General features: G+C 43.1%; 1 protein-coding gene across 5 annotated transcripts; it reads right to left on the bottom strand.

Annotated features, from left to right (window-relative positions):
• Positions 1–1,758: 1,758 nt before the first annotated feature.
• On the bottom strand, positions 1,759–55,210 carry LOC147604707 (uncharacterized). 5 transcript variants are annotated; one of them, XM_086794587.1, is made up of 12 exons: positions 54,868–55,210; positions 54,549–54,770; positions 53,987–54,436; positions 8,279–8,442; positions 7,945–8,068; positions 7,721–7,853; positions 6,334–6,401; positions 3,487–6,217; positions 3,317–3,403; positions 3,081–3,185; positions 2,456–2,517; positions 1,759–2,250 (listed from the first exon to the last, which is right to left on the bottom strand). In XM_086794587.1, the coding sequence occupies exons 3-11, from the start codon at positions 54,139–54,141 to the stop codon at positions 2,464–2,466; spliced, it is 3,621 nt and encodes a 1,206-aa protein (XP_086650713.1). In that variant the 5' UTR covers positions 54,142–54,436; positions 54,549–54,770; positions 54,868–55,210; the 3' UTR covers positions 1,759–2,250; positions 2,456–2,463. The 5 variants fall into 5 exon arrangements, 4 of the variants coding, with proteins under 4 accessions (XP_086650713.1, XP_086650712.1, XP_086650715.1 ...); XM_086794586.1 differs by having other exon boundaries at positions 53,987–54,770; XM_086794589.1 differs by having other exon boundaries at positions 3,487–3,830; positions 3,867–6,217; positions 53,987–55,185.
• Positions 55,211–72,089: the final 16,879 nt, after the last annotated feature.

The following is a 72,089-nucleotide window of genomic DNA, read 5'->3' on the forward strand; positions in this document are numbered from 1 at the left end:
ATGGGAACTATCAAGATAGATTAATCATCATATCATGTGAAGCATATGTTTTCCATGGTTTTATTTATGTATGGGTAATTATGCCAAAATCAACACAACACAATGAGAATTTTCTTCTAAAAATTAAACCACCACCTGTGCCCGATTTGCGGCTTAATGGGCCAGGGGGGAAAGGCCTAATTGAATTCGGGACTAAGAACGCAACACCATTTCAACCAATAAAATTGGTAGTCATCAGCTTCATATCCCATGGAGAAGATGCCCTGTTACTCCCAAAAAAGAAGCTTCTTTTTTTAGACGGCCCTTTCAAGGGATGCAATGCAAGCATTGCACCACCCACACACACCACGGATGTCAAGGTTTGAAACCGGTCCATTCATTTTGGGTAGGGTAGAATGGCCCGGTCCTTTCAAGAGATGTAATGCAAGCATTGCACCACTCATACACACCACGAATGTCAAGGTTTGAACCCGCATCCATTCGTTTCAGGCAGGGTAGAATGGGCCAGGCTAGCCCACTCGGGCTAGAGCCCACTGACCAAAAAGTGTACTTGTATCAGGGGGTGTGCAGTTTCGTTTTGTATTCCACAGAGATGCCACGCCTCTTATATTGGGGGTGTGCTGTTGTGTTTCGTGTGCTTATTCTGCTTACTCTAGACTGACTTTGACCTGCTTACCCTGACAAGGTGATGGCATGACCACAAGTTATGAAGGGCCTGTACAAAGACTCAGCTGCACGAATAGAATTACAAATTTTATCAGAACTCTTGACAAGCCCGAATTTTGTTGCTAACCCTGTACACTTCTCTCTCATAGTAGGTAATAATAGCACCCCTCTTTCGTCAAGGAACAATTCATTTACCAGCCACACTCATGCTCGCTCTCTCTCTCTCTCTCTCTCTCTCTCTCTGTGGTTGCATGGTGATCCTTTTTGGTTTATGCACAAGGTTTATTTTGAATATGTATAGTCATCTATGATGAAGGACTCGGATAGTAAACAGCGTGGTCTCGTTCGAACATTGTAGACATGTTAGACAAATTCCTCTCTCTGTGTGGCACATGCATTGCTCGGCTTAATTTGAGCACACATTGGGCAGGTCTTAGTTGTGGGGTATAAGTTCACACCTAAGAAAAGAACTAGCAAGCATAAGTGGAAAACCAAATAGTGAGATAAAAGATCTACAGCAAGTGGAAGCAAAGACATCAAGAAACTTGTTAAACAAGGGTGGAGAAACTGCACACCACACAGCAAAGGCAAACCATATGTAAGAAGGTGAAACGTGTATAAAAAGGTGACAAAAAAACATATGTTATGCACAGGCACCCAATTCTCTGGAAGGAGGCAAGCTGTCTCTGACTCGGGCTCATTTGCCTATAATCAACAAGCCCATACCCAATGAATGGGGTTCAAGAGGACATTCAAACAGCAAAAGATTGAGTTCTGTCATATAATGCTGCAATCTGGCAACATTTCTTCACCTTTGCGCACTAAATATTGATAATAAGTAAACAGAACTAAAGCCTCCTATCCATTCTCCTTGTGTGGCTCATCCCCTTGGCATAGCTTTACATGGGCAGTGTTAGAAACTTCCACACTGTTCTACCTGTCAATTTGCTGGCCCACATCACATTCATGAGTTCCACACTGTTCTACCTGTCAGTTTGCTGGCCCACCTCAAATTCATGAGTAACTCTTTTAAATGTCCTTAGTCACAACCAGTTGGAATGAGCATATGAAGCACTAGTGTAACACATTCACATGAGAGAAGCTGTTACATGAGAGCCGGTCATTCAAATTTCTGGAGTGCATGACTTCAAAACATAATGCAACTGTACTTTCTCAGGACATACAAACGGCATGAACCATTTTTACTTTACAGAAGGCCGCCTCAGTGGAATCTCCATGTTTGTTGCTACAGTTAATCACTACAGAAATTACAAATGCTACAAGCTTCTCGAAATCATCAATTCCGACAAACAAAACATACCAAGACCACCATAACTCCATGGAGCAACTCTACAAAGCATGTCCAATATGGCAAGCCATGCTCCTCTCTCTCCCCATAATTTGGACAGCATAGGAGCCTTCATTGTAATTCCAGCTGCAGGCTTCAAGTGCTTGAGTGCATACACAAGCCACTCTCTGACTCGTAAGAACGGAGGAGCAAGGACAAAGCCTTGATATGAATCAGTACATGTGCGTGATGGGATCCTACTGCATTCTTGCAAGATTCAGAATGACACTTTTCACCTGCAAATTGATGCAACCGAGTTAGAGGTGAAGAAATACTGGATACTTAAAAAATAAGCAGTTTTCCATTTTGGGCAAAGGAGAACAAAAAGCAAGGCTTTTTACCCGCAATAATGATGCTACCTTGTAAGACACAAAAGCAATGATGAATTGGCTACTCAAAAACAGATCAATCTTCCCAATAATAAGCTCAGGAGTAACCTACATTGCTATTCATGCATCACTCCAATCATCATCCTCGTCATCTTCATCACTACCAGCAAAAGCCTGCAAGCAAGGTACAATAGTAAAAGAAGAAATCACAAGTACCATGCTTTTCAATACAAAATGATCAGAAAAATCATTAAGTCACTAAGCGATAACAATTAAAATGGATATACAAGTCATTGGGTGCTCTGCCTAGCATCACTAAAGAATGAATAATAAATTGCATGGGAACAGATACTGATTCACAGCAGTGGCACAGCCTTTCCCTGATTCTCACACTGTACGATTTCTTCTAGTCATACTTTATCATGATGTCCCACTTTATCTTGACAGTGGCACTTGCCCTCCTTACATCCACTTTATCAGCTGAATAAAGGGGCACTAGGCTTAACTTTCACTTTCTCCTTTGCTACTACCCTCCCTGCTGCCTCCACCTCTTCCACTTTCTATCCTCTACCCCAACCCCTCGCTATCATACCGAGCTGACCACCCAGTTGCTCCTCTTCCTGATAGTGCTCCTACTAACTCCATCTGTGTAGCATACCTGGCTGAAGGGTCGAAGGTTTTTTAAAAGATTCTAAAGCAGGTTCAAGAAAAAGGATTGAGTAGAGACTTCAAATCACCTGTCTGATTGCATTTGCCTTCTCCAGTATAGCAGCCACATTGATATTTGTAACAGATCGAGGGGGTTCCTGCTTCTCTATTTTGGTATGCCGCAAGCTGAAGGACTATTAAAACAGAAGGGCAAAGCAAACACTTAGTACCTGCATGAATGAGAACCAATGACTGGAATAGGAACAAAAAAGGCAGGACAGGAGCTTCGTAAAACTGAATCAAGCTCCTTGAGGTTCATACACACCCCGGTTCTAATCTGTTCAAGCAAAACCTCTCTATCATCAGAAGGTACTGTTCTTGAAGACTGACTCCATTCTGAAACCTTCTTCAGCTGCCAACACATTAATTCTCAGTCCAGTCACAAAAAGTAGAAACCACTTCAACGTGTTTGGCAATTTTTATCAGAAATCTCACCGTGTTCCTGTCATGTGACGCAATGGCTTCTATGAGAGAATCTTTTCTTTCAAATTTTGGGACGATCATAGGTCGTGAGGCTTGAACAGTGTCAGGTCTTTGTGGAGATAACAGTATAGTTTCAACTCCAGCTTTTGAAACAGGAGGACTTGAATCCTTTGATGATTCATCAAGCCTTGCAGGACTATTCTGCTGGACTTTTGATGGTGAGAACAAAAGCTTGCCATCATCATCAGCCCTATCTGTAGAAACCCTGTTAGGTACTGCTGCAAGAAAGCTTCCTCCTTGAATCTCTGAGACAAAACTGCCATCATCATCAGCCCTATCTGTAGAAACCCTGTTAGGTGACAAAACTGCCCTATCTGTAGAAACCCTGTTAGGTACTGCTGCAAGAAAGCTTCCTCCTTGAATCTCTGAGACAAAACTGCCATCATCATCAGCCCTCTCTGTAGAAACCCTGTTAGGTGACAAAACTGGACTTGAATCTTGCAGACCATTGTCTGTCTTTGCAGAAAAAGATGGAGAATCCTCCTGATCACTTCCAACAGGTTCTGTGGTAGGAGGATTGAAATCCTGTAATAGCTCATCAGGCCTCACAGGCAAGTTTTGAGGGGCAGGCGGTCCTGTAGTAGAAGGTTTAAAAGCCTGTAATAGCTCATCAGGCATCACAGGAAAGTTATGAGAGGCAGGAGGTCCTGTACTAGAAGGTTTGAAAGCCTGCTCATCAGGTCTCACAGGAAAGTTATGAGGGATAGGACCTGTAGAAGGTTTGAAAGCCTGTGATAGCTCATCAGGACGCACTGGCAAGTTTTGAGGGGCAGGAGATTCTGTAGTAGAAGGTTTGAAAGCATGTAATAGCTCATCAGGAATCACAGGAAAGTTGTGAGAGGCAGGAGGTACTGTAGTAGAAGGTATTAAATCCTGTACAAGCTCATCAGGTCTCACAGGAACGTTATGAAGGGCAGGAAATCCTGCAGTAGAAGGTTTGAAAGCCTGTGGTAGCTCATCAGGCCTAACTGGGAAGTTATGAGGGGGAGGAGACACCGTAACCTTGGAAGAGGATGAAAAAGAGCTGTCGAATCGTCTTGTCATTCGCCATTCTAGTGGAGGTAAAGGTGGAGGAGGTGGAGAATGTTCCAGTTCATCTACCAAAAACCCTTGACTCTGAGCTGGAAAACTTGCAGCCATATCTCTATGAAAAGAAGTATCGAAGCTAGACTCTAACGATGGGAGGGAATCAAAAGCTGACTCCTGAGTTAATGTAGATAAATGAGGCGCAGTACTCATGGGAGATGGAGACAACAAAGCTGTTTCCACAAGAGAGACAGGTGAATGAGGTGCTGTACTTAGGGCAGATTTAGGGGAGGTACCTACAAGAGACTGTGAAGTTGACTCAATCGATCCCTGAGGAGAGAGCAGAGACTGTGGCTGGCTTTCCAAATCCATGTTAAAGACAGTGGTAGCCAATGTTGACGGTCGTGGACTGGAGAGAGTAGAAGAACTGGAAGAAGGAGAAGTTGATGAGACTTGCATGCCATCCATGTCATCATCTGTATCCAATATGTCATTGTGAGATCTAGAAAAGTCCATGGCCCATCTCATGGGTTGAATGCTAGAATCGGCTGATGAGCGTGGGGATAATTCCTTCGCACTCTCACTTAAATCACTTTCGGAGTCTTCAGAACTGTTTTTCTCCAGATCTGATGCTGAGAACACTCTACTGATAAGCTCACTTGATTGCACTCGTGTGTGACAAGAAAGTGAACCAAGGTGTTCAGGAAATCCACTCTGGGATCCATTACCTAGCGGAACAGCAGGCTCTGGCAGCCGGTGGAATGCAGCTGAAAGATTTTCCATCTGAAGGTCGTCCATATCATTTTCCTCCGAAGTTTCGGGTGTCTCTGGGACATGGTCGATACTTCCAGCTTCTAAATAATCTTCTGACCTGGAAACAACAGTCTTCCCAATCACAGGAGATGATGCAGTGCTCCTGCTTATGGGACTTGGAACGTTGCTCTCCTGAATGGAGGGAGAAACATAACTGCCATCAACAGAAGGGGACTTTTCCTCTTCAGCAAAAGCTGTCTGTGGGCTGTCAACAAAATGAGCAGGCTCTATTCTTTCTGAAATGTCTAACTTTTCGGGTGTGTGATGACCACTTGAAGCATCTTCCTCTCTGAAAACATTTTCCTCACCTGGTTTTCTCAAATAATCAGAAGACAAGTGATTTGATGGTACAGTAGCTTCCCCTTCTCTCAACTCCAAGACAAATTCTCCATCAACTTCAACCATTGTCTTCATTTCTGAGTCTGTCTCCACTTCTGAGTCCATTGTTGTTAGTGCATCCATATAGTTGTCCGTTTCACTAGCAAAATCATCAGCCGCATCTTCTGCTGTCCTCAAACTCACATCGAAATCTTCTTTCTGCACTACCACATAAGTACGGTCAAGGTCAACCGTACCTGTAACTTCTATCTTATCAGAATCAAATTTTGAGGGTTCCAAAGAAGCCTCATTGAATCTGACGTCCTGTGCAGGCACATCCATACTAGCCTTGAGCTTGGGCCCCTCCTGTTCGGGTACCAGTAATCTTGAAGACATAGGCATATGTCCATTCCCTTGCAGTATTGAGCCAACTGCTTCTTCTTCAAAACTAAGGCCAGAGTCTAAAATGGGAGAGTGGATGCTTGTGCTTGCTATATTCTCTACCTCCGATGGCGCAAAGCGCATCCTTAAAAAAAGAAGACAATAATTGATCAGGCTGAAGTCCTGCTACAAAACCTTTGAATATGTTGTCACATAAAGCTGTGCATGACCTTGACTTTCTGTACAGCGAATAATACACACCTGGGTTGCACTTGTGAAGCAAGGCTTGCATCCCTGACCTCCCCATTTCGTTGCCGTCGCCCCTTTTTCTACAGAGATTTCAGCACCATTCCATCAAAACAGACTCACCATTGTCAAAAATCAGAACCTCTGTTTTCATCTATTCCTTTGAGAACCATGGATAGCATGGAAATGAAGTAGTCACCATTGAAATATCATGCAAAATTTCAAAGTAAAAGCAAGCAGCAGGTACGAGCAATTCAAATCATGATAACAAGAAACAACCTTTTCCTTGCAGAACCTCCGTTTCTCTGGAGGCACCATTTTTGTTTCCATTTCCCATTTCTCGATCTTACCTAATGATTTTCCCAACTTTTGCCTCACTAAGCCTTGATTTTTTCTAATTTTCCTCATCATCTTCTTTAAGTTAAAATCCATCCCAAGTTTCTTCTCTATTTCTCTCAACCTTTTTCATCATTTCTATTTACATCTACTATATAACGTTGAAGATGTGCCCTTTCCTAGCCATTTGCATTTCCTAGTTTCAAGACGTTTCTGTTATGGTGACATCAGCTGTTTCCGTTGCATGTAACTATGGTTCAAATCATAATCCTAGAAACAAGTTTTTCATAAAGAGATTAGAAGTCATCAATGCCTTATTTCATGCCCCTTTCTCATCTGAAATACTTTGTACATATTTCATATTACAACCCCCCTCTACCAATCACCAAAATAGACTATGTAACCTGGATCCTTGTCAATACATGAAATCATGGTAATAATACAATAAGTTCACATAAATCTAGTCGCGAGCCAGAGCTCCTGCTTCTGCTGCAGCAACCCCAACAACCCCCCCGCCCCCCCGCCCCCTGCCGGTTGACCATTCACTTTCTCTTTTTGATTAATAGAAATATCTTTCCTTTTCATTTTCTTTTTTCTTTTTTGGTGAGGGTGGGGTTGGGGGGCATGTGCATGTGTTTTCCAATGGCTGCATATATAGATACAAGATTTCATCAACAGTTTCTTCATTGAAATAGTAACTGTATTATTACGGCACTATTTACCAATCATTGTTATACATATTTCTATCATATCCCTAATGGCCATGATGCCTCATCTGTTCACAAAACTTGTAGACTTACATAATTACAGAAGCAGAAAGATGGGCCACAAAGGAAGAGGAGAGAGTGATGAAAAGTGAGTATGCCCATAGGGCTCGTCATGGTGTATATTTAGAAGGAATGACCCCTTTTGACTATTTTTCATTTACATGGCTATTTGCCATGATCCATTCTCACACCAATAATATGTTGGTACTTTGCAACTCCATCTGCCCTACTACAAAGAACCCATGCAGCACTACTAAATAAGGCCATTATGATAGGATAAATTAATCAATCAAATTTACCTTAGTCCTTCGAGCCTTTTTGTCTTGTTGTTCTTTTTCTGCTTTCATCAACTCTGAGCTTGCCCATTCCATCTTGAAGAAAGATGGGTCAGTATACCTCTTTAAGCAAGCCCCATCTCCTGCAACGTCAAACCTGATAAAGACAAAAGTATCAAAATAACAGTGTCTCCTTAAAGTATAAAAAATTTCAGTTCAAATAAAACGAAACCATATAAATAGCTTACTTATCAAGCAAGAAAAGTCTCGGTGGACCCCTGCAGTCCTCGTAAGCATTACGAATAAAACGAGGTAAATCTCCCTGGGTAAAGTGATTCTGATCATTGCGGATGCTTGCATGCCATTCTACTCCTTCAATCGTTCAAATCAAAGGTTTAGTACAAAAAAAGTCTATCTGACTGCTCAATTGGCCTTATGAAGCCCAAGGAAAGAGATATCACAGTTGAGCAGCAGGAACAAAAAGCACAACACAGTAGCGCCATCAATCATAAACGATCTTTGCAAAAAATACTCTATTTTGAAAGAACAAGAGGACACAAATTATCCACAGAAACTATATACCTGGATTGTAGGCGAAATTCACATGATTGGTCTCAGCAAGCATCATTTTCTCAACAAGTGGAAGTTCTGCCTCTAGCTGTTGAACACGGATGAGCAGTTCATGACCTCTTGCTGCAGTAGCCAAGACCTCCTCATGCAAATCATGGAACACCTCTGCTGCAAACCTGGCATTAACAAAAAAACACCAAAACAACAGATAGTCTGTTAGTGGCAATAACCAAGCAACAAACTGAAGTCATATCAAAGGGATTTTTTTTTAGTGGTAGGTCATGCAAAAGCGGGTTAAATTTGAGTTCAATCAAAGCATGCAAATTTTTAAAGCACTCCTAAAGATACAGCCAATGTCTTGATCTTGAGTTCACAAGAGTCTACTCACAAAGCTTCAAATCATCAACTCCATGCATAGCACAAACTAGGTGCTATGCCATCTCCATTGACAGCATCAGCTCCCAAGAGTAGGTGCGGGCATGGATGGTGATTGGAAGTAGGGTCAGAATGCACCCATATGGTTGACGATAAGGCAAACGCTTACAGGGAACCGAGGAATTTGCGGATTGCCCCTTCGATTGCTGCACTTGAGACTGGATTGTTGATCGAAGGCTGAAAACAATCCTCAAATCTGACCTGCAAGTTGACTCATCTTGAAAAAAGAAAACTATGTGCTGCAAGTAGGCCTAAGGCTATCTAAGTGAGAATGCAATTAACAAAGCTAACGCTTGTAGGACTACTTTTTTGTGGTCTTTAAATGGAGTACCCTATCTCCCCATTGCACAAATCTTCTAAGCAGCTAGACTAGGAAGAAGACAAGCCTTATAGAGCAAGAGATTCAGCCCAAACACCAGCAATTAGTGATGATCAGTCCAAGGCTTCCTACTACTACAGAATTTCAGCAATTGGGAGAAGATTATGCAAGGTTTCACTCCTCTGATCATAGCGCAACTCTTTGAGTTTAGCGAGCAAGATGATATACAATATATTAGATTGAGAGAATCAAATCTTTCGTTCTCATTTTGTCTTCCTTTCTTCTACTTCTCTTAGTAATCTTAGTTTTGTGCTTCGAGAAAGTCTAAAGAACAATGCTTCAGTTCATGTACCCTCACAAGTCATGTGGTGCAACAAATATCATTGCCCTTCATGATCACCTGAATAGCCTTAGATAACAAGCACATAGAGAGAGTGTAGGGTTGAGAAAATGAGCAAAGAGCACCCTCACTAACTCCTAGTATCCTCCCCCTTCAAATCTGTGCAGCAAAAGTGGTAAAGGTTACAGCTACTGGCTGCCTCAGGACAAAGAACTTCCTCATTGTGCACTCAATTAGGATTGAAGATTGAACATTGCTGATGGATAGACCTTCCTAGAAGCTACCTTTAGAGGTAAATTTTAGCCTAATCTTTCATTTTGAAATCTGACGGAGTTTTGATTAATTCTCCAATCAAATTTAAACTCCGTCCACTGTTGTGGGCTGCTCTTCCTTGTATCTTTTCTCCCCCAAAACAAGATCCTTTGATCAGTGGGAAAAAACATCTTGAAATTAAATTACAACACTCACAAAAGGTAATGTCCGCAAAAGGAAAGGGGGACGCGGGGCACGGAAGGGGGGCGGGGGGCATAAGCCACAACCAACTTGGGCCAGCAATGCTAAATGATGGTGCGCGTGCCTCTTGTCAAGAAAGGCCAATGCTCCAAGCATGAAGAAATACATGTCTATCTTGCATAGGCAAGGAGGGAGAGCAGAATGGAGAAAAGAGGGACGAGTATGCAAAGCAGAGCCAGACCTCAGATAGCAGCCAACAAGTAGGGTTGGACACCACAAGTGACACGTGGCATTGCTACATGGCATTGATGACGTGGCAATGGTAATAGGGGCATTGATGGCATGGCAATGGGGTACAACTGGCCGGCAGTAATACTATTGGCATTTCTCTATAGGCAAAGTGCTAGCCAAGAGTGTACAATAGGTCACATGGCTGTGATTTGACGTCTTCATTCTCAGCCACATCTTGTACTTGAATTTCAGTTGTATTACTTCTTTACTGTACATAATACAAAGCAACAGTTTAGGACTCTTGTGTGTGATGTATGTGTGATTCCACCGCACTCTTCTTTCTATCCCTGGAAAACTCTAGCACTGTCACATGCACGCACGTGGCCATATCCAATCCTCTATCTAATCCTTGATTTAGGCATCAGTTTAAGGCTAGTCTAGGGCATCATACAAGCTCAAGAAAAGATCTACATGGACATTTGTAACTATTTGGCCCTCCTAGCTCTATTTCACATGATGGAACCCATGCCCGGACACCAGACAGGTGGAAGAAGACATGGGAACAGGGATCATATAGTTTGCTCAAGAAAAAGCACAAGTCTTGGTCAAAAAGCAAGAAAAAACAAAAAGTCAAACTAAGTTGATTGCAAGCCAGGGATACCATTGGCAAGAGGAGATTGAGCCGGACCAAAAAGCTAAATGCCACTTTTCCAAAAAACCAGCTCCAAGGCTAGAAAGCAAGACCCTGAAGTTAGAAAAGCAAAGCATAAAAGAACTTTGGAAAAGCTGGTCAAAAGTTGAGAAATATTTTATTATATTGAGTGAAAAAGGGAAAAGCAAAGTATAAAAAGGCAAAGCAAAAGCATGATGGCTATTTGGCAAAAAGCAGGGTCACTTACAAGTATAAAAGAAGCAAGAGTCCCTCTTGAAGGGGCATCATCAAGGACAAGACGTGAAGATCATCCAACAAGGCTTGGGGTTTTTCTTCATCGTCAACATCAATGGGGTGGCCTCCATCTTCATCAACAAGTTTTTTTTTTTACGTGGAGTCTCTTCTACTGCCGCCAGCCTCCTGTCATCTATGCACCGCTTGTGAGCTGCTGCAGCCCCCCGTCGCCACCATATCTACTATTGGAGCTGTGCCTGCCTCCGCCAATACCTCTGCCACCAGATCCGCCTCCGACTGCTGGACAGCCTGTGCCAGCCGCCTATTGGCAGGCTGAACCACCTTGCGCCACCCTGTGCAGCCAGCTGCAGCCCTGAAGCGCTGCCTCTTATACTGTCATGCAGTGCTATACGCCCGCAACCAGCATTGTTTGCAGCCATCTTTTCCACTTGGCTAGTCCATCGTTTGGACCGCCCCTGCCTACTGCACAGCCAGCCATAAGCTAGCGTGGCCAGCCAACCCCCAGCACAGCCGGCTAGCCTGCACCAACCAGCCAGCCAACACCAGCAGCACTGCCTGCTAGCGCCGAGACCAGCACTTGATCTGTTACAGCCGCCGCTCGTCAGCGCCAACACTTCTGCCTATCACCCGGCTGACGACACCTGAAGTACTACCTCTGTCTCCTTCGATTTGGGCATTAAGTCTACAGCTTAACACAAAAGCTTCAACAACTACACATATTGCCTGTGTTCTTTGTTCACGAGCTCAAAGTTTCTTGGATTGGACTTGGATTTGGATTTGGATTTGGATTTGAACTTGGATTTAGACTTAGACTTGGATCTAGATTTGGATATGGACTTGGATATTGGATTTGGATTTGGATTCACTGGATTTGGATATTGGATCTGGTACTAGCCTGGTGAGAGATTCTTGTGGGTCATTCCCGTTGTGTGCTCAGCATCAGAGATCTCGTGCCTCGACATCAACATCGACTTGGATATACTACATCGGCATATTTGTTTGCTTTTGTATTCATTGTTGTATTGATCCTGCCCTGCGTGCCCGTAGATTGTTCATGAATAAATTCCTGAAAGGAGGCAGGGCCTGTTCCCGGCTGAGTGTGGTGTACTGTGCAAGATCCCTATTCCCTTCTCTCTCTCTCTCTCTCCCCTCTCTCTCTATATCTTTATCTCTAGGACACGTGGTTGAATCTATCACAGCATGCCCCGCTGAGCTTACAACATTTATGAAGTCGGTTCAACAGACCATCATGAAGTTGGCCAACATTAATTGTTGCATACTTGTCCTCATTTCTGGCCGACAGCACAGTCGATCAGTAGAAGGGGTCTTTTGGGGGCCTATATAAGACTAAGACACCATTCAGCATGGGTATCTTGCTTCCTCAAGGAGTCAGGTCATTAGCTAGTCATAGAAGTCCATAGGCTAGCATGTAGAAGGTCTAAAGTCTCTATTTGGGTAGGCCAAAGGCCTCATGGAGTATGTAAAGACATACAAATATCTTTTTGTACCATAGTAATATACTGAATACCAACAGTTCATCTCTCTTTCTCTCTTTGTCTTATCATTGCATTAAGCATCAGCATGTTCCTCCGTAAGTAGGCTTAGGGCTGTGGATTAGTACAGCAAGGCTTCTGCGCATGCAACATTGGTATCAGAGCATCATGCTCAGCCCAACTAAGCACTGGTAGTCCCAAGGAGGTGCACACATCCATATGAAGAATGCAACCAGGGTAGCAGTCATGGAATGGGCAAACAATGCCAAAGGAAGGCACCTCTGGGAGTATATGCTCAAAGGGGCATATCAGTTAGCTCTTAGGAACATTTCCAAGGGTGGAGCAATAGGCATGATCGTCTCTGCAGAAGAAGACCATGGATGTGGGAAAGGGCATTGAAGGCATGCAGACAACAATGGAACAGATGCACAGTTCTTAACTAGATTTGGAGTGGATCTGATAAGTGCAAGGTTATCAGCCAAAGTGTCAAAGTCAAGTACTCAAAGTATCAAAAGAAAAAGCAGTCAAGGTATCAAAACAAAAAAACAGTCAAAGTTCAAGGTCAGAAGGTCCACGAAGGAAGGATGACACGTTTCCAAACCAACATCAAGTTTAGTAGCAAGAGGGGTAGTCACATTCACGCACGTGGCCATATCTAATCCTCTATCTAATCCCTGATTCAGGTATCAGTTTAAGGCTAGTTTAGGGCATCATACAAGCTCAGATAGGCTCAAGAAAAGATCTACATGGAAATTTATGAAGTCAGTCAGTAGTACAGCACCACCATCACGAAGTCGGCCAACATTAAACGTTACATACTTGTCCTCGTTTCTGGCCGACCGACGTGGTGTCACGTGCATCCCGCACTTGGATGCCACGTGGACATATCTATGCAGCAGGTGCAGGACCTAGAGTGGAAATTGGTCCCTTGTGAGCCCTAGTCCGAGACGAGTCAGCCAGGGTTCCACTCTAAGCGTCTAGGGTCAGGTGTACAAGTTCCGTACATGGCCTTGGTCAGGTGTGCAAGTCCCACACATGTGGCCCTGCCAGTCCGTACTGTGAATCACCCTCTAGAATGATGACAGGTGCTCCGAGCATTGTTAGACTTGTAGCCAAATGCAAGGCACCCAAGAAGCATGTAGTTGCATGTAGGATTGCATAGTGTGGGGGCAAGGGTTTACACATGCTGCCCTAACTAGAGCAGCCCATGGGCCATGACATTGGCCCACAAGAAGCCATGGACTAGCTGTCGGCCAGGCCTAGAAGGCCTGGGCAGCCAGTCGGCCCGCCCATAAGGCCTTCACAGCGAGTCAGCCAGCCATGGAGGGCCAGCACAACAGGCAGCCTGGACAGCATGTGGACAGCAGCCAGAATGCCTGTGGGAAAAACGTGCCTATCTTTATCCTGGATTAAACAAGTCGTGGAGCATAAATCAACAGGCCGACCCCTCCTAGAGCAAACTGACCAGCATATGGAAGAGTATATAAACATGGGCTAGTCAAAGGTCTTATTCATCTCATATTCACAAAAGTATTCAAGGGTCAGGACATCCAAGGGAATTCCCAAGCAAGGTGAACTCGAAGGTCAGAACCAGATCATGCTGCATGTTTACAGCCAAGCAAGATCATCAAGAAGTCACTCTTTTCTCATCATTCAATAAAGCAAATATGCGAGTCCTTGATGGGGGCCCTTCAGAGGGTATTGGGGACCCAATCGGGTGTACCTTGTCCTTACTATTATCTCCACTACATTGTGTAAACGTCAGGAACCCAAGGTGCTGAATATTCATTATCAAAGTATAATCCTGTCTTCAAGCTTCCGCATGTTACAAGTCTATCAAAAGAAGGGGTCTTTTGGGGGCCTACGTCACAAGTGGGCACATGAATACAAAAAACTAGTGGCCCAAACCACAACATACATTCAACATCCAACACAACATGAGCATGAATCGATACATCTATCACAGGCATCATAAATATATACATCTTGAAACCACATAAGATAATCTTGCACATAACATAGCACTAGGGGCTAAAGTTGGACCAAACAAACCCTCACCCCCCGAGGTATCTTTATTACCAACAGAGTAATCTCTTGTACAAGATGTTGGGGTTGGGAAGAGCTTGCCTATACACCACCCCACACACACACATGAGCTTGAACAAAAACGTTGGAGAGCTTGCAGCTAGAAAAGTACTATATGATAATGAAGTACAAAAGTACAATGAGTACAAAAATAATAGCCTAGGGCAAAGTGCCCAACACATAAGTGTGTTCACATGGGGAAAAAAACTACGTCCAACCACACGAAAAAAGTGCCCATGAGTAAGCTATGTTCACACCTGAACTAGCCGAGAGTGGTCATGACCAACAAACCCCCCTCAAGTGAATGGTGTGAACAGAGATAGGGTGTAGCAGGCTACCCTGGTAGAGGTTATAAGCTCAAAGCTTTGTGGAAAGCTTCAAACTTTTCCCTCGAAAGAGACTTTGTAAACCCATCTGCTATATTGGCATGTGTAGGCACATAAGCCAAGTCAATCTCTCCTGTATGGAGCCTTTCCCTAACATAATGATAGTGAACCTCAATATGCTTTGTGCGGGCATGAAATACTGGGTTTCATGCAACTGCCAAAGCACTCTGACTGTCAGTGTAAATGCTGGTAGGGGACTGCTGTCCAACACCAAGATCAGCTAATAGGCGTCGTAGCCAAACACATTCCACAGTAGCTGTAAAGGCTGCCCTGTATTCAGCTTCATAGCTAGAAGTGGCCACTGTAGGCTACTGCTTACTGAGCCATGAAATGCAGGAGTCACCAAGAAGAAAACAGTTATCACTGGTTGACACTCGCGTGTCATAGCAACTTGCCCAATCACTATCTGTACATGCAAGCAAGCATAATGTAGATGAACTGCCATAGAATAAGGCAAAGTTTGCGGTGTCTTTAAGATAGCGAAAGACATGCTTACACGCTTGCCAATACATAGTGCTCGAACAATGCATGAATCTGCTCAACTGAGAAACAGCATATTGTATGTCCAAACGAGGAGAGCATAAATAGATAAGGCATCCCACAGCCTGTTGATAGGTGGCAACATCAAAAGGCTCACCAGCATGCTCAAGTGACAATTTTAGACCTAATTCCATAGGGGTAGCATGCTCATGTGAAAACACTCAAGGAGCTGCTCAACATATCTGCACTGAGATAACATGATACCCCCCTCAAAAGGTATAAACTGTATGCCCAAATAGTAATGTAAATGCCCAATGTCTGTGACATCAAATGCATGCTGCAAATCAGCTTTAAAAGCTGAAATATCACCCTCTTCAAGGCCAGTGACAAGCATGTCATCCACATAAAGAATAAGGATGAGAACATTGTTCCCAATGTGGTGAACATAAAGTGTACTCTCAGCTGAACTATTATGAAACCCTTTGGCAGTTAAGTATGCATGGCTTCTTCACATACTTTTGCTGAGAAATGAAGATACAGCCATCTTTCTGCCAAACCTCTAGCACAAGAAAATAATGTAGAAGGCCAACATCAATCATCTCAAATGTCTCTGAAAGCTTGGAATGAACATGTGTGACCAACCCAGTATCTGAACCAAAAAGAATGAGGTCATCAACATACAAAACAATGACACAAATATCTCCATCAAAAAGAAGCACAAAGAGATTGTTGTCAGCATATGCCCTCTCAAAACCAAGAGATAACAAGAAGGCATCAATCTTCTGATACCAGGCACGGGGTGCCTGTTTGAGATCATAAAGAGCCTTCTCCAGAAGAAACACATGGGTGTCCTGTCCCTAAATCACAAAACCAGGAGGCTGCTCAACATAAACTTCCTCCTCTAAATCTCCATTCAGAAGAGCAAATTGACATCCATATGAAACACGGGCCATCTGAAGTGTGCAACCAAAGCCAAAACAATCTTGATGGTGGTATACCTGGCTATAAGAGAAAATGTCTCATCAAAGTCTTCACCTGTCTTCTGAGCATATCCTTGAGCAACAAGGTGGGCTTTGTACTTGTCCAAAGTACCATCTGCATGAAACTTGACTTTGAAAATCCATTTCACACCAATAACACGACGATGTAAAGGCTGTGGCACCAAAGACCAAGTGTTATTCCTCTCAATAGAGGTCGTCTCTGCTTCCATGGCTTGCCGCCACGTGAAAGAGCCTCCTCTGGACTCTCGGGCTCATCGATCTCCTGGAGAGAACTCATGAGAGCATAATTCACTGTGTGATGAGATTTGGAAGCCCGAGATGAACGGCGAGGTCAAGGGGTGGTGGTAGAGATCTGGTTATGAAGCTGTGCATCAGTGAGACTAGAATCTCTAAAGAGTTGCTGAACCCACCGAGGTAGGCCAGCCTTCCTCTCAAAGCGTGAAGAAGAAGATCCAAATGCAGTAGAGGACTAATCCTATGCTGCTGGACGTGGTGATGAAGTAAGCACTAGTAGAGGGACTGGGAGATGCAAAAGCTGGTGTGCAACAGGAACGGGAGTTTGTAAAGTAGTAGCTAGCATTGGGGTTGCAGCAGGGGGAGGAGGAGGAGGAGCTGGACGTGGAAGAGGTATAAGATCACTAGCATCTACCGTGAATGGATCATCCAGAAAGTCGGAAGATGCATCAGATGGAGAGGAATCAATGCCAAATAAGCTCTCATCAAACCGAGCATCACGGAAAATGATGATGTCATCAACCTCCGGATCCCAAAAACGGTACCCTTTGAATCTCAGACTCTAGCCTGTGAAGATCATCATCCTCTTTGACTTCGGTGCGAGTGTGGTCCTTTTCTTATATGGGACAGCAACATAAGCAACACAACCGAAAACACGTAGATGAGAAACAAAAGGCTTGTGTCTTCCTCTGGAGTCATCCCCTCAACCGCTTTTGTGAGAGAGCGGTTAATGAGATAAACTAAGGTAGCCACAGCTTCACCTCAAAAAGCAATAGGGAGACCTGCATGATGTACAAAGCACAAGCCATCTCTTTGACGGTCCGGTTCTTCCGCTCCACAACTCCATTTTGCTGAGGAGTGTAGGGAACTATAGTCTGTCGGCGAATGCCCTTCGAAGCAAGGAAGTCATCAAATGGTACAAACTCGCCACCATTATCAGTCCAGAGGAATGAAACTCTACCCCCAAACTGATTTTCCACCATCGCGATCCAAGTCCTGAAACTCGCAAAAGCATCTTACTTGCGAGCCAGAAAACATACCCAGACTTTGCAGTGACATCATCAACAACAAGAAGAAAATATGGAGTCCCTCCAAGAGACTCAACCTCCATAGGTCCTGCAAGATCTGCATGTATAAGCTCCAGTCTTCAGGTTGCTCAATGAGTGGCCTCCTCTGGAAATGCATCTCGATGATGCTTGCCAATCATGCAAGATGAGTAGATGTGTGAGAGAGACCTGAGCTGAGATAGTCCACTGACCAATGACAACCTACTTAGAATGGAACTTCTATAAGGCAGCACTGGGTACATGACCGAAGCGAGAATGCCACAGAGAAGTATATGCCTCAGAAACCAAAGCCATCAAGGGGGAGAAAAGCTTATGAATATGCGAATTAGTGTGAGGGATCTGGAAAGAAAAATTGGTGATCTTGTAGAGACCCTCATCATGGACTCCATTGGCAACAACCGAGAGAGTCTTCCTGTCGATTACTTCGATGACCTCATCATCAAAGTACACACCAAGTCCCTTCTGAGAATCTTTGTATACTGAAAACATATTTTTGAAAATCCGTGGTACATGTAGAACATCATGTAAGGTGGCAGAGAAACCCAAAGAAATGTTACCAACACCGGTGATAGGAAGTGAAAAGTTGTCGCGGATGCGAAATGAAGAAGAGAGAGTCTGGTAGTCCTCCAAGATATGGGCCTGATTGGTCATGTGGACAGAAGCACCACTATCACCAACCCATTCCACCGCTTGAGGTATGTCACTAAACTCTTCAAGAGAAGTTATATCTATGATTGAAGGGAGAGAGTTAGGGCTTCATGTGGGAGAGAGAGAGAGAGAGAGACATGTGGGGATAAGTCAACTCACAGTATGAGTGTGTGACTCCCCTATTACACATGTATATTTGCTCTAGTACACATAGTGCACTTAGTACATTAAAAGTACTAAGTGTACTATGTACTAAAAAACTTATGGGCTAGTACACACTATAAGGATGGGCATAATGCCTTTACCCCAACAACCTCCCACTTAAAGGCAAATTGCCCTTAAATGAAGAAAAAGAAAAAAAAACCAGCATGTACATGATAATATACAAGGCCATATCAAGGCTGAAACTGGCCTCATCCAATGCCCATCAAGTGTTTGCAATGAGCAAACCGCTCTGGAGGCAAACTCTTTGTCAACAGATCAGCCGGGTTGTCATCCGTATGAATCTTGACAAGCTGAATCTGCTTATTCTCTATCACCTCTCTGATGAAGTGATACTTCACATCCACATGCTTCGTCTTTGCATGAAAGACAGGGTTCTTTGACAACTGGACGGCACTCTGACTGTCACAATGCAACAATGGAATATCCCCTGTATAACCCAAATCAACCACTAACCGAGATAGCCATAATGCCTCCTTGCAAGCCTCTGTGGCTGCAATATACTCGGCCTCTGTAGTAGATAAGGCAATGCACTTCTGCATCCTGGATATCCATGACACAGCACCTCCTGTGAATGTAAACACATAACCGGTAGTAGACTTCCGGTTATCTGGATGACCGGCATAATCCAAATCCGTGTAACCATGCACTAGTGCATCCTGTTTGCCAAAGCAAATGCACATATCCTGTGTGCCCTTCAGGTATCTCATGACACCTTTCACTGCTTCCCAATGCTTCTTGCAAGGGTTGGCCATGTATCTAGAAATCCCACTGCAAATGCAATGTCCGGCCTGGTAGCAACCATGGCATACATGAGACTGCCACAAGCTGAAGCATACGGAATCTTGGCCATATCAGCCCTGTCACTATCCAACTGTGGGCTGTCCATAGCACTGAGTTTCACATATGGAGGCAAAAGAGTACTAGTTTTCTTCCCCCCGTCCATATTGAACCTCTGCAAAACTTTGCCAATGTATTCCTTCTGAGACAAATACAACACATGTTGATTTCTGTCCCGAAGTATCCGCATACCCAAAATGTGATTTGCATCACCCAAATCCTTCATATCAAAGGTCTGATGCAGCCTCTTCTTCAAGGCATCCATCTCTTTACGAGATTTCCCGGCAATCAACATATCATCAACATACAAGATGAGGATCAATAGACTGCCATCCAAAGCTTTCTTGGTGTATAAGCAGTGATCTATGTCACTTCTCCTGAAATCCTGGGATTTCATGAATGTATCAAATTTATGATACCATTCCCTTGGTGCCTGTTTGAGCCCATAAAGACTCTTTTTCAGCTTGCATACAAGCTTCTACTTTCCATTCACTGCATAACCCTCTGGCTGTTGCATATATATCTCCTCATGGAGATCACCGTGAAGAAAAGCAGTCTTCACATCCATCTGAATCAAATCCAGATCATCATGAGCAACCAAAGCTAATACAGCTCTAAGTGTGGTCATTTTGACCACTGGAGAGAAGATCTCATCAAAGTCCACACCATATTCCTGCTTGAAGCCCTTAGCCACTAACCTGGCTTTGTATCTTGGCTTTGCATCAGGTGCAACTTTGAGCCTGTAAACCCACTTGCATGGCAAAACATTCTTGCCTGTAGGCAAATGCACCAACTTCCATGTTCCATTTTTGTGCAGAGAATCCATCTCTGACTTCATAGCACGCTCCCAAAGAGCCTTGTCTGCCCTCTGTAAAGCCTCCTTTTAACAAGAGGGCTCCCCACAGTCAGTGAGCATCAAGTAGTCAACCCCTGGAACAAACCTGTCAGGGGGTCTGGAGGGTCTTGTGGACCTCCGTACCCAATGACCATCATTTGCAGGTTGCTGTCCAGCCTGCATATCACCTATTGGTGGCTCCTGTTCCATGCCATAAGGTTGAAAGATCATGCCCGGTATCTCCTCTAACTGTGGAATATCCATAGGGATATCTTCTGCCATCTCTGGCTGTCCATTTGGACCATTTTCAGCACCATTTAAGGGCTGGTTTTGTTGCTGTAATGGCTGATTTACAGCCCTTGGTTGTTGTCCATGATGTCCATCATCATCAAAGATGACTCTGCCAGGCTCTTGTTGCCTTGCAGGCTCCTTATACATGCATGTTTCATAAAAAATGACATCATTGCTGCGTATAATCTTTCTATTCACTGGATCCCAAAGTCTATACCCCATTTCACCTCTGTCACCATATCCTAGGAATATGCATTTGTGAGACTTAGGATCAAGTTTGGTGCGTATTTCCCTGCGTATGTGCACGTACGCAACGCAACCAAACACTCTCAAGTGCTTGTAGGACGGAGGCTTCCCTGTCCATACTTCCTCTGGCACTTTCCCACCAAGCCTCGTGTTAGGTGACCTGTTTATAAGATGAACGGCTGTCATAACAGCTTCAACGCAAAAACCATGAGGTAACGCAGCATGTGACAACATAGAACGGACCTTCTCCTGAATGGTCCTGTTCATCCTCTCTGCCGTCCCGTTTTGTGGAGGATCATAAGGAGTAGAGAGCTCCCTCTTGATGCCTTTAGCATCACAAAAGTCCTGAAACTGTTTGGACATATACTCTCCACTATTGTCGGAACGCAAAGCCTTCAGTGTTTTGCCAGTTTGATTCTCAACATGAGCAACAAACTTCTCAAACACTGAGAATGTATCACTCTTTAAACGAAGAGGATAAACCCACACCTTACGTGTGGCATCATCAATAAAAGACACAAAATATTTTGCCCCTCCCAAAGAAAGCTGAGGCATCTTACATACATCTGTATGCACAAGCTCTAACTGAGCATCTTTCTGTCCAAGAGCTTTCTTGTGGGGGCACTGGAGTTGCCTGCCATATATACAATGCTCACAAAACTGAAAACTTGAAAACTTTAGAGAAGGCAAGTAACCAAAACAAGACAATTGCTCCATTCCTTTGACACTCATGTGTCCCAACCGGCTATGCCACATAGAGATTTCCGGCAACTCGGTTGCATTTACATTAACATGGTGACAAACACCAGCATGCATGAAGTAAAGAGTGTCCACCTTAGAGCCTCTGGCAACAACCAGTGAGCCCTTACTAATCTTCCACTTTCCACGACCAAATGTGGTAACATAATCAGCATCATCAAGCTGTCCAGTAGAAAGCAGGTTCTTCTTGATCTCAGGCACATGCCTGACATCATGGAGCATAAGCTGTGAGCCATCTGAAAACACAAACCTCACATCACCTCTGCCAAGAATCTGGCATGCATGGTTGTCACCCAAATAAACTACTCCTTCATTGCCAGCAGTATACCTGACAAACAAGTCTCTGCAACCTGCGACATGAAAGGAGGCACCTGAATCAATGATTCATGAGTGCATACCATGACCATCTCCTGCAAGAAGTGAATGGGCATCAAGTGAAGACGTGAATAGGACTTCATCCTCACTGTCACCTGCATGTGACACATTGACTTCTTCAATCTTGACTCCACTTTTGCCCTTTGGCTTTGCATCTTTGGCTTCATCTTTGTCTTTGTCTTTGCCTTTGCCCTTTTCCTTTTGATCATTCTTCCATTTGTAGCATTGCTTTTTGAGATGTCCCTTCTTGCCACAATAATGGCATTCCAAGTCCTTTTTGGAGCGGGACTTGCTCCTTCCCCGTTCTTGGCCCTTTGCTGGGATCTCCCACATGCATTCATTGCATTGGACTTTCCAACAGAGTTGTTCTTTCTGTTCATCTCCTCTTGAAGGAGAGCACCCTCCACATCTGCACATGACAGCATAGCATTTGAATTGCTAGTGGCTGTCCTGAATGTGTCCCAACTCTCTGGCAAAGTGCATAAGAGAAAGGTGGCTTTGAACTCATCGTCCATTGCCAACTTTTGATTGATGACCTAGCTGACAACACCATTAAACTCATTTAGATGGGCTGTCATAGACGCCCCTTCTTTCATTTGAAGACCTATGAGTTTCTTCAACCAATACACTTTGCTTGAGGCACTTTGTTGGGCATACAAGTCCTGCAATCTCTGCCACATTCCCCAAGCTGTCTTCTCTTCACGTATGCTGAAAAGTAAAGTGTCTGACACAAACAACATGATGGTGGATCTTGCCAGCTCATCCATATCTTCACATTCTTCAACAGTAAGAGAAGCGGGCATTACACCCCTTTCTTTGATGGGCTTGTGCTGCTGCTTCTGGAGCAACACATTATAGCACTGGGTTTGCCAAATGTCATAATTATGTGAGCCTTCAAGCTTTTTGATGTGAAGCAATGAAGAGCTCTCACCTGTGGTTGCCATAGCAATATGCAACCTTTGACACAGTCAATGCCTGACTCCCTGCAAGATGTGCAAACACTGCACCAAAAGCACACAAAGTGCTCACAGTTGTTCTCCCAAAGTTTATCTCCCACTGCGGAAGCATGAATGCAACTCTCCTCCCACTGAATGTGATAAAATCACCAAAATCTGGTTGCTGCAGATTTATGACAGCACCTTAGATGTGCTCTGTTCCCCTTCCAAAGTACTATACAACAATACTACCGGCAAATACAGCAGCTGAAAATGAGCCTTTTCCTCACTCAAATCAATGTACAGCCATGCAAAAACTTGTACAAAGTTGCACCAAATCTGTACCAACAAGTACAGTAGCAATAAATGCTCTCTTGGCTGTCCAAATGAGTGAAAATCAGACTTTGACAGTCCCTACCACTGCATACAACAGTCCCGGACAGAAATTGGGCAAAAGCCCCTTGACTGCAAGTGGATTACTGAGGGTTCAAGGCATAAAAGTCTTCCCTGCTGCTTTGCCAAGCTCAACAAGCACAAAATCTTGAAAAGCCCCTTGATTCAAGATCAATTTCTGATCATGAATGGTACATTAATGCACATGAAGGCATCCAGAGTCTTCACAATGCTTCCCCCTGGCCACATATACATCCAATACATAAAAGCCCCTTGATTTACTGGCACATTGAGTGCTTGACAGGCATCAACACATTGCCCAAAGCATCAAATGCCAGTGCCTGCATGCAAAACAACCCAATTGGCACAAAAGCCCTTTGATTTGCACTCCAGTTTTCTGTAATTTTGCCCCGGAATGTGACCAATGTCACCCAATTATTGCCAATTGTGCTCAAATCTCAGCAATTTGGACCTGTACCTGCTCAATTGATGAAAATGGACAAGCAAATCCCAAAATTGAAGCAAATACCTCAGACAATTTCTGATTTCTGTTGCAGAAAAAAGGGGGGGCGTCAAATTCTGACTCGTGCTGCTGCTGCTGCTGCTGCTGCTGCCGCTGTGCAGGTACGGATGTTTAATGTTTGGTGGTGGCTTGGTTTGACCGTCTGCAGTGTCGACGCAGGTCAAAGGACCATGCAAAACGCCAACGGAAGTAAACGGGCAGCACTGGCCTGTTTGTTTCTTGCCCTGCTGTGGGTGAGCTTCGCATCTGTCGCATTGAACGATGAAGGTTGGTTACTTGCCTTGCTGTGGGTGAGCTTCGCATCTTGCTGTGGGTGAGCTTTGCATCTGCCGCATTGAACGATGAAGGCCGCGCGCTTCTGGCTTTCCGAAAGCAGATAACCAAGGATCCTCTGGGAGCGTTGGACACATGGAACAGCGGGGACGCGACACCCTGCGCTTGGGCGGGCGTGGTGTGCGTTGCTACGCCTTGTGGCCAGGCCCTATTTGTTGCCGCCGCCTCCGCCTGTGTGTCTTTGCGCTAAGGCTGTCCTCGACTTCCTGCACTTTCCGCCCACCTGCCTGCGACTGGTCCCTCGACTTCCTGCACTTTCCGCCCACCTGCCTGCGACTGGTTCAACGCAGGGGGACACAGTCGCTGCCCACTGCACACACAGACTGCGCCTTACACACACACAACCTCTCTCATGGGACTGCTACGCCAGACCATGCGTTGACTCTACACCTGACAACACACAAGGCTGCAAGAGTACCACTGGAAGACGCATGTCCTGCTGTCTCAAGACCACACACAGAGCTCTGATACCAGTTGAAGGGAGAGAGTTAGGGTTTCATGTGGAAGACACACACAGAGAAGAAGGGAGAGAGAGAGAGAGAGAGAGAGAGACATGTGGGGATAAGTCAACTCACAGTATGAGTGTGTGACTCCCCTATCACACGTGTATATTTGCTCTAGTACACATAGTGCACTTAGTACATTAAAAGTACTAAGTGTACTATGTACTATAAAACTTATGGGCTAGTACACACTATAAGGGTGGGCATAATGCCTTTACCCCAACAGTGATCACGCATGTGTTTTGCAAGACTGGCTACCGGGTGGAGTTTGAGGAGCATTCTGTTGCTCTACGAGACTGAGAGTCTGGCCAGATTGTTTGGGAAGGCGGAGTGGAGAATGGTATATACAAACTCTCAGCACTCTCCTCATTGACAGGCTCTCGAATTGGTGACTTGTGGCACTTTCGGTTTGGCCACTTGAATGTGGATGCGTTGCGGCGAGCTTTCCGAGACCAGATGGTGGTTGGCTTGCCAGATGTTGGCAGCAGGCAGGGACGTTGTAGTTCTTGCATTCATGGTAACCAGCACAGGGAATCTTTTCCAAAGCAGGCTTCCAAGCGGGCTTCGAAACCTTTGGAGTTGGTACACACTGACTTGTGTGGACGTATGCAGACGCCATCCTTGGGAGGTTCTTTGTATTTCATGTTCCTTGTTGATGATTGTAGCAGATTCACTTGGGTTTATTTTCTTTCATAGAAGGACCAAGCTTTTGCTTGGTTCAAGGAGTGGCATGTGATGGTGGAGAAAGAGTATGGCTTGCAGATAAAGACTCTTAGGGCTGACACAAGAGGAGAGTTTTCTTTCAATGCATTCATGTGGTTTTGTGCGGAACATGGCATCAACCGGGAGCTAGCCAATACAGGTTCACCTTCAAAGAATGGAGTAGTAGAGCGAAAGAACAAGACTGTGATGGAGATGGTGAGGACGATGCTGGAGCATTGTGATCTTTCTCGTTCACTTTGGGGAGAGGCTCTAGCTACGGCTGTCACCGTTCTTTGATGACTTCAGTATCGAACATGACTCCCTTTGAGGCGTATTTTGGTAGGAAACCAAATGTCTTTCATTTCCGTGTGTTTGGGAGCGATGCATATGTTCACATTCCAAAGAAACAGAGGGGGAAGCTTGACTCAATCCCAAAAGCTTGTTTTTGTGGGATATAACTCTCTTTCCAAGGGATACAGGTGGTATGATCCAGAGAGGAACGAGGTCGTCGTCAGCAGAGATCTGGTTTTTGATGAGCATGTTCTAGTTTTCACTGTTGATGAGCCGCCACTTCTTGGAGACCCAGATGATTCTGATGATGATTCCCAGTCGATTGTTCCAGCTTGACAGCCTCAATTAGTTGAGTGGGTTGAGTGTGCGGCTAGAGATGAGCCCATGCAGTAACAGGAGGCTCCGCGTTCTGTTCGAGTGCCCAGGTGGTTGTTAGACACCCTTCGGGAGTCAGGTGTTACTACGGAGCTTTCCTCCAAATGGACCACAGAGGACGAACCTCGAAGATCGCATAGAGTTTGAGACAAAAGTCATTCAACGGAGCTCTTACAGGTAAACTATGCTTTGATGTCTCGTATCATGCAGGACAAAGAGCCCACTTCCGTCAAGGAAGGCCCTGCACAGGATACTTGGAGGAAAGCCATGTAGGTGGAACAGGATGCCGTAGAGAAGAATAAAACTTGGGAGTTGGTACCGAGGCCGACAAAACGGTCTGTCATTGTTGTCAAGTGGGTCTTCAAGACCAAGTATACGTCAGATGGGTCGGTGGACAAACACAAAGCCAAACTTGTGGCTAAGGGTTATGCTCAGCGGCTAGGCATCGACCATGAGGATACCTTTGCACCGATAGCGAGGATGACCATGATTTGGACCGTTCTTGCCCTTGCTCCTTCTCAGCGGTGGCCCGTATTTCAGATGGATGTGAGATCTGCGTTCCTTAATGGTGACTTGCAGGAGGAGGTGTATGTTGAGTAGCCTCCAGGCTTTGAGGTTCCAAGATCAAAGGGGATGGTTTACAGGTTGCGGAAGGCCTTGTATTGTCTTAAACAGGCTCCCAGGGCTTGGAATCAAAAGATTGATTCCTTCTTTCTACGGGCTGGATTTCAGAGATCGATTGTAGATCCTAACTTGTATCTCTTTCGGGAACGCGGCATGGTCATGTTGATCATCCTTTATGTGGATGACCTCATTCTCACTGGCGGTCATGTGGAGCACATTGCAGTAATGAAGGCTACCTTGTCAAAGGAGTTTGAGATGATCGATTTAGGCTTACTCCACGTCTTCTTGGGATTGGAGATCTGGTAGACCCAGAGGGGGTTCTTTGTCTCTCAACAGCGGTATGTCCATGAGTTGCTTGAGGCCTTTGGGATGGAGAATTGCAAGCCTATCATGTCACCCATGGACGTGAACACGAAGCTTACCGTGAATGATCCTTGTGAGCGAGTTGATGCCTCTTAGTACTCGAAGCTGGTTGGTTCATTGATCTGGTTGCTGAACACCAGATTGGACTTGAGCTTTCCTGTGGGGCTGTTGAGCTCGTTTATGCAGACGCCGTTGAAGGCTCATTGGGACCATGCACGATTGCGAATCTTGCGGTATCTGTAGGGTACGAAGGATCTTGGACTCTTCTATGCCACTGGAGGTGAAACGAAGGACCGAGTTCGACTCCAAGGGTGGAGTGACTTAGATTGGGGAGGAGTTGATCTACATCGGGCTACAGTTTTATCCTCGGCTCAGGATCTATTTCATGGAGCAGCAAGAGGTAGCCTACTATTGCCTTGTCGTCTACAGAGGCAGAGTACCAGGCTGCTTGTGGTGCTGCTTGCGAGGTTGTGTGGTTGCGGAGGTTTCTTGGCGAGATTGGTTTCCACAGAAGGAGCCCACGGTCATCCAGTGCGATAACCAGAGCTGGATCGCTATTGCTTGAAACCCGGTCTTCCATGCCCGGACCAAGCACATAGAGATACAATATCGCTTTGTTCGTGAAAAGATCTTGGCTGGTGACATCTTGCTTCTTTATTGTTCGACGGAGGACAATGCGGTGGACCTCTTCACGAAGTCTCTACTTTAGGCTATGCTTCGGCGGCACTCCAGCTCACTGGGGTTGGTTCCACATCCAGGAGTTGAGAGGGGGTGTTAGCAATCAATTCCTGTATGTACACTATGTCAGGGCCTCTGTCGTGGGTGTGCCCCCCCATTTTAGTGTCTTCCCATTTTTCCTCACTCTCCATGTATTTTTCCCTATTTTCTGGAGGTGTGTTTGGGCTGTTGGTTGCCTTTAGGTGCTGCCCGACTGCTCTGGTGCTACTCGACCTGTCCCTTAGTGCTGGCTGACTACATGTTCTCTGGCCAACTGAGATTTTTCCTGGTCGTTGAGCAGTCAGGGCTGCTGTCAGCTGTTTATGGGCTGGCCGACCAGCAGCCTAGGGCCATATGTACACTCCACATTGTATATTTCTGGGATTTTCTGTGGTGTATATAGCAGAGTTACATAGCTTCTCTCTCTCTTTCATTTGTGTCTTGCTCTCTACAGCAGTTGTCTTCATTTCCGTAGTGCATCCTCACAAAATGATGATAGATTTGCTTGGAAATACTTGAATCACCACTGACCTGTCTGGGGGATCCTTTCACACACCCTCTCCGTCGTTCCTGAACCTCCTGAGGCGATGTTGGAGCAAACTGTAACGCGCGGAAGCTCTGGGTAGTCTTCTTTCAGCCCTAAACACTCTTGAAAACCTCCTGATGCAAAAACGCACCATGATGCAAAAACGCAGGTAGAGAGAGAGTAGAGAGAGAGAGTGAGAAGTGCTGGAATTTCAGTATATACTATGTACAAAAAAGGTACAGATCTTTGCAGCCATGGACTGCCTTCATAAAAAGGTTCCTAACCCTAATTTCTGTCCCCTATGGGACCTCCTATTGACTCACACCCCTAGTGGGTGGAATGACTAAAATGAGGAGCACCCTTGGCCTTTTATACTTGCTCTTGGACTTCTAGGACTGCTGGAAACTGGCCGACTGCTGGTCGGCCAGTTATAAATGAATTAAATGTCATTTATATCAGCCGACTGGTTATTCTTGTCTGGCCTTCATGCGCCTTGCTTCCTGGTTCAGCCGACAGCTCCTTGGTGCTTCTCCAAGTCCAACCTGTCCACTACTGCATCTTGTGCTCCACAGTCTGACTCTATCTGGTTCCTAGTCTTTATCTGCTTGCCTCTTCTGGATCTAGCCCCAGAAATGTCCATGGCATCTGTGATGCACATGACATCCCCCTCTGCTAAACTTGATGACGGGAATCCAACCTGCTCTTGGATGACGGTCATCATCCCAATCCTGTTCCGAAGTCCCTCTGTCATCATCCATCCCTGGCAAACCTTTTTCTCTGAAAATCAGGTCTGTTCTCCAAACCACTCTGTCTCTGATGAAGATCTATGCATCTGGTCTTCCTCTAGTCCACAATCCATTCCTGCCCTGACTCTGAACACCGTCTTGGTCTTCGTTCCTGGAACTGAGTCTGGCACTCTCACATCACCCTTGGAGGATCAACCTCCCTTGGGACCGTTCCCTTAGAACCCATCTGGCTCACGGAACTGCCATCCCCATCTGGCACTGTGGAACACCACCAACACACCTCCTGGGAGTTCTTCCCGATCTGTGTTCCTGCCTTGGGCTTCGAATCCGTGTACTTTCCTGTACCTTGGACCTGTACACCATCATATGGGACTGAATCAGTGATTAGCTTGGCTGAGCCTGATGCTCTGATACCAATGTAACGCGCGGAAGCTCTGGGTAGTCTTCTTTCAGCCCTAAACACTCTTGAAAACCTCCTGATGCAAAAACGCAGGTAGAGAGAGAGTAGAGAGAGAGAGTGAGAAGTGCTGGAATTCCAGTATATACTATGTACAAAAAAGGTACAGATCTTTGCAGCCATGGGCTGCCTTCATAAAAAGGTTCCTAACCCTAATTTCTGTCCCCTATGGGACCTCCTATTGACTCACACCCCTAGTGGGTGGAATGACTAAAATGAGGAGCACCCTTGGCCTTTTATACTTGCTCTTGGACTTCTAGGACTGCTGGAAACTGGCCGACTGCTGGTCGGCCAGTTATAAATGAATTAAATGTCATTTATATCAGCCGACTGGTTATTCTTGTCTGGCCTTCATGCGCCTTGCTTCCTGGTTCAGCCGACAGCTCCTTGGTGCTTCTCCAAGTCCAACCTGTCCACTACTGCATCTTGTGCTCCACAGTCTGACTCTATCTGGTTCCTAGTCTTTATCTGCTTGCCTCTTCTGGATCTAGCCCTAGAAATGTCCATGGCATCTGTGATGCACATGACACAAACTTCCGTCTTCTTATGTGGGAGAGAACCCCCTACTGCCAGTTGAAGTGCAAAACTCCATTTACTCCTTTGATGATGGATTTCATTCTTCCCTAGAAATCTCATGGGTAAATCATGTATGCCTTGCAGACGCAAGATGCTAGACTGACTGCTAGGATGACTACTATGCTGATGCAAGCCATGTACAACCCTATATGCTATGCAAGAATGCAGATGGATGGGTTACTGATGCATGCGTAAGGGGAAAGCCCTAAGGATGGCTTGCAAGATCTTGAGAACTGGATTTAGCTGAACGAAAGCGACTAACATGTCGGCGGCTTACTGAATGACTTACGGAATGAGCATGAAGTAAGGCTGCCTACCCTGTGAAGCTCTGTGATACCAATGTGACATGCGAGTGATTGATCATAGTAAAACAATCTTAGGCTTAAACTAAACTTCACTTAATTATACTTAAGAGATAGACAATGGTGTCAATGCAATGCAATGCAACTATATTAAATGCAATGGTTACAATGAAGATCTATGCTGAATGCTGATGCTGACTGAATGTTCCCTTCTCCAATGCTGAGGTCCACCCTTGAGATGCTAGCTTTCCTCTATGTAGGAGGCAAGACATGACTGAATTGCTGACTGCTACTATGCCTTCAATGATGAATGCTGAATGAAGAACTGCTGAATGCCTGCCTTATGAATGCCGAACTGCTGTACTCCACCCTTCCTGTAGCCTTGGGCTGAAGACAAGCAAAACGCTGGAGATACCCTGGACTGAATGATGCTTCATGCTTTTATAGGTTAGTTTAATGCTGGTTAGGCTGTGTAACTGCTGTCGGTTTGCAGAATTATCTCCACGAGTACATATGATAATGAGTCGGCTGCGGGAGAAAACCCATGACTGACTATTACCAGACGGCTGCTATAAATGCTTTGGTCGGCTGCTGTGTACACACCTGTCGGCTGCCGAAAGTGCTTGCTTAATGCTTGAATGCCATGATTAATGATCACTTAATGCTTATGGATGCTAAGAATGCCATGTCACTTGTACACTGACTGGGTGTGCATGTGACATTAGAGGCCTTGGAGGAGTGTCAGATTGAGTATCAATATCATGCCAGAGCCTCCTTCTTGACCTAGGCAGTGGATTGGGTCACCTGAGATTTCTTTGTTGCCTCGGGCCCCCGCTTCTGCTGAGAGGGGGTGCGCGCCCTTCGGCCGTCGTATGGTTCCATAGCCTTGGAGCCTCAACAAATTAGGGAGGTGACTTCCTTGTATTATAGCTCTCTAGAGTCTCACAACTAACCCTGACAACACTAGGCCTTGAGATTCTTACAAGAGATTTACATGATATATAGATGAACTGTTTCATATCCCATCTCCTTGGAGTTGCTTTTCATAACATGCTCACCTTGAAATCTTTTCAGGGTAGTTTTTGTTCCAAGATGGCTGCTAACCCAACTGTGAGCCCCAACAAGTCACAAAAGAATTTTGTGTTCAAAGAGAAACCAAGGAAGCAATTCCGTAAAGGTATCCTTTACGGTGCCTTGGGCCCTTCGGAGGCCTAGCCTCGGAGCCTCAACAGATCAGGGAGGTGGCTTAGCTCTATTCTGACAGCTAACCTTGACTCTTCGTAGACAGAGGAGTGTTGCTAGAGAGCATGGCGGCATGTACAACCGTGTGCATCAGCCCCATGTGGACGTACTCAGACTCACCTTTTTTAGTAGAGGAGTAAGCAGTTGCAGTTTAACCACTACATTGTTGGAATTGCGTTGTAGAGGATGGAGTTAACGACTGCACTTTAGGTACTTCGTTGGAATTCCCCTGTAGAGGATGGCCTCTCGGTTCCCCTTTCCTTCGTCATTGGGATCTCATGGAGGTGGGCTTGGGAATTTAGGCCGCTTTCAATGAGGTCCCCAAGTGCTTGGCAGAGAGTTTGATTTTCCTGATCCCGAAGGAGGGTGGTGATCGCTTAGAGATTCGACAGTGGGATAGTCTTGGATCCGAGGGGTATCTGCCATCTACTTTGGAGCTCACAGTTAGGTTTGTAATAAAGGGGCATGTGGTGAGCGCTTTGCCATCTCCCACTCGGTGTGCCAGGGATGCTCGTTGGTCCCCTTCCTATTTCTTTTCGTGGCGGAGGCCATAAGCTCCTTTCCCCAGCCCAAGATACTGGCCTGTAGGAGGAGCTTCTAGATGGAGAGTTTGCTGATGATAGGTTCAAAGGGTAACCTCCATTGTTTGAGGAGTGTGCCTGGCCTATGAGGTGCAGATCAACTGGCACAAGTCAATTGGTTTCTGGGTTAATAGCACATCCAACCTGACTTGGCTTTCGACTAACGAGTTTCAATGGATTCCACAAGGTGCAGCAGTACGTTATTTGGGCTGCTAGGTGAGCCTTGATATATTCGCAGCAAGGTGCCCTTCTCCTTCTGAGCATCCCGAGGAAGTTCCTTCACTAGAGCACATCTAGATTATCACTGGTAGGGAGGGTGTGTTAGAAGTCATCTCCTGTCTATATTCATACACCAGGGCCTCTGTTGTGGGTGTGCCCACCCTGTATAAGGTGTTTTATCATTTTTCCACACTCCCCGTATTTTTCCCTATTTTTTCCCATTTTTCCTAGTGGTGGGAGGGCTGCCAGAGGATGCCAGGAGCACCCCAGTGCTGGCCGACTCCATGTTGATCAATCGTGGGCTACTGGGCTGCTGGCCGACTGGATTTCATCAGTCGTGGGCATTCATGTGCTGGCCGACTGCATTCACGCAGTCGTGGGACTTTTTCCAGCAGTCGTGGGCACTTTATCTGCTGGCCGACTGCCCTCTCTGGGATGTATATATAGCCCCTTTGCCCCCACCACTTCCTCATTCAGTTTTCTCGGGATCTTGTGTATAGAGAAGAGTTTACACACCTAGCTCTCTGTGTTTCTTGTGCTGTTTATTTTCTGCAGTCTACTTGCTCTTGTCTACCCAAGTTTGGTTATCATTTCCACTGCATAATCTGACTTGGTATCAGAGCCATAGGCTCTAGACAGATCTTGGGCGTTTTCTGAGCAAGAGGGGGAGCGTTAGGCTGCTGATTGGTGGACTGTTTTGGGCTGAACGGGAAGAGAAGGTGCAAGAGGAAGGCGGGCAAAGGTGCTGGACAGCCACTTGCAGGTTTTCATTTTTTTTCCCCACCCACCCACCCTTTCACGTTACTCTCCGCGATGGCAAATTTACTAGAGATGGCTGAGAAGCACGTGAAGATTCCGACTCTCCCCACGTGCCCAGTGGATCGTCAGTTGGACGGGTCCAATTACGGCATCTGGAAGGTCATGATGGAGTCGGTTCTGGAGTCATATGACCTTGCTGATTTTATTATCATCGGGGTGCCACGGCCGGAAGCTGAGGAAGGGGAGTTATTATCGATGAGGAAGGACCGAGAGGCACAGGCACACATGTGGGATCGTGTCAACGCCAGGGTCCGGTCGTTTATTTTCCTCAATTGCACACCACAAGTGATCAATCATGTGAAGCACATGACGCTGGCGAGAGGCATATGGGAGCACTTTGCTTCTTTGTATAACAAGGTGTCACCCATGAAGCGGATCTCCTTGGAAGTGCAGATGCGGGTTATGAACCCTGCAAAGTCTTCGACGATGCGGGAACACATCAACAAGCTACAGGCCTTTCAACAGGAAGTCCTTCAAGCTGGGAAAGAGATATCATCTGAAGATATGGCCATCACTTTGCTTTCCCACTTGCCTGGTCAGTATTCTGCTTTCTATTCCTCGTTGATCACGAGTGGCAGGTTCAGCACCATTACTTGGGAGGAGCTTGTGCCAATGGTCTTGGACCAGGAGGAACGTTTCACGAACCCTCCTCACGGCGGAGGTTCGGAGGCCTTAACTGGCCAACGGTCGAAAGGCCGGAATTCCAACAAGGACAAAGGGAAGGCTTCACCGGAGAAGTCTTATGAGAAGAAGCCTGATCCAGAACGAGAGAAGCTGAAGGCCGAAAGATCTTGTAATGATTGTGGCGAGAAAGGCCACTACTGGAGGAAGTGCCCTAAGCGGACAGGGAAGAGTGCTGATTCCTCAGCCTCAGCTGCGAAGACTCCGGCATTTGTGCACTTAGAGATGGTGGACTCCGATGCTTCATCATCTTCGAGCGAGGAGGCAGTTGGCTTCACCGCGAAGGATACCCGAGAATGGATTCTCGACAGTGGTGCTTCCAAGCACATGACTCCATCCCGTGACTTCTTTCTGGATCTGAAATGGTAGTCAGGTCGTATCTTTATTGGCGATAACTCCACTATTCCGATACATAGTGAGGGCCGGATGGAGACTATTCCCGACGGAAAGGGGGGCAAGCATGCTTCCCGTGTTCTTTATGTCCCTGCTCTGGGTTTTCATCTTCTGTCAGTGCATGAGGTATGCAAGACTGGCTTTCGGGTGGAATTTGAGGAGCATTCAGTTGCTCTAAGGGACCGTGAGACAGGCAAAGTTGTTTGGGAAGGCGGTGTGGAGAATGGCATCTACAAGCTCTCTGCACTCTCCTCATTGACAGGCTCTCAGGTCGGAGATTTGTGGCACTTTCGTTTTGGCCACTTAAATGTGGATGCTTTGAGGCGCGCCTTCCGGGACCAGATGGTGGTTGGCTTGCCAGATGTTGGTAGTAGGCAAGGACGCTGCAGTTCTTGCATACATGGTAAGCAGCACAGGGAATCCTTTCCGAAGCAGGCTTCGAAACCATTGGAGTTGATTCACACTGACTTGTGTGGACCACAGCAGATACCATCCTTGGGAGGATCTCTCTACTTCATTCCTCTTGTTGATGATTGTACCAGATTCACGTGGGTCTACTTTCTTTCCCAGAAGGACCAAGCTTTTGCTCGGTTCAAGGATTGGCACATGATGGTGGAGAAAGAGTCTGGATATCAGGTTAAGACTCTCAGGGCTGATAAAGGAGGTGAATTCTCCTCAACTGTATTTTTCAGATTTTGTGCAGATCATGGCATCAAAAGGGAATTGGCAAATACCGGATCGCCTTCGGAGAATGGAGTTGTTGAACGTAAGAACAGGACTGTGGTTGAGATGGCGAGGACCATGCTGGAGCATCGTGATCTTCCTCGTCCACTTTGGGGTGAGGTTGTGGCAATGGCTATCCATACCATTAACCGCTCTCCGACGACTTCTGTACGCCATATGACTCCATTTGAGGCATATTTTGGCAAGAAACCCGATGTCTCGCACTTCCGTGTCTTTGGGAGTGACGCGTATGTACATATTTCAAAGAAGCAGAGGGGGAAGCTTGACTCCAAGTCCCGCAAGCTGGTATTTGTGGGGTATAACTCTCTTTCCAAGGGATACAGGTTGTATGATCAAGAGAGGAATGAGATTGTTGTCAGCCGGGATGTGGTCTTTGACGAGCATGTTCCAGCATCCACTGTCGAGGAGCCGCCACTTCTTGGAGATCCAGAGGAGTCTGATGATCCAGTTGATCCACCTCAGTCATCACAGGAGGTAGAGCCCGCAGCTGGAGTGGAGGCCCCGCGACCACGGGAGGCTCCACGATCTGTTCGAGTACCTAGGTGGTTGTTAGACACCCTTCGGGAGTCAGGTGTCACGGAGCTACCCTCCGAGTGGCCCACAGAGGACTGCCCTCGAAGATCACATCGAGTCCGAGATAAAAGCAACATGGCGGAGCTTCTTCAGGTGAACTATGCCTTGATGTCTCGTATCATGCGGGACAAAGAGCCCACTTCCGTAAAGGAAGCCCTTTCACAGGATACTTGGAGGGAAGCCATGCAGGTGGAACTTGATGCCATCGAGAAGAACAACACTTGGGAGTTGGTACCAAGGCCGTCGAAGCGGTCAGTCATTGGTGTCAAATGGGTCTTTAAGATCAAATACGCGTCTGATGGGTCGGTGGACAAACACAAAGCCAGGCTTGTGGCTAAAGGTTATGCTCACCGGCCAGGCATCGACTACGAGGATACCTTTGCACCGACAGCGCGGATGACCACGATTCGGACCGTTCTTGCCCTTGCTTCCTCTCAGAGGTGGCCCGTGTATCAGATGGATGTAAAATCTGCGTTCCTTAATGGTGACCTGCAGGAGGAGGTGTACGTTGAACAGCCTCCCGGTTTTATTGTTCCAGGATCAGAAGGGATGGTTTACAGATTACGTAAGGCCTTGTATGGTCTTAAGCAGGCTCCCAGGGCTTGGAATCAGAAGATTGATTCCTTCTTTATTCGGACTGGATTTCAGAGATCGGTTGCAGATCCGAACCTGTATCTCTTTCGAGAATGCGGCATGGTCACACTTATCATCCTTTATGTGGATGATCTCATTCTCACCAGCGGTCATGTGGAGCACATTGGAGTGATGAAGGCTGCCTTGTCAAAGGAGTTTGAGATGACCGACTTAGGCTTACTCCACTTCTTCTTGGGATTGGAGATCCAGGAGCACCCCAGTGCTGGCCGACTCCATGTTGATCAGTCGTGGGCTACTGGGCTGCTGGCCGACTGGATTTCATCAGTCGTGGGCATTCATGTGCTGGCCGACTGCATTTATGCAGTCGTGGGACTTTTTCCAGCAGTCGTGGGCACTTTATCTGCTGGCCGACTGCCCTCTCTGGGATGTATATATAGCCCCTTTGCCCCCACCACTTCCTCATTCAGTTTTCTCGGGATCTTGTGTATAGAGAAGAGTTTACACACCTATCTCTCTGTGTTTCTTGTGCTGTTTATTTTCTGCAGTCTACTTGCTCTTGTCTACCCAAGTTTGGTTATCATTTCCGCTGCATATTCTGACAGGGTGATGGTGTGGCCAACTAAGTTCCGTTGGCCACCATTTGGTACATTACCTCTTGCTGGGCTTTTAACCGATCATGCATTCAACAAATTCAAGGATTGATCCGGAACTTTCTTTGGTCAGGGAGTGACGAACGCTTTGCATGGCGAAGGTGGCTTGGCGCATGTTGATACAGCCCTTGAGCATGCGGGGAGAGGCCTTGTCTTTGCCTTTCTGCTACCCTTGTTGTTGAGTCCCAGACTTGGAACTCTTCCGCGTCTCGAGGGTTGTGGCAAGACGAACTGCATTTGAAAGGCCATGGGGCCGATGTGCGCAAACGTCTGCGTGCAAAGTTGGTTTTCAACCATCCATAAATTGCTCGATCTGCTTCTACCATGTCGGACGGACCTTGGGGGCATGAGCAAAAGCTTCTAGAAACAAGCGAGATAGTCGGTTATTGATTCGCCATGTTTTTTCTCAAAACGCTCCTACTATTTCTTCAATTCACGCTCGTAATCTACAAAAATAAACTACTTAAAGACCGCCTTGCAGCAGGCATCCTGGCAAGTCACGGAGTGGTCCCTAAGGTGATCTTCCCACCACAAGAGACCAGCACCCGTCAAAACCATACGCACCAAATGGAGCTGAAAAATATATGAACCTCGTGTTGTTGCACCATCTCGTAGGTCCAATTGGTTATGACTTTTTTGTTCATCTTCCTGTTGAACTTGGGAGGCTTCAGAAGCTTCATTAGTGAGCTCGCTCCTCACAAGGCATGGAGGAAAAACTCGGCAAAAGCAATAGTCCCTCGATGTCGAGCCAATGAAGGCGAGCGGGAACTGTCTGGTGAATCGAGTGGAGAGGGACTCCGTGGAGGAGACCGTTGGTGACGTGAATGGTCTCTCTTGTATCATCTCGAGAGGGTCTACCCATCACCTCCGGAGAGTTATAGAAACTCAGTCCACCGGTTTTATAAAGCATGTTCTTTTGGACTATAACCTTATACAAACCTGCACCTACTCTTGGGTGTTGGGGTAAAGGCACTATGCCCACCCTTATAGTGTGTACAAGCCCATAAGTTATAGTACATAGTACACTTAGTACCTTTAATGTACTAAGTGCACTATGTGTACTAGTGCAATATACAAGTTGTGATAGGGGAGTCACACACTCATGCCTGATGAGTTGACTTATCCCCACAACTCTCTCTCTCTCTCTCTCTCCCTTGTTTCTCTGTGTATGTCTCCCATGAATGAACTCTAACCCTAACTCTGTTTTCTCTCCCATCAACTGGTATCAGAGCTAGTTATTTTTCTAGGGTTTTGTCGCTGCAGAGAATAGGCGCGTGCTGCATCAGAACTTGTCGCTGGTCGCCCTTGTGCAGCGCTGGTTACTGGTCGACTGTGTGACCAGTCGCAGGCAGGTGGGTGGAGAGAAGCAGCAGCATGGGCAGGCGCATCCACGCTGCCCAGCAGGCTTAGCCACGCTGCCCAGCAGCAGCAGCCTGCATTGCCCAAAAACACGCCGAAACCACCAATGGAGAGGAGTCCTTCACCATTTGCGATGCTGGTGAAGTCTGCAAGCTCCTGCACTGGCAAAGTTTGAGAGCCCGAGGCATGCGTGCCCATGCGCACAAGCGAGGGTCGTGAGGCAAAGACCAACGAAAGCAATAGCAAACCGCCTTGGACGTTGGTCAGCAGCGGGAGAAGCAGAACTCAGAGTGGTGAAGAGGCGGGGGCACATCTACGTGCTCAGCACTGCCAAAACCAAGCATAAGCAGCGCCAAGGCTTCTCTACCCTCGGCCCCTGCACCTGGGCGCAGGCAACCAGATAGCGCAAAGGGTTTCCCTGCCATCTGTGTGCTGGAGAAATTGGAAAGCTAAAAAGAGCATCAACACAAACGTGTCCCCACTTTTCTTCTGCAACAACAAAATTCAGCCTGCAAATTGCAACAGAAATCAGAAATCAGAGGTATTTTTTGCTTCAATTTTGCGAATTTCTTATCAATTAAATCAATTGAGCAGGTACAGGTGCTCAATTGCTCAATTTTTGAGCAAAATTGGCAAAATTGGGTGACATTGGTCACAATCAGGATCAATTTGCAGAAAATTGGTCACAATCAGGATCAATTTGCAGGAAATTGGATGTCGAAATTTGGGGCTTTTTATGTAATTGTGCAATTACGCACTCATACATGCTGTATGATGTGAAAAATCGCACATTTGGGCAAAATTGCAGCAAATTGCAGTGCAAATCAAGGGGCTTTTGTGCCGATTTGGTTGATTTGCATGCAGGCAATCGCATTTGATGCTGTGGATAATGTGTTGATGCCTTACAAGCACTCAATGTGCCTGTAAATCAAGGGGCTTTCATGTATTTGATGTATATGTGGCCAAGGGGAAGCATCGTGAACACTCTAGATGCCTTCATGTGCATCAATGTACCATGTATGATCAGAAATTGATCTTAAATCAAGGGGCTTTTCAAGTTTGTATGCTTGTTGAGCTTGGCAAAGCAGCAGGCAAGACATTTATGCCTTGAATCCTCAAAAATCAGCTTGCAGTCAAGGGGCTTTTGCCCAATTTCTGTTCGGGACTGTTGTATGCAGTGTACGGGACTGTAAAAGTCTGATTTTCACTCATTTGGACAGCCAGGAGAGCATTTATTGCTATTGTACCTGCTGGTACAGTTTTGGTACAGATTTGTACAACTTTTGGCATGGCTGTACACTGATTTGAGTGAGGAAAAGGTTCAATTTCAGCTGCTGTACTTGCCGGTACAGGTTTGGTACATCATTGGTGAGCACTTGGTACTGTTGTACAATACTTTGGAAGGGCAAAAGAGCACATTTAAGGTGCTGTCCAAAATCTGCAGCAACCAGATTTTGGTGTTTTCATCACATACAGTGGGAGAAAAGTTGCATTCGTGCTTCCGCAGTGGGAGATAAAGCTTGGGAGAAAAACTGTGAGCACTTTGTGTGCTTTTGGTGCAGTGTTTGCACATTTTGCAGGGAGTCAGGCATTGACAGGTTGCATTTTGCTATTTCAACCACAGGTGAGAGCTCTTCATTGCTTCACATCAAGAAGCTTGAAGGCTCGCATAATTATGATATTTGGCAAACCCAGTGCTACAATGTGTTGCTCCAGAAAAAGCAGCACAAGCCTATCAAAGAAAGGGGTGTGATGCCCGCTTCTCTTACTGCTGAAGAGTGGGAAGATATGGATGAGCTGGCAAGATCTACTATCATGTTGTCTGTGTCAGACTCATTACTTTTCAGCATTCGTGAAGAGAAGACAGCTTGGGGAATGTGGCAGAGATTGCAGGACTTGTATGCCCAACAAAGTGCCTCAAGCAAAGTGTATTGGTTGAAGAAACTCATAGGTCTTCAGATGAAGGAAGGGGCATCTATGACAGCCCATCTCAATGAGTTTAATGGTATTGTCAGCCAAGTTATAAATCAAAAGTTGGCAATGGACGATGAGTTCAAAGCCACTTTTCTCTTATGCACTTTGCCAGAGAGTTGGGACACATTCAGGACAGCCACTAGCAATTCGCATGCTATGCTGTCATATGCAGATGTTGAGGGTGCTCTTCTTCAAGAAGAGATGAACAGGAAAAACAACTCTGTTGGAAAGTCCAATGCAATGAATGCACATGGGAGATCCCAGCAAAGGGGGAAAAGCCAAGAAAGGGGAAGGAGCAAGTCTCGCTCCAAAAAGGATTTGGAATGCCATTATTGTGGCAAGAAGGGACACATTAAAAAGCAATGCTACAAATGAAAAAATGATCAAAAAGAAAAGGGAAAAGGCAAAGACAAAGAGAAGGATGAAGCCAAAGATGTAAAGCCAAAGGGCAAAAGTGGAGTCAAGATTGAAGAAATCAATGTGTCACATGCAGGTGTCAGTGAGGATGAGGTCCTATTTACTTCTTCACTTGATGCCCATTCACTTCTTACAGGTGGTCATGGTATGCACTCATGGATCATTGATTCAGGTGCCTCCTTTCATGTCACAGGTTGCAGAGACTTGTTTGTCAGGTATACTGCTGGCAATGAAGGAGTGGTTTATTTGGGTGATAACCATGCATGCAAGATACTTGGCAGAGGTGATGTGAGGCTTGTGTTTTCAGATGGCTCACAGCTTATGCTCCATGATGTCAGGCATGTGCCTGAGATGAAGAAGAATCTGCTTTCTACTGGACAGCTTGATGATGCTGATTATGTTACCACATTTGGTAGTGGAAAGTGGAAGATTAGTAAGGGCTCACTGGTTGTTGCCAGAGGCTCTAAGGTGGACACTCTTTATTTCATGCATGCAGGTGTTTGTCACCATGCTAATGTAAATGCAACCGAGCTGCCGGAAATCTCTATGTGGCATAGCCGGTTGGGACACATGAGTGTCAAAGGAATGGAGCAATTGTCTCGTTTGGGTTACTTGCCTTCTCTAAAGTTTTCAAGTTTTCAATTTTGTGAGCATTGTATATATGGCAGGCAACTACAGTGCCCCCACAAGAAAGCTCTTGGACAGAAAGATGCTTAGTTAGAGCTTGTGCATACAGATGTATGTGAGATGCCTCAGCTTTCTTTGGGAGGGGCAAAATATTTTGTGTCATTTATAGATGATGCCACACGCAAGGTGTGGGTTTATCCTCTTCGTTTGAAGAGTGATACATTCTCAGTGTTTGAGAAGTTTGTTGCTCTTGTTGAGAATCAAACTGGCAAAACACTGAAGGCTTTGCGTTCCGACAATGGTGGAGAGTACATGTCCAAACAGTTTCAGGACTTTTGTGATGCTAAAGGCATCAAGAGGGAGCTCTCTACTCCTTATGATCCTCCACAAAACGGGACAGCAGAGAGGATGAACAGGACCATTCAGGAGAAGGTCCGTTCTATGTTGTCACATGCTGCATTACCTCATGGTTTTTGGGCTGAAGCTGTTATGACAGCCGTTCACCTTATAAACAGGTCACCTAACACGAGGCTTGGTGGGAAAGTGCCAGAAGAAGTATGGACAGGGAAGCCTCCGTCATACAAGCACTTGAGAGTGTTTGGTTGCGTTGCGTACGTGCACATACGCAGGGAAATGCGCACCAAACTTGATCCTAAGTCTCACAAATGCATATTCCTAGGATATGGTGACAGAGGTGAAATGGGGTATAGACTTTGGGATCCCATGAATAGAAAGATCATACGCAGCAATGATGTCATTTTTGATGAAACATGCATGTATAAGGAGCCTGCAAGGCAACAGGAGCCTGGCAGAGTCATCTTTGATGATGATGGACATCATGGACAACAACAAAGGGCTGTAAATCAGCCATTACAGCAGGAAAACCAGCCCTTAAATGGTGTTGAAAATGGTCCAAATGGACAGCCAGAGATGGCAGAAGATATCCCTATGGATATACCACAGTTGGAGGAGATACCGGGCATGATATTTCAGCCTTATGGCATGGAACAGGAGCCACCAATGGGTGATATGCAGGCTGGACAGCAACCTGCAAATGATGGTCATTGGGTACGGAGGTCCACTAGACCCTCCAGAGCCCCTGACAGGTTTGTTCCAAGGGTTGACTACTTGATGCTCACTGACTGTGGGGAGCCCTCATGTTATAAAGAGGCTTTACAGAGGGCAGACAAGGCTCTATGGGAGCGTGCCATGAAGTCAGAGATGGATTCTCTGCATAAAAATGAAACATGGAAGTTGGTGCATTTGCCTGCAGGCAAGAAGGTTTTGCCATGCAAATGGGTTTACAGGCTCAAAGTTGCACCAGATGCAAAACCAAGATACAAAGCCAGGTTAGTGGCTAAGGGCTTCAAGCAGGAATATGGTGTGGACTTTGATGAGATCTTCTCTCCAGTGGTCAAAATGACCACACTTAGAGCTGTGTTGGCTTTGGTTGCGCATGATGATCTAGACTTGATTCAGATGGATGTGAAGACTGCTTTTCTTCACGGTGATCTCCATGAGGAGATATATATGCAGCAGCCAGAGGGTTATGCAGTGAGTGGGAAGGAGAAGCTTGTATGCAAGCTGAAAAAGAGTCTTTATGGGCTCAAACAGGCACCAAGAGAATGGTATCATAAATTTGATACATTCATGAAATCACAGAAATTCAGGAGAAGTGACATAGATCACTGCTTGTACACCAAGAAAGCTTTGGATGGCAGTCTATTGATTCTCATTTTGTATGTTGATGATATGTTGATTGCCGGGAAATCTCGTAAAGAGATGGATGCCTTGAAGAAGAGGCTGCATGAAACCTTTGATATGAAGGATTTGGGTGATGCAAATCACATCTTGGGTATGCGGATACTTCGGGACAGAAATCAGCATGTGTTGTATTTGTCTCAGAAGGAATACATTGGCAAAGTCTTGCAGAGGTTCAATATGGACGGGGGGAAGAAGACTAGTACTCCTTTGCCTCCATATGTGAAACTCAGTGCTATGGACAGCCCACAGTCAGCTAGAGACAGGGCTGATATGGCCAAGATTCCGTATGCTTCAGCTTGTGGCAGTCTCATGTATGCCATGGTTGCTACTAGGCCGGACATTGCATTTGCAGTGGGAGTGGTTTCTAGATACATGGCCAACCCTGGCAAGAAGCATTGGGAAGCAGTGAAAGGTGTCATGAGATACCTGAAGGGCACACAGGATTTGTGCATTTGCTTTGGCAAACAGGATGCATTAGTGCATGGTTACACGGATTCGGATTATGCCGGTCATCCAAATAACCGGAAGTCTACTACCAGTTATGTGTTTACATTCACAGGAGGTGCTGTGTCATGGATATCCAGGATGCAGAAGTGCATTGCCTTATCTACTACAGAGGCCGAGTATATTGCAGCCACAGAGGCTTGCAAGGAGGCATTATGGCTATCTCGGTTAGTGGTTGATTTGGGTTATACAGGGGATATTCCATTGTTGCATTGTGACAGTCAGAGTGCCATCCAGTTGGCAAAGAACCCTGTCTTTCATGCAAAGACGAAGCATGTGGATGTGAAGTATCACTTCATCAGAGAGGTGATAGAGAACAAGCAAATTCAGCTTGTTAAGATTCATACGGATGACAACCCGGCTGATCTGTTGACGAAGAGTTTGCCTCCGGAGCGGTTTGCTCATTGCAGACACTTGATGGGCATTGGATGAGGCCAGTTTCAGCCTTGATATGGCCTTGTATATTATCATGTACATGCTGATTTTTTCTTTTCCTTTACTTAAGGGCACTTTGCCTTTAAGTGGGAGGTTGTTGGGGTAAAGGCACTATGCCCACCCTTATAGTGTGTACAAGCCCATAAGTTATAGTACATAGTACACTTAGTACCTTTAATGTACTAAGTGCACTATGTGTACTAGTGCAATATACAAGTGTGATAGGGGAGTCACACACTCATGCATGATGAGTTGACTTATCCCCACAACTCTCTCTCTCTCTCTCTCTCTCTCCCTTGTTTCTCTGTGTATGTCTCCCATGAATGAACTCTAACCCTAATTCTGTTTTCTCTCCCATCATTGGGCACTGATGACTTGGGTAGGGATGTCATAGCTTATTGTCCACGCTATGCATGATAGAGTTGATGAACCTACACTTCATGTTCGGACAGACATTAAAGTTAATGGTTGCACTTTTGAGGCGAAGTCTTTTTAAAAGTTTAGCTTAATTTTTGGTTTTGGCTCTTAAGTGCTTTAGGTCTAGAGTTTACAGTTCTTTGTTTTGCTATTTTGTGTTGTTGTTTAGTATCTCAACTCAAAAGGTTTAAGCTCTTATTAAGAAGAAGTGTGTGTATGCTTTTGTGTGTGTGTGTTTTTTATTTTTTATTTTTTAAAGTTTCTTTCATTCATGTAATTGTTTTGGTTTTGTTTTCTTGTTCTCTTGTTTCTTGTATTCTTGTTTTTTTTTTTTGGGGGGGGGGGGGGGGTTTGTTTTTTTTGTTAATGTCTTAATTAAAAGTCTTCGTTTGATATTATCTTTTGATTTCCTCTCCTTAGTAGCTAGGTTTGTTGGTTTATTTATTTTTGATCTTTCAAATGCTTTGTTTTTGTCTTTATCCTTCTTCACTATTATTTCTTTGTCAAATCTCTCAATTCGTAAGTTCAGATTTTTCTGACCTTATGAAGGTATATATATTTTATGAGACCCTGCATTGGCATATTTTAGCAGATTTTCTACCATTTTTAGGAATTTTTAAAGCATTTTACGCTACTGGTCTGCTGTCGGCCTGCCACAACTGGCCGACTAGCTCTCTTGAGGAGTATATAAGGGTGGCTCCCCTTTCTCGTCATTTCATCTCATTCTTTTGCATCTTGTTGAGGTCATTAGCAGTTGCTTCTGCTTCTTACCATTGTACAACACCTACGAGCTTCCCTCGTGCTCAGTTTTCAGCAATAAACATCAGTTTCCAGCATTTACAGTTTTCAGCAATAAACATCAGTTTCCAGCATTTACAGGTCTTGTACCTGGGCCTACATCTTTGTTTTCTATTGCTTTCACTTTCTTTCATGGTATCAGAGAAAAACGCTGACCTGTGAGTAGAAGAGAGCTCCATTTTCTGTTTTGGAGGAGAGGCTTCGACAGTTTTTTGCGTTTTCTGTAGATTTTAGTGTAGAAGGTGGAGCGTTTTCTTCCGGGAGCAGAGGTTTCCTCAAGATTACTGCATTTTCTTCATTTGACGCTTGGGACTGTTGTATTTCTGAATTTTCAGCGAAGATTGCTGATTTTTATGGTGATTGGATTGTTGAAGCCCTCTTCTAGGTGTTGAGGACAGGGATTTACAGCTTGGAGAGATCTTTCTTCCTCTCCTTTCAGTTTCCCACCCTCCCTCTCTTTCTTCTTGCTTTGCACAGCCTGAGAGGAGGATTTGCTGATTTTTTCAGCCCCTTTCTTAAGAGAAGGTTTCTTGTCAGAGGACATGGCTTCACAAGGTTTCTCTACTGCTACTCCTTCTCCTGTTGATTCTCCAACACCATCACAGCCTGGATCCCCTGCTATCGCTCCACAGGTGGTTCCTATTCCCAATCTTTCCTCTCTGAGTTTCTCTCATCCAGGCCTTGCTCCCGCCCCTACCCATATACCATCCTACAATCCTCCCCAAGTTAGTGACTCCATGAAGCTTACAGCAACCAACTATCATACTTGGTCTTTCTACACTCAGTTGTTGTTGGAAGGAGCTGGTGTGTGGATGGCTATCTCCACACCTCAGTTGGTGGACCTTGCTTTGAGAAGCATATTGGATGCTCGGACTCATCTTATCATCATCCATTGCATGACTCCATCTATACAAGCACAGTTTGTCTCTACCCGAAGTAATGCTCATTAGATGTGGACAGAGATATAGAGGAGGTATGGGAGAGTTTCAACAGTGAAGATTGCCAAATTGCAGTCAAATTTGGAGAAGCTTACAATCAATGAGTCAGATAACGTGATTGAGAAGATTGGAGAGTTCACCCGTATCAAGCTGCAACTTGAGGAGTACGGGAGCACGATCAACAATCCCATCCATAAACTTCTTGGTAAATTGCTTGCTTCCTTTGATTCTTTCAGGGATAATATTTATTTCCATGATCCTCTCCCCCCTTTTGAAGAAGTTGAGTTATCTCCACGATAAGTGCATGCTTTGCGAAAAAGGCAAGTCGGAGTCTGCTTTTGTTGCCTCTGAGCCTGGTTAGGGTTTGCCCCCTGCCGCCCTTCAATTTTTTGCTTCAGCCTATTGCACGCATCAGAGCATTAGGGTTAGGGTTTCTCCCTGCATCCTGCATTAGTGTCACCAATTGGCCGACCATTTGGTCCATCTCCAGTTTTTGCGTCTCGTTCACTTGAGGCCAGGCCGGTGTCTCATGTGAAGAGGCCAGTATTTTGCTGACATGGACGGGAGCCAGACTGGTGCCACCCTTGTGTTAGCAGGATGGTGTCGTATGGACGGGAGCTAGATCAGTGCCACCCGTGTATGACCTGGACTGTGTTCGACCCATGGGATTGTCACGCCATGGAAGAGCCAGTATTCGTGCCGTGTTTTGCCTATGGGACTGTCACACCATAGGGAGACTCGTGCCTGGAACTGTCTTACCTATGGGACTGTCACTCCATAGGAAGACCAGGTTTTTATGTTTTTATGTCGTGCCAGTTTTGTGCCGCCAGATATTTTGTACTTGTTCCATGAACCGGAGATATGTCCATGTTACTATTTGCACATGCACACATGATTTGCATGTTTGAAACTGTTTTCGCATGACATGTATTTGTGTGTTTGCCTGCTTGACGTGTTACTTACTGAGCGGGGACGCCTGCCAGTGAGTCGTGAAGTCTGCTCTGTATTCTGACGAGTTTTGGTGCATGTGAACAGGTGGTAAGTATGTTGCACATGTTGTTTTTATTATTTTATCTCTAACCTCTTATTTTATAAGGTTAGGTGTTCACATTTATTTAAAAGTGGGCACCCACTTAGGGGCCAAGGTGGGGAGCCCCACTTTAAGTGAGTGTGGGGGTGGGCATGGGCACCTACCCAAACTCCCTACCCACATGCAAACGTGGGTATCACAAAGTTAACTTCACTTTTATTTTATTAAAGAAAAAGGCTCTCTCTTCAAGCGTCATCATGAATCGCCTCCACCCTACATGAGACAACCGGCGACGCTTCCCCTCTCTGCTGGCGACTGAACTTGCTGCAGGCGGCTGCCGTCTCTCCCTTTACTACTGCACGTACTCTGTCCCCAGGCGGCTGGCTGCAACTGCACTGCAGGTGGCTGCCATCTCTCACTGTACTGCTGCGTATACTCTCATCCAGGCGGCTGCATCATCACAGGCTGCAGGCGGAAGGCCACGTTTCTGCCCCAATTAGACTGCAGCCAGGCGCTTCTGTTTCAGGCGGCTGGTGGCTGCGCTGGACATTCAGTAGGGCTGCCCACTACCAAAGCAACAGGCTGGTGGCTGCGCTGGTCATTCAGCAGGGCTGCCCACCACCAAAGTAACCGGCTGTGCGCCTGTTCTCCAGCCAGCAATCCTCTACCCTCAGGCGACTACATCCCCTTCCTTCTACGCAGCTCACCAAAGCTACTGGCTGTGTCCAACACCCGCAGGCTGCGTGTGCATCACCAACAAGTGGCATCTTGCTTCCAGGACATTGTCCACCACCAGTAAGTTGTGCTCCTTCTCTCACAGCAGGCGGTTGTGGTCTTTTGCGGTGATTCTTGTCTTGGTGGTTCACCACAAGGCAACTGTTTCTTCAACAAGGGTGGCTTCGAATTCTACACAAACACCACAAGTATCGGTTCTCTATCAACCATCTACAAGTAAGTGACTTTCAGATTTAAATAAAGTATTTTATGTTTAAATCTGATAAAGGATTCATCCCACTCGGCCAACACCCGTTCGGTGCCGGGTTGTCCAAGCTCTATTGGAGAACCTCGGTCCAAAGGTGCTGAGATCGGGAGAGCCAGGCGTTAGTACGAGAGCGCCTGTTTGTACGTGGTCTCGGAACACCAGTGAGGCGCTCTCCGCGGAGTCCAGTGAAAGCACAGGACCGTAGAGATTGGACCACACTAGTGGTCGTTCTGCTTCGAGCTTCTACATCGAAATTCGAGCCTACTTGTTTGGTACTGTTTTCATTGGACATTATCTGGTTCTTGGAACCCATGGAGCATTGTATTCATTAAATACTCCCAATAAATATATCATATATTGAGGGGGGGGGTCGGCCTGTTCCGGCCCCAGTGCTGGTGTCCATTTTTCCATTTCATTTCATTTAAATTTCAAGTTGTATTAAGTTGTCCATTTCAAATTTGTGGTTTTAAAGTTGTGCTATTAAGCGTGTGGGTGTCCAACGGAGTCTTTCCCACTTGACGAGATCGGTTTCATTGGTATCAGAGCACGGTTGTTTCCCTCTTCCTAGTGGGGAAACGAACCTGTGTACTGGACATCCCGCTTTTAGCAAACTTAAAACACAATGGACAGCCAAGGTAACCCTTTGGAAGTGCCAAATTCGAGGGGTCCATCTAGTGCCTCTCGTGGGTCTGATGCCCTGCGAGGTAGACACAAGCCCCTTGAAAGGGTTATGGATAGTGAATCAAAGGGTCAACTGTCTCCAGGAAAGACAGTTATGCTTGAACAAGAGCCTGATGCTATGAGGGCTGAAATGGAACATATGAGAAAACTTTTGCAGGCTCAAGAGCAAGAGTTAAAGTTCTTGCATGAAGATCCACATCTGCAAAGTGCTATTGAAGCCAGGAAGGCTGATGCTATGGTTGATGTAACTTTTGAATCAATGGCTCGTGAAGTGGGCAAGAAACCAAGGGAGTTGGCACTTGCCTATCTCCTTCGCAAAGGTGATATCAAAGAGGGGGATGACGGAGAGCTGAAATTCAGAAATCCACCTCGTTTGAAGCATGGAGATCCCGCATCCCAAAGGCTGAAATCTTTTATGCAAAAGGAAGAGGTGACTGTCACCTCACGACATGCATCCTCTCCCCAAGGCACTAAGCCTGACAGATATATGTATGCTAGTGCTCATGGAGGGCATGAAAGTCACATGCATGCAAGATATGTATCTCATGGTGACAGGTCTACTTCCAGAAAAATTTTGCCTTCTGAGTTGTCTCATGGAGAGACAATGCCATATGCAGGTAAGTCACATGCATCTGAGTTTCAAGTTCGTGGAGCACATGCCACCGTGTCCCATGAAGCTTCTATGACGGCCCATGGAGCCCATGCAGACAGGGCTACCCCGTTGGATAAGGGGAAAAGAAAAAGAGAAGATCATGAGCCTCATGCCAGGAAGCTCAAGGAATTCAAAGCAGGTGACAAATTTGATGTCTTTCATGGTGAACATGATGCTTCTAAGGTGTTAGCATTTGTGGCACAGTTCGACATTGCTTTTAGCGATGAGGACTTCACAGAAAAGTCAAAGGTGCGCCATGCTAGCATGTTTTTGAAAGGGACTGCTGCTCATTGGTGGATCACTGAAAAGATCACCAAGGATCCCATTTCTACTTGGAAGGAATTCAAAGATAGATTTTATGCTCAGTTCTTGCCACCCAATGCAAAGCAAACTCACTCAAAAGTGGGACAGGCTGGAACAAAAAGATAACGAGAGTGTGCAACAGTATGTTAACAAATTTTGGAAAGTGTTGCTGGAAGTGACTCCCTTTATGCAAATCACTGAGGATGAAAGAAAGAGGAAGTTTCGTTCTGGATTGCAACCTGCATATAGATCGGGTATTGAATTGCACCCGAAACATACGTTGCAACAACTCACAGCTTCTGCTCTTGCTACGGAGCAATTGGTACTCAAGATCAAGCAGGATCAAGGAGGTTCCAAGGGGAAGGACAAGGCTGTCCCAAATCAGCAAAAGGGTGGACAACCACCTAAAAAGAACTTCCGGGAGCCCTACAAGGGTGGTAAAGCTGAAAATAACACATCTAAAGAACAGGGCCCAAGGAAGAACAAATTTGGATTAACCCCGGAGCAAAGAGAGCAATATGCCAAGGATGGAAAATGCTTTTCTTGTGGTAGCAAAGACCACATGTTTCGGCAATGCCCAGATCGCAAATCAAAGCACGAGGACAAGCACACCAAAGCTAATGTACATGCAGTTCCTGATGTGCAAGGAAATACAGGTCATGATGCAAAAGAGCGAATGGTTTGCAAGGCTTGGGGACAAATCAAGGATCAGCCCGCACTCTTCATGTTTGATGACTGTGCAACTGACAATTTCATCTCTATGCAAATGGCAGCTGCATTGGGTATTGAGGTTGAAAACATGGGACCTCAGATTGAAGCCGAAGCTGCATTTATTGGTAAAGAGGTGCAGGTTACCCCTTTGATAGGGAAGTTGCGCATCCATATCCAGGGCTACCTTGATAATGAGCATTTCCTAGTTGCTCCACTGAATGGATGTGATGTATTGTTGGGCAAGCCGTGGCACCATAGGCTTGAGCCCCGCAAAGACTACAAGTCTAATATGATTTCTTTTATGCATAAAGGCCGCATGCATTTTATTGATGCTGGCAAAGAAGGGGATTCTATCCCACTTGTATCACACATCCAAATTAATAAAGCAATGAAAAAGAGTCTTTCAGCGTACTTGGTTTTTGTGCGTGATAGTCTTGTGCCAAATCATCAAAATGTGGATGCTATGTCTAATGATAGGCTGAATTTTCTTAATGCATTCAAAGACTGTTTTGCTGACTCGTTGCCAGGTGAATTACCTCCCCAAAGGCCCGAAGACCACCGCATAGATCTTGTGCCAGGTAGTTCTCCACCTAACAAACCCGCATACCGAGTGAGTGCTGCACAACAAGAAGAAATCATAAAGCAGGTAAACGAGCTTTTAGAGAAAGGTTTGGTTCAGCCCAGTTCCTCACCTTACTGCTCTCCTGTGCTTCTTGTTCAAAAGAAGGACGGATCATTCCGTATGTGTGTAGACTATCAAGCTTTGAACAAGCTTACCATCAAGAACAGATTTCCTATTCCACGTATTGATGATATCTTGGATAAGCTTGATGGTTCGGCTTGCTTTAGCAGACTTGATTCGAAGAGTGGTTATCACCAGATACGCGTGGTGCCACAAGATGTCCATAAGACTGCATTCAGGACAGCCTTCGGATTATATGAATTCTTGGTAATGCCTTTTGGTCTCACCAATGCTCCTGCTACTTTTAATCGTATGATGGATAGGATATTCCGACCCCATCGCAAGTTTACAGGAGTCTTCTTTGATGATATCTTGGTTTTCTCCAAGAATGAGCAGGAACACAGAACTCATTTGGTCACAGTGTTCGAAGAGTTGCGGAAGCATAAACTTTTCGTCAATGCCAAGAAAAGTGAGTTTTTCCTTTCAGAGATTCATTATCTAGGACATATTGTATCCAAGGATGGAGTTACAATGGATCCTGCAAAGATGGAGACCATTCAGAATTGGCCCGAATTGCAAAACGTACATCAAGTACGTAGTTTTCTGGGATTATGTTCGTATTACAGGCGTTTCATAAGGCATTTTGCTATGATTGCCACTCCTCTACATGATCTCACGAAGAAGAAAACTGCTTTCAAATGGACTTCAAAGGAACAGGATGCTTTCTTGCAGCTCAAGCATGCGATCATATGTGGTCCAGTATTGATTGTTCCTGACTTGCACAAGTCATTCGTGGTTGAATGTGATGCTTGTGGTGATTGCATAGGAGCTGTCCTAAATCAAGAAGGGCATGCAGTTGCATACGAGAGCCGTCCTTTGCATGATGCTGAGCTTCATATGGATATCTATGAGAAAGAGCTCTTGGCTGTAATTCATGCCTTAAAGATTTGGAAACATTACCTTCTTGGGGCTGAATTTGTAGTCAAGACAGATCATCAAAGCTTGAGATACTTTCTATCTCAAACAAAGCTTTCAGAGAAGCAGATGAGAATGGCAAACTTTCTTTCCATGTTTCATTTTCAGATTGTGCATACTCCAGGAAAGAAAAATGTAGTGGCCGATGCACTATCTAGGAGGCCTTATGTTGCTGCAGTCTCAGTGGCCTCTCATGGAGATCTATCTGCTATGAGAGATTTGTATCATTCGGATGCTGATTTTTGCCATATATGGACTGATTTGACGGCTGGTCATTCACATGCCCTGCGTCGACTTGTACTACCGCCGTCGTCGCTGCCTGCCTCAGATCTACACGCCCTGCCCCAGATCTACGTCGCCCTGCTGAACCTATGCTGTGCACCGCCGTCGTCGCCGCCTGCCTCAGATCTGTTAGATCTGCGCCGCCTGCCGTCCGTGCGTGATGTTTGCACTTCGCTGCCCCCTACTCCGCCTGCACTTCACTGCCCGAGTTCGCAGCTTCACCTGATTGCACCAGTTACGCTGTACAGCCGCCACCGCCGCCTATTGAGTTAAAACTAAAGATTCAGGGTGACCGAGTTGCAATGGCACCCAACCGACCAATTGGCATAAATAAACTGGCAACATCAAGAATCAAGATCCACATTTCCATCATCAATAATGGCAACTCCTCAAAACTCAAGAAACAATATAGAAAGCAAGCAAGAGTGACATAGTCCACCGAGCACTCAAAGTGATCACAAAAAGTATGAATCTTGAGCTGATACAAGAAAAGAAAACTGAAGTCTGAAATACAGAAAGTAAAGCATGCTGATAGATGCATGACAAACTAGAGGAGGTTGATAGTCCCAAAGACTAGAGTCCTCAATCTAGAGTCTCGGCACTCAATCCTCAACATCCTCGATGTCCTCATCAGTAGCCTGCTGGATTAAAAAATCCCCAAATTGTATTGATTCGAAAGAAACATTTTTGAAATGTTTTGTTTCATAAAAAATGAATGAAACAAGTTTCTTTGCAACTATGCTCAGTAATCATGGCTAAAACTTTCTAGCAAGGGTAAGGGCAACAAGACCTGACAAGCACAACTAAACAATATCTAGCAAGGGTAAGGGCAACAAGACCTGACAAGCACAACTAAACAATATCTATGCAGAAAAGTAAACTATGGCCCATGGAGCTGGAATGAGATCTTTTGGCCAGCTAAGTGCCCCCAAAAAAAAAAATTCAAGCAAGACCTGCAGTACACAGCACATTTTTTATTCAAAATATGAAATGAATTAGCGAGGGAAACCTCTGCCCTGATTGTTTTTATAAGGTACTGTAAGCAATGGCATTCGAAGAGCTGTAAGCGTTACTAATGGCACGTGGGACATCATGCAATGCATTTGAAGATACGATACACTAAGTCTAAATCACCCCAAGGGAAAGATTTGAGATATAGAAAGAGAGTTACATCCACATAAACCCATAGATGCTCATGCACTCATTAAAAGTTGCAAGGAGGTTGAGGTCATGTCCCAAAAGCTTGACAAAGACAAGAGTGCAAAGAGTCTGCCAATAAAGCTTAATGAGAGAAAGTATGCAATCTTCATGTTATGAGATCTTACCTTGAAAGCTTTAATAGTATAGACTACATGCTACAGCATCCCTACTCTTGTCAGACTTCAAATACATAGACAACTGTGCTGAGTTTCCATCGCTCTCATCCATGTAAAGGGCAAAGTCAGCCACGACAGAATGCACAACGCCAGTCTACTGTACACATTTCAATCAATGTCCCCAAATGCAGCATTCTAGCTGGAAAGAGTCAGGATGCACATGAAGCAAAGCTGAAAACCCTCACCCTCACTGTTTCAGCTACAACTAGATCACTGCAGTATAACTAGGGAAACAACAAGAATTTTGAATAAAACCAAACACTTTGAGATGCAGGAAAATTAGAACCATGGGATAAAAACTTACTCTGCAAGGTCTCCTAGCTGCCGGACAATGCCAACCAAACCAGCCATGGCCACTCCTTCGAGCAATCCCTCTGGATCATCCTTAGCTGCTGCCCTGTAGAGGTCCGGATTGGCAAGGCTATACTCATTTCTGATTTCATATCTGGCAAGGGGCATGGCTCCTCCTGTGCAGGCCTCTCAAGGCTAATCAGATGCAAATGCCACAATAAAGAACATCTACATGATTTTCAGTACCCCAGGGGTAACTACATCCTTGACCTTAAACCTATAATTTTAATCTCAGCTTTAGCTCCGCCTAAGGTTTCGATGCCAAGCAGGAATCCTGCGATAATCAGGGGTATGTGGCAATGCTAAACACTAAAGGCCAGGGCTTAATTGAAGCTCTGATGTCCAAGGAAACGATATCAAGATCCCCTGCTAGATACTTAGGACTGCACAAGGAACCTGTCTTCTGCACAAAATGCAGGTTCTTTTTGTGCATCAATTGTTTGCAAAAGGGAGAGCACCAAACTTAAAGCTAAGCTGAGAAAGAGGGAGAAAGAGAGAGGGGACGATGACAAGACCTTTCCTTTGCTTCGATACACGGGATGCTCTGCGGGAGAAATCTGCTTCTTGGGGAGGGTGCTCTCCCTGTGTGTGTGTGTGTGTGTGTGTGCAGGTAAATGTTGCACTTTCTCTCTCTCTTACAGCTCAGATTCCCTCTACCCTAGGCGAAAAAAATGGCCAAAACATGCTGCTCAGTGCTCGACCTCGTCTCCACCTCGCCCAGCCCAGAACAAGTCAAACTTCAAAGAAGGTAAATTGTAAGGTGAATCCGCTCAGAGCGAAGAAATAACATTATAGCAGCCATGGCCGAAGAGAGAGAAAGAGGGGGCGAATTACCTTCTAAGGTGAATTTGGGACACACAAGCTGCCATCGCTGCAGATAAAAGGACACAAAAGAAGGTAAAACTCAACGGCAATGGCGAACTAGCTGTGGAGTGAAGCAAAAACAATCATCCCCGAAGAGAGAGAAAGTGTAGAGAGAGGATGCTTCTGTATAGAAAGAAATGGTAGAGAGCTATGGCGATTTAGAGAGAGAGTAGCCTGAGTCATGCCACGTAAGGAGAGGAGATGTAGGGAGGGGATGCCTCAACCATGGGCCGAAGAGAGAGAGAGAGAGAGTGAGAGAACCCAAAAGGCAGAGAAAACGTGGCCAGGAGAAGCATGGCTCAGCCATGGGCCTGAAGAAGACAGAGAAATTGTAGAGAGAGGATGTTTCAGCCATGGCCAAGGAGAGAGACAATTGCCATTGCCGTGTAGAGAGTGGATGCCTTAATTATTCATGGTTGAAGAGAGAGAAAGAGGCGCATAGGACGCTGTCCTAAAGTTAAGGCTCTTTAGACCCACATAGTTATGAGGCTACAGCCGCCCTTGGGGACACTTGGACAGGTCACAGACCTTTAATTTTGACATTTCTTCCCTGTCATTAGTACTCCTGAATGACATCAAAAAATCGTTATTTAGTGTATTTTTTCAGGAAAAATACTGATTGAATTTTCGGCACACACTTTGAAATTGACGACTAAGATTTTAGCAATTTTGGTCACAATACCGGTTCGTATGTAATTTTTTATAAAATAACTAATTAAGGTCAAGACTCCCCAGTATGGCACCAAAATGTTATTTGCCAATCGCGCATGTTAGTGCAATGGTTGGAATGGTGGTCCACTTTGTGGGTTCGGAGCTCCCTTGTGCAAGTGATGGCACTTGTGTGTGGGTGATAACATGTGTACTTTCTCCTCTCAAGCCAAGATCCCCAAAAAAAAAGACTCTTCGGACCCCATTGTTTTGACCGGTTGAGAAAAACAATTTCTACCACAAACATATTGCTTTCTTCATTTCACTGTATTTTCAATTCATAAATTCCTTTAATTTTCCTAAGTATATGATTCATGATTCATAATGCTTTCTTCAATTTTAATCTTCCCCTCCTACCTTGGGCATAAATGATTCTTCCACCATGCTCACATCTTAAAAAGGAAATAGAGGACCATCCACCCAAAAGGAGGGTAAGATGTGCCACCCAAGAGGCCAAAGGGGATTTTCTCTTGTGAATCCACTGAAGGGATGTGTTAGTAGTAAGTTGTTTAATTGTTGGGGTGGTGACTCGTGAGACCAAAAAAAAAAAGATTCGTCTAAAACTTCCATTGTGTAATATCAATGAGAAAAATGTGCCTAAAGAAGTCCATTCAATGCAACCAAAAGGAGATCAAGCCCCCTTACCAAAATAATGGGATACATCCCCAAACATGTCCTCCTTTCGATACATGACACACTAATCCAAATTGGGGGTGAGTTTTCCCCATATCCATATTGGAGACAAAGTTGGATCTAAATTATCAGTATGAGAAAGTTGGATCTAAATTATCAGTAGTGAGAAGCATATCCATATCCATATCCATATTAGAGACAAAGTTGGATCTAAATTATTAGTAGTGGGAAGCATGAATAACATGGAGGTTCAAGGAGTGGACATTATGACTTTAGATGTAATGCACTTGGTGTCAAAGCCCGTCATCCAAATCATGAGGATTCTAACTTGCATTGAATCAAGGTAGCTGCTTATGTTGCCATTAAAAAGTCACTCAAAAGATTTTGCAACAAAAGAGACTATTAGAAGAGAATCGACCTATCAAATACACACAATTCGTTAATTAAGGTGCTTGTAAGGCTCTCCAATCCTAAGTGCGACAATATTTGCCTATTGCTATACATGGTAAGTGGTTTTCAATACATTATAACCAATATATATATGCTTAAAAATGATGCAATAGTTATTTATTTTCATTGACTAGTTTTTTCCCTTTTTTATAGGTATTAAGACATGGTATTTTGATGTGTACATACCACTTGTAACCTTTTCTTGTAAAACTAAGCTTTAAAGTAGAATGTTAGATTTTCAAGTTTTGGGGTAGTGGGACCACTCCCACTTGAGATCCTTGTAAATAGGTGGTGATGATTCAATCTTTCACTGCTCTCAAGCTCTTATATTGTCTCCCTTTTCTTAATCTTTATTGGCCATGTTTGTTCATCTACCTTGAAATTTATTTCTTTTGTCATTATTGGTGAATCCTTTTTCTTTATGTGTCTTCACACATGAGCATCAATATATGTCACATCTTTAAGATTCCCCAATTGCAGTGCACATTATCGCTTCGAAGGAAAGAGTCAAACTTGAGCACTCTCAACCTACATAATTTGCAAATTCACCAACTTTGGTAATAATGATGAGCCAAATACAATCCTTACCCCACAAGCCCCTTGAGAATGGGGCTATTAATTCAAATAAGGGTGCAAGAAATGTGTTAAGTACATGAGTATTGAATATACATACTACATACTAAAAACTATTACAAGTTAATGTGACAAATTAGGGACCAACACAAAGGCCATCCTTTACTGTGTGGAGCTTATAAGCTCTCTCTCTCTCTCTCTCTCTCACACACACACACACACACATGTATGTATTTCTTTGTGTGTATATGTATGTATGTATACCGTGTACATGTAAACAAGATAGAGATTGAGACACCGTTATTTCTAATAGAAATGCTCCCTTAAAATTGAAGTAAGAAAGTATGATACCATGGAGAGAGTGATACATGTGTTTGTTATTAAGATGTCTAAACATTAATGATGTCATGGAGAGAGTGATACATGCCTCTATTGTGTGAAGCTTATGATCTCTCTCTCTCTCTCTGTCTCTGTCTCTCTCTCTCTCTCTCTCTCTCTCTCTTTCTCTCTCTCTCTCTCTCTCTCTCACACACACACACATGTATGTATTTCTTTGTGTGTATATGTATGTATGTATACCGTGTACATGTAAACAAGATAGAGATTGAGACACTGTTATTTCTAATAGAAATGCTCCCTTAAAATTGAAGTAAGAAAGTATGATGCCATGGAGAGAGTGATACATGTGTTTGTTATTAAGATGTCTACACATTAATGATGTCATGGAGAGAGTGATACATGCCTTTATTATTAAGTTGTCTACACATTAATGATGACCTATTGGTGCAAAAGAGAGTTGCTTTTTTATGTAATACAATAATTTTAAGTGTTTTATGTTTCCAATAGTTATAAACTACCTACTTTTTTAAAATTACATCGTGCATGCAATTCCAATAATGGGAAGTAGAAAGATCGTTTTAGCTACTAAAAATACCTTTCAACATGCATTTTTATTATTACATCAAGGAGTATTGCAAGTATAAAAAGATGCATAGATTGTGCAACTCACCTCATCATCACTTAATGCTATCTTAGTCGAGATATAGGCTTCATGCAATGAAGAGTAGAGCTATTTTCAATATCTACTTTGATAACGTGTATGAGAAATCACTAAGTGAAAAGAATCTCAATGTGAGTGCTTATAAAAGGCAAGACGAACTAGACGACTCACATTTATGCTTATACATCTTTTCCATCTATAAGCATGGCAATGACTAGCATGCCTCCATTATTTGATTATTCATCCATGAATAGGAACATGCTAACATGACAAGACATTGTTCATTGCTTTTTTGGGTGAAGTTGTAATTAACATTTGCATCTCTTGGTGTATTTGAATAAATCTAGAAGAGTTTAGGAGTGGAATGATAAGCGATATAAAAATTTAATGTTTAATAAGATTATAGGGCGTTATGGTTTGAATTTGCAAGTATGTTTTGCATGTGCAACAACTTCACTATAGAAAGGAGTATATTTGTAATGAAGGATAAGAATACAAACAATTATTTTTGTAATAGCAAGGGCAAAGGGTGGCTAGGTAGTATTAGTAGAGGTTTTAACAGGTAGCATATTAATTATGGCTAGCTTGAAGCAATGTAAATATCATATTGTATATAATTAATAGTATAAATCATGTATATAGTTTTATATTATTTAATGTATATTATAGTATGAAGTATAATATAAAGTAAAAATAGGTTTCTCAATCCTTAGTTTTTTGTATAAGATGATAGGGAAAATATATAATTTTAATGAGGCTTCTCTTATTTGTCTCATGTGGGGAGAGAGAGAGAGAGAGAGAGAGAGAGAGAGAGAGAGAGGATGAAAAGGTTTAAACCTTTACTACAATATACAAGTTACAACCTTCGTTATTGGACAAGAGTACCTCCAAAAAGAATAAAAAATCTTTGTATATGTCTAGTATGTACTCTCAACATTGTAATAAAGTTTTACATATTTCACTTATGAAGAAATGGTCCTTTGAAGATTCCTTTAAAGATGCCTTGGCTTTGCATCTTTCAACTATCAATTCTCTAGGGCCTCACTCTTAAGAAAACCTCCACATCACTTGTGTTTAGAGGGTATTAAAAAAATAGGTATATATACATGGTTTTTAAGAATATACATACTCCTAAGAAAACCTCTACAGCACATGTGTTTAGAGGGAAGTTAAAAGAAAGGTATATCTACATGGTTTTTAATAATATATATATCATTTTTTCATAGAATATTTCACATGCCTATTGTAAGTTACACTAGTAGCTATTAAATAGGACATCTCCTATAAATGTAAACACTATCAAATGGACCTTCTTTAAAAATGGTATCATCATGCCATATGTTTTTTCTAATGAAACCTTGGGACCCAATTCCAAATGTCATTAGTAATAAATATTTTCTTATTTTGAGATGCTTTCAATATTAAAAAGTAGGATGCAACCTTTCCCAAATCATTGTTTTGTAATTTCTGTACGGGCTTTTCATAAGAGACAAGAATCATCACACGTCAAATTTAGTACTAATTAAATACAAAGAAGCCATGTGACATTGAGTAGCTCCTCTCTTTTTATCCTATTAGATATAAGTATATTATTCCAGGGGACATAGGAAAATATTTTGACTCTATGGTGTAGGAAATATATCAAAGGGTGTTAAAGGTAATGTTTCACCTTTATGTTAAGAGGAAGTATCATAGGTTAGGAAATATCTCCAAGGTTTTTTAGAAAGTGCCACCCAAAAGGAGGGTAAGATGTGCCACCCAAGAGGCCAAAGGGGATTTTCTCTTGTGAATCCACTGAAGGGGTGTGTTAGTAGTAAGTTGTTTAATTGTTGGGGTGGTGACTCGTGAGACCAAAAAAAAAAAAAGATTCGTCTAAAACTTCCATTGTGTAATATCAATGAGAAAAATGTGCCTAAAGAAGTCCATTCAATGCAACCAAAAGGAGATCAAGCCCCCTTACCAAAATAATGGGATACATCCCCAAACACGTCCTCATTTCGATACATGACACACTAATCCAAATTGGGGGTGAGTTTTCCCATATCCATATTGGAGACAAAGTTGGATCTAAATTATCAGTAGTGAGACAAAGTTGGATCTAAATTATCAGTAGTGAGAAGCATATCCATATCCATATCCATATTAGAGACAAAGTTGGATCTAAATTATTAGTAGTGGTGGGAAGCATGAATAACATGGAGGTTCAAGGAGTGGACATTACCACTTTAGATGTAATGCACTTTGTGTCAAAGCCCATCATCCAAATCATGAGGATTCTAACTTGCATTGAATCAAGGTAGCTGCTTATGTTGCCATTAAAAAGTAACTCAAAAGATTTTGCAACAAAAGAGACTATTAGAAGAGACTTTTGCAACAAAAGAGACTATTAGAAGAGAATCGTCCTATCAAATACACACAATTCATTAATTAAGGTGCTTGTAAGGCTCTCCAAACCTAAGTGCAACAATATTTGCCTAATGCTATACATGGTAAGTGGTTTTCAATACATTATTATAGCCAATATTTGCCTATTGCTATACATGGTAAGTGGTTTTCAATACATTATAGCCAATATATATATGCCTAAAAATGATGCAATAGTTATTTATTTTCATTGACTAGTTTTTTCCCTTTTTTTATAGGTATTAAGACATGGTATTTTGATGTGTACATACCACTTGTAACCTTTCTTGTAAAACTAAGCTTTAAAGTAGAATGTTAGATTTTCAGTTTTTGGGGTAGTGGGACCACTCCCACTTGAGATCCTTGTAAATAGGTGGTGATGATTCAATCTTTCACTGCTCTCAATCAAGCTCTTATATTGTCTCCCTTTTCTTAATCTTTATTGGCCATGTTTGTTCATCTACCTTGAAATTTATTTCTTTTGTCATTATTGGTGAATCCTTTTTCTTTATGTGTCTTCACACATGAGCATCAATATATGTCACATCTTTAAGTGTTCCCCCATTTATGTATTCCTATGCACATTATCGCTTCAAAGGAAAGAGTCAAACTTGAGCACTCTCAACCTACATAATTTGTAAATTCACCAACTTTGGTAATAATGATGAGCCAAATACAATCCTTACCCCACAAGCCCCTTGAGAATGGGGCTATTAATTCAAATAAGGGTTTAAGTAACGTGTTAAGTACATGAGTATTGAATATATATACTACATACTAAAAACTATTACAAGTCAATGTGACATTAGGGACCAACACAAAGGCCATCCTTTACCATGTGAAGCTTATGAGCTCTCTCTCTCTCTCTCTCTCTCTCTCTCTCTCTCTCTCTCTCTCTCTCTCTCTTTTAGAAATGTGTTAAGTACATGAGTATTGAATATACATACTAAAAACTATTACAAGTCAATGTGACAAATTAGGGAGCAACACAAAGGCCATACTTTACCGTGTGAAGCTTATGATCTCTCTCTCTCTTTCTCACACACACACACACACACGCACACACACGTATGTATTTCTTTGTGTGTATATGTATGTATGTATACCGTGTACATGTAAACAAGATAGAGATTGAGACACCGTTATTTCTAATAGAAATGCTCCCTTAAAATTGAAGTAAGAAAGTATGATGCCATGGAGAGAGTGATACATGTGTTTGTTATTAAGATGTCTACACATTAATGATGTCATGGAGAGAGTGATACATGCCTTTATTATTAAGTTGTCTACACATTAATGATGACCTATTGGTGCAAAAGAGAGTTGCTTTTTTATGTAATACAATAATTTTAAGTGTCTTATGTTTCCAATAGTTATAAACTACCTACTTTTTTAAAATTATATCGTGCATGCAATTCCAATAATGGGAAGTAGAAAGATCGTTTTAGCTACTAAAAATACCTTTCAACATGCATTTTTATTATTATATCAAGGAGCATTACAAGTATAAAAAGATGCATAGATTTTGCAATTCACCTCATCATCACTTATTTAATGCTATCTTAGTCGAGATATATGCTTCATGCAATGAAGAGTAGAGCTATTTTCAATATCTACTTTGATAACGTGTATGAGAAATCTCTAAGGAAAAGAATCTAAATGTGAATGCTTATCAAAGGCAAGACGAACTAGACGACTCCCATTTATGCTTATACATCTTTTCCATCTATAAGCATGGCAATGAATGGCATGCCTCCATTATTTGATTCTTCATCCATGAATAGGAACATGCTAACATGACAAGACATTGTTCATTGCTTTTTTGGGTGAAGTTGTAATTGACATTTGCATCTCTTATTGTATTTGAATAAATCTAGAAGAGTTTAGGAGTGGAATGATAAGCGATATAAAAATTTAATGTTTAATAAGATTATAGGGCGTTATGGTTTGAATTTGCAAGTATGTTTTGCACGTGCAACAACTTCACTATAGAAAGGAGTATATTTGTAATGAAGGATAAGAATACAAACAATTATTTTTGTAATAGCAAGGGCAAAGGGTGGCTAGGTAGTATTAGTAGAGGTTTTAACAGGTAGCATATTAATTATGGCTAGCTTGAAGCAATGTAAATATCATATTGTATATAATTAATAGTATAAATCATGTATATAGTTTTATATTATTTAATGTATATTATAGTATGAAGTATAATATAAAGTAAAAATAGGTTTCTCAATCCTTAGTTTTTTGTATAAGATGATAGGGAAAATATATAATTTTAATGAGGCTTCTCTTATTTGTCTCATGTGGAGAGAGAGAGAGAGAGAGAGAGAGAGAGAGAGAGAGAGAGAGAGAGAGAGAGAGAGAGGATGAAAAGGTTTAAACCTTTACTACAGTATACAAGTTACAGCCTTTGTTATTGGACAAGAGTACCTCCAAAAAGAATAAAAAATCTTTGTATATGTCTAGTATGTACTCTCAACATTGTAATAAAGTTTTACATATTTCACTTATGAAGAAATGGTCCTTTGAAGATTCCTTTAAAGATGCCTTGGCTTTGCATCTTTCAACTATCAATTCTCTAGGGCCTCACTCTTAAGAAAACCTCCACATCACTTGTGTTTAGAGGGTATTAAAAAAATAGGTATATATACATGGTTTTTAAGAATATACATACTCCTAAGAAAACCTGTACAGCACATGTGTTTAGAGGGCAGTTAAAAGAAAGGTATATCTACATGGTTTTTAATAATATATATATCATTTTTTCATAGAATATTTCACATGCCTATTGTAAGTTACACTAGTAGCTATTAAATAGGACATCTCCTATAAATGTAAACACTATAAAATGGACCTTATTTAAGAATGGTATCCTATGCATGCACATGATGCCATATATTTTTTAATGAAACCTTGGGACCCAATTCCACATGTCATTAGTAATAAATATTTTCTTATTTTGAGACGCTTTCAATATTAAAAAGTAGGAGGCAACTTTTCCCAAATCATTGTTTTGTAATTTCTATAGGGGCTTTTCATAAGAGACAAGAATCATCACACGTCAAATTTAGTACTAATTAAATAGAGAGAAGCCATGTGACATTGAGTAGCTCCTCTCTATTTTTATCCTATTAGATGTTGGGAGTGCATATTGCCATGTGTGGGTTTATTGCAGGCAAGGTTGGGTTAGGAATAACGAGTGGGCAATAAAAGGAACATGCTCTTTGTATGAAAAAGCAACCCTTAGGTAGAAAATGTATTAAGTATTTAATTCCAGGGGACATAGGAAAATATTTTGACTCTATGGTGTAGGAAATATATCAAAGGGTGTTAAAGGTAATGTTTTACCTTTATGTTGTAGAGGAAGTAACATAGGTTAGGAAATATCTCGAAGGTTTTTTAGAAAGTGTGTAAGATATTGCGGGTTAGGGTGTTAAAAACTAAGGGGTTATGTTAGTATGCTCTTATTTATATACTATAGAAGAAATATTTTAAAAAATGAACATATAGTATAATCTAATATTCTTCTTAATACAAGGTTAAAAACATACATATATATGTTTGATAAATAGTATTTTAATTATAAGTTAAAATACTAAATAAAGATGTTTATCATGGTCTTGATTATAAATATTTATTTTAATACAAGACATGTTATTATTATATGGAAAATAACTACAATTGAAATCCTCTCTCTCTCTCTCTCTCTCTCTCTCTCTCTCTCTCTCTCTCTCTCTCTCTCTCTCTCTCTCTCTCTCTCTCTCTCTCTCTCTCTCTCTCTCTCTCTCTCTACACTAGGAGTCTCAGTGGTCAAAGACACACACACAAGAAATCCTTGCTAATGTTAGGGTGTTCCGTGTGTGTGTGTGTGTGTGTGCGCGCGCGCGCACGCGTGCGCATAATGTGCATGTGTTAAGTAAATATATATTTTAGGAATCATTACTTGACATTTTTTTTAAATGACACGTTATCTTCTTTATAGGGAAAAAATGTTAACATAATGTTTGTGTTAGATATTATACTATACATTACCCTGTAGAGATAAAAATGTTAACATAACATTAGATATTTCACTATACATTACCATGTAGAGACAAAAATGTCAATAAAAACGACTGTATAATAGATATTACATTATACATTGCCATGTCTTTTACAAGGTGAACAAGATTCTAAAAGAAATGAACAAATATCACCTAAGGGTAGTACCTCGCTTGCATCCATCTAGTATAAAATATATGTTAAACCATAGAATTCTATTGGGTATGTAAAATTTATATAAGCACCACCCAATTGTCGGCAAGTATAAAGGTCTTATAAGAGCCACCCTATTGTCAATCCATGTTTAGGTAAGAAATGTTCATGTTTTGATTAACTTATCCACAATACCCTTGCGTAATTTTGTCAGTAGGTATGAAGGCCTTATAAGAGACACCCTATCATCAATCTATGTTTAGGTAAGAAATGTTCATGTTTTGATTAACTTATCCACAGTACTATTGCCTAATTTTGTTATCAAGGTCAAAGTAAGTTTAAAATATGGCATAATATAAGACCAATGAAAGGTGGGACATGTGGGGATTTTTCAATTTTGGTGGTAGTTCCGTAGATGTATTAAAATTTATTTAATATAATCAATTATTAGTTTAATATAATTCATTATTTTGTTGAAGATAGGTGAGGTTTATTATCTTGCCACATCTTGGCAAGGGAAGAAATTTGGCATGGTAGTTATCATCAGAGTAATGCCATATTTACATATGACAAATCATTCATGTTGAAGTCAAATAACCATGTAAGGAAAGAGTATAATATAATGTTCAATGCAACCCTTTAAACATCAATAATACTAATGTATGTAGGACCATACCTAAATAATAATGACAAAACTTGTATGTTCAAACCAGAAACCTTGGTCAACCATCTTCTTTTTCCTTATCCATATATTTTAATTTGTAACTTGTGGGTAAGACATTTGCATCTCCTTGTAGACATGTTAGAGCATATTTTTATTGGGAAGGAATTTTGGTTACTTGGACAGAAGACTCATTCCAAGATTAAGCATTTGCGAGTACTAGTAAAGATACTAGAGAATTATTCACCCAATATTGCTTCTAGAGATTGCAAAGATGGGTACAAAGAATGAGCACAAACCATAGGCATCATACAAAGTGCAATTTTGAAGGGTAAGTTTAATAAGGAGCTGCTCCACAAGGCCTTATGGAGCACTTGTAAATTTTACTATAATAGGCATAGTTAAAGAAAAGGGATGCCAAGTTGGTCGATTGTAACATTAAGAAGGTGGGCATATGCAAATATTATTACTTGTAAATATTTAATAAGGAGCTACTCCACAAGGCCTTATGGAGCTAATATTATTACTTGTAAATTTTACTATAATAGGCATAGTTAAAGAAAAGGGATGCCAAGTTGGTCGATTATAACATTAAGAAGGTGGGCATATGCAAATATTATTACTTGTAAATATTTACTATAAGAGCAATAGTTAAATAAAAGGGATGCCAAGTTGGCCGATTGTAATGTTAAGGTGGGCATATGTAATGCAGTAACACAACCCTTCCAAAGTGCAAGTGTAGCTTTTTATCTTAGTGCTTGGGTCGACATTATATGCAACTAATCTCATCAAGAGTATTATGAAGGAAAGCACAACTTTTGATACATGGATGCTAACCACTCCATAGGTTAACATGGTTTCACTTACCTGACCTACCGTGGTGCTTTGCCATCTTACCCGCTTGAATGGGCACTTATCTTCTGTAAGATAACATTGGAACGTATAAAGTAGCCTTACTCTATACTTAATGTCAAATAGGAGAAGTCTATGGACTTCATGTACATACTTGCTTAAGACTAATAATAGAGGCCAGTTTGGCCTAGTGTGAAAACTAGTAAATACTTACTTGCTTAAGAGAAGTAATAGAGGCCAGACTATTTTTTAGTTTGATTGGCCTAGTGTGAAATCTAGTCACTTGTATTTAAGTCATTTTTTACAATAAGCAATACATACAATAGTTTAGTTTTGAGCTCTTCTTTTCCCTCTTCTTGCTTGCATGTATGCTAAATGAATCTTATATGTTTGATGGATGCTTACTAGAATTACTTGTAGGTTTTTTGCTTACATTAGCTTCCCCTTGATCCCTCTCCTTTCGTGAGAGAGCTCTACCTTCATCCCATTGGTAAGGTGCATTTTAGTGTGACAACGTAGTGAGGATGTGATAGACGAGCTAGCGCACCCATATAGGAAAGTTGTATTTGCAGCGCTAAGGCAAGAACCAATGGCACATTCTTTGACAAGGCTAAGATAATCTCTTGACTTGTGCCATTGCCGAGGACTAGCCTAGGGCTTATCTCCATTCATCATCCATCCATTCCAACCTATTGGGATCCCCAATACTACCCAATATTGATTAAGAGATCACACTTTGAAAAACATATGCTTTCTAAGCTAATGGAATCCCCAATACTACTCGATATTGATGAGGAGATCACACTCTGAAAAATATACACTTTTGGAGTCATTGGATGTGTTTAATAGTTACTTTTGATTTTGATTTGAAGTTTGTTTGTATTAGGGCATTCTACTTTATTTACATTAGGGTATCCTAATTTCATCTATTGAAAGGAAAAAACCTTGATTTCATTGGTGATTTACATGGAATTGGAGCCCAAGAGGCTTAGATTTCATTACATTGAGACAAGAAATAGCTTACTAATTATGATTAGGAGTGGAAACCACTTTAAAAATATGATCATTAAGCTCCATAGGGTGGATTAGAGTGGGATAGTCAATTGTATTCATGCATTTCATATTACATATTTTTTATGCATTACAAGATTGGTAGCTTAAAAGTATACAAACCTAATGAAAAAACAATAAGAAAACACTTAATTACTTACATGCCAATAAGTATTTGAGTTTAGGACATTAATCACCCCTCATCAAGTCCAAAAAATCTAAAAACCAAGCCAAACCAGCTTTAGGGTTGGGGATGTGAGCTTGCAACCCATGCAAAAAGATGTCAACCTGGATACTTGAGCCTATAGATGTGAGTCTGGACACGTGAGTTGTGAGTCTGAACACGTGAGACGTTAGCCTACACACACGAGCTGTGAGTTTGCACATGTCTAGAGGTAGGTATACCCAACATTGTACCGACCAATTATTACTGTCTTGAGGACTCGTACGGATATACCTACTTATGTCCTTTAAGGATTTTCCTATCATACATGAGCTGTGAGTTTGCACATGTCTAGAGGTAGGTATACCTAACATTGTACCAATTATTACTGTCTTGAGGACTCGTACGGATATACCTACTTATGTCCTTTAAGGATTTTCCTATCATACAATCTATACCAGCATAAATTCCAAGCAAAATTCTTATCCTTCGTAATTATTAGAGAGTTCAAGTTAATTATTATCCTAACCCTATCGTACGCCTAGTTCCTAGAAGTTTGTGCTACAGGTAGGCTTATTTCATAAAAGAAAAGTACGTGAGCTTGAAGACATGAACTTACATACATGAACCTACATACGTGAACTTGGACGTGTGAGCTTGCAGATGCAAGTCTAGAGGCATAAACCTCAAAACATGAGCTTATAGATGTGAGTCTAGAGGTGTAAACTTGGAAACATGAGCTTGCATATGTGAACCTGGACATATGAGCCTACAGATGTGAACCTAAATACGTGAACCTGGACACGTGAGCCTACAAATGTGAGTCTAGACATATGAGCCTATATATATGAGCCTTTAAAAAAACCCACAAAAAAAAACATGCCTAAAACCATTTTCAAACTTACTCCAGCACTAAAGACCTTTAATGGAAAATCGACTAATTGTTGGAAACGATAATATACTCTACTGTAGCACATCGAACCACACTTCCTTAAACCCACCGAGCCTTTGATCCGAGTAAATGACCAATACTTAGCAAAGTGCTCCCCTATTAAGAAGGTTAGACCCCTTTAGATCTACCTCAATTCAAGAGCTTTGGGAAGTAACAAGCCAACGAAACACAAACATGAGTGGAGGAATATTGGAACCCTTGGAAATAGGAGCCTCCATGGCACTTCAAGATCCAACTTCACCAACTGGCTCTGTAAATAATGCCATAAATTCTATTATAAAACTGCCCTATCTTTGGTGGTGGAAAAAGCTCCAATGAAGGAGAGGGAGTAGGGCTAAGAACCTCAAGGCTCGCTTCCTTAGAAAAGCACTTAAACCATGTACAATGATGCCACAATGTTTCAATTTGGTATCGATCCTGAGCTAGGTTTATCCCAAACTAATCATGACTAATAAATAGCCCAACAATTACATTATGCCAAATGAGACATGTCCCTTTTGCTATACCATTAGGGGAAAGTGTCACCTAACCAACAAGCACACGCAAGTAAGAGTCTTGCTCTCCATAGATGCTCATTATAGAAGCACCTCTACCACATAGTACCAAGTTCTAGTTCTTCTCCATTTGGATGTGAGGGACAAGGAACCTGGCGAAGGGTAAAGAGCTAGTGTCTACCTCAACACAAAGGGATCCATGAGAGCAATCTCATAACATGTCCTTATCCACATAGTGAGATTGTAGCCTCAAAGGCAAGCCAATGAAGGGAAAATTCCATTGAAAAAAACTATACAACCTAACCCCATAGGACAAGAGATCTCTTATCCTGAAAACAGAGGTTTTGTGCAACCACCTCCTTATGTTCCACTGCCATGCGAATACGTAGAACACATGCTGGGGATGGAATTTGAAATGGGAAGGGGGGTTGCATACAATATGCACCTAGAGGGTTAGAGTTGGGCAAAACCAAGCCAATCCATATCTTAAGGTAGATGACCAAATTCAATGGAACTAGGTATCTCATTCACTACCTAGAGGAGTCTTATCAAAGTTGTGAGGCTATGGGATTGATGATCCCACCAAGATTTTCTCATTCGGACTTTGTCTTGAAGGTAAAAGAAGTCTAGTGTTTTAGATCACTATTCATTCAGAGTTTGCCTTGAAGGCAAAATCATGCTAGTGGTTTAGATCATTAAACCCACTTGAAAAGGCCAGCTATGAGGTCTTGAGACACACTTTCATTCTGGGATTCTTGCCCAGTTGAGCTAGATGAAGCCCCATTGCACATATATATAATATCACATTACAAGACACCTACAATCTGTTATGCAGAAATCATTCAAGTATAGTGTGTTCAATGAGACCTAGACAACAACAATTTTGTGCTCATTGCCCACAACGCTATAGGAACCATGACACAACTATTTGTTGGTACCAACAAGGAAACCTAGCGAGTGGACTCCGATACCATAACAGATGCTCCATGTGCCAAGATAGCCTATTGGCCTTGTTATTGAGATTTGAGGTGACATGTGATCTAGAGAAAAGAGTTGAGAATTATCCCACATTGATATACAAGTCTAAAAGTGTACCTCCTCATATAAAAAGGGGCCATTTCAAGTTATTATGTTGTTAATATAGGATTAGTACACTCTCATCTCCTTGGGAGCTTGATCCTCAAGCTTTAACATGGTATCAGAGCCATGTTGCTCCCTTCACCTTAGCATTCAACCTCTTTAGAATCACTTGCATTAATCTTAGTTTATTAGTTCCAGACCCCAACATTATCCTCTACTCAAGAGAGGCTGAGATTACAAAGCTTAAATCTCCCTATCTTCTTGGCCATCAGGAAAGAGCTCTTATGTATATCTTCTATCTTGCTAGGCGACCATTCACACTACATGGAATCATCTATTTTGCCTCCTATCAAGCGCATTCATTGTACACATTCACTGTACGGTCACTTTATTGGTCTTTTGTGTCATTTTGCCTCTACACAACAAATTTAGAGAAGAGGTCATAGATGTGGCTAGAGCATAGTACAAGGAAGATACAACTCTAATCTCATTGAGTTTCATCGACGGACTGAGGAGAAATCATCGAAAAACCAATTTTGCTAGTTGTCAGTGATTTGTACCCGTTTTTTTGTCAAGATTGAGTTGGTTATTGGACTCAATCCAAAGATCCTCATCTCAAGAGGAAGAGTTTAATGCCAAAATCCCCATCATGGCTATCACCATTGAGCTCAATTGAAGCCTCTAATATTTAGCCATATTAATCACTATAATTAAGTACTAATCACTATCATTAGTGTAGTATTAGCAAAAATTAGGGTAATTAAAGTCCAAAATTAGAAAATTAGGGTGTAAATCCATTGTGGGAAATCATTTCTTGTATCAAAATTTATTGCATCCTCTTGCATACTCAATTGAAGAGAATTTTCATCGTCAATCTTGTACCAGGACTAAACACTAGCCATGAATCATTATCATGTGCAAAGTCCTTTTCGACCTTCTCATTGGATATTGTAAAAAGGGATCAACATTGTCGATACTATCGGTAAGACCCCCTTGTTGCACATGATGGAGAAGATCACACCAGAGAAAAATATGTTTCGTGGGGATAATTTGTACACTTGGCAAATAAAAACCATGTACACATTGATAAGAAAAGGACTATGTGATCTAATTGACCCTAGTGAAGATAGTGATAGCACATCACTTAACATATTCAACAATCACAAAGCACTTGGCATAATAGCTCTAAGTTTGGGAGATGAAGTCATACATCACACTGCAGGGATAAAAGATTGCAAGAAGGCATGGGAGGAACTTAACAAAGTCTTTGGAACTGAAACCAAGAGCTCCAAGATTAACCTTTTGATACAGTTTTATAGATTGGACAAAGAAGAACCTGACACAATGGTGGCTCACATCAACAAGTTCAAGACACTCAAGCAACGACTAGCAAGAATCAAGAAGAAGATTGAAGAAGATGAAGTGGTTGTAGCTGTCCTCAACAACGTTGACAAAACCCCTTATGATGTTCTTGTGAAAAATGTTGACAAAACTCTAACTGAAGTTGAGTCTTCACTACTTGAGCATGAGTCTAAACTCAAAAACACATCAAATGGCATTCACTCAAGGAATCGATCAAAATGGTTTGTATGCTGGAAAAGGAAGAGCTATTAGATGTAATCACTATGGCAAGCTTGGTCACATCTTTATAAAGTGTTGTTTCAAAAATAAACCAAATAGAATTCTTCTAAAAACATTGTATATCCTACCCTTTGGCACACTGATGATTGTTAACCCATTCCTAGGATTAACAAGAGCTGCTGCCATTATCTTACATTAAGGAGTTATGGTAGATACACTAAAGGGTCATACATTCAAGATATGAAGCAATGGTATCCAAAGCTACAACTTGGATGGGTGCCCGTAATGGTGTATCAGAGTATTTATGGCAATTCTCGCTTCAAGAGCATATGGTAGCAAGTTAGGATGAAGTCCTAAGTGATGTACTTCATGGATATATTGTGAGAGTAGTCATT

Source organism: Cibotium barometz, chromosome 61 (assembly GCF_041138505.1).
Source record: "Cibotium barometz isolate CiBa-2024 chromosome 61, ASM4113850v1, whole genome shotgun sequence".
In the NCBI taxonomy this organism is placed as follows: Eukaryota; Viridiplantae; Streptophyta; class Polypodiopsida; order Cyatheales; family Cibotiaceae; genus Cibotium; species Cibotium barometz.

What these genes read in the sequence shown, in the direction of transcription:
- LOC147604707 (XM_086794587.1), bottom strand. Translation starts at nt 54,141, where the DNA reads ATGCCCCTTGCCAGATATGAAATCAGAAATGAGTATAGCCTTGCCAAT. An exon ending in AGACTTTTCTTGCTTGATAA is followed by an intron (nt 7,854 to 7,944) that starts GTAAGCTATTTA and finishes TGTCTTTATCAG; the next exon opens with GTTTGACGTTGCAGGAGATG. An exon ending in TTGAACAGATTAGAACCGGG is followed by an intron (nt 3,186 to 3,316) that starts GTGTGTATGAAC and finishes CTGTTTTAATAG; the next exon opens with TCCTTCAGCTTGCGGCATAC.